Source organism: Malus sylvestris, chromosome 9 (assembly GCF_916048215.2).
Source record: "Malus sylvestris chromosome 9, drMalSylv7.2, whole genome shotgun sequence".
Classification (NCBI taxonomy): Eukaryota; Viridiplantae; Streptophyta; class Magnoliopsida; order Rosales; family Rosaceae; genus Malus; species Malus sylvestris.
Window position 1 is genome coordinate 14,355,882 of NC_062268.1, and position 70,656 is coordinate 14,426,537.

At 38.8% G+C, this 70,656-nt stretch overlaps 7 protein-coding genes and 1 long non-coding RNA gene across 15 annotated transcripts in view; 3 read left to right on the plus strand and 5 right to left on the minus strand.

Moving 5' to 3' along the window:
• Positions 1-3,064, minus strand: part of LOC126583277 (uncharacterized) — an 11,660-nt gene extending 8,596 nt beyond the window's left edge. Inside the window, exons 1-6 of one of the 2 annotated variants that reach the window (XM_050247612.1) lie at positions 2,814-3,064; positions 1,732-2,163; positions 1,588-1,640; positions 1,340-1,377; positions 868-1,186; positions 340-653 (exon numbers count right to left, since the gene is read on the minus strand). In XM_050247612.1, the coding sequence (XP_050103569.1) occupies positions 340-653; positions 868-1,186; positions 1,340-1,377; positions 1,588-1,640; positions 1,732-2,163; positions 2,814-2,826 (1,169 nt within the window). In that variant the 5' untranslated portion in view covers positions 2,827-3,064. Of the gene's footprint in view, positions 1-339; positions 654-867; positions 1,187-1,339; positions 1,378-1,587; positions 1,641-1,731; positions 2,167-2,813 lie in introns of both variants that reach the window. The other variant, XM_050247611.1, reaches the window with a different exon arrangement.
• A 7,521-nt stretch (positions 3,065-10,585) lies between these two features.
• Positions 10,586-12,065, plus strand: LOC126583281 (RING-H2 finger protein ATL3). Its single transcript, XM_050247616.1, has one exon. The coding sequence runs from the start codon at positions 10,796-10,798 to the stop codon at positions 11,738-11,740; it is 945 nt and encodes a 314-aa protein (XP_050103573.1). The 5' UTR covers positions 10,586-10,795; the 3' UTR covers positions 11,741-12,065.
• A 1,203-nt stretch (positions 12,066-13,268) lies between these two features.
• LOC126582911 (uncharacterized) lies at positions 13,269-14,766 on the minus strand. Of its 3 annotated transcripts, none has more exons than XM_050247136.1 (3): positions 14,584-14,766; positions 14,262-14,351; positions 13,269-14,066 (listed from the first exon to the last, which is right to left on the minus strand). In XM_050247136.1, the coding sequence occupies exons 1-3, from the start codon at positions 14,584-14,586 to the stop codon at positions 13,674-13,676; spliced, it is 486 nt and encodes a 161-aa protein (XP_050103093.1). In that variant the 5' UTR covers positions 14,587-14,766; the 3' UTR covers positions 13,269-13,673. The 3 variants fall into 3 exon arrangements, with proteins under 3 accessions (XP_050103093.1, XP_050103095.1, XP_050103094.1); XM_050247138.1 differs by having other exon boundaries at positions 14,510-14,766; XM_050247137.1 differs by having other exon boundaries at positions 14,262-14,356; positions 14,510-14,766.
• A 2,257-nt stretch (positions 14,767-17,023) lies between these two features.
• Positions 17,024-20,993, minus strand: LOC126583203 (ubiquitin-conjugating enzyme E2 34-like). Its single transcript, XM_050247524.1, has 10 exons — positions 20,830-20,993; positions 20,294-20,426; positions 19,858-19,912; positions 19,199-19,237; positions 18,974-19,037; positions 18,772-18,833; positions 18,652-18,691; positions 18,481-18,508; positions 18,046-18,137; positions 17,024-17,578 (listed from the first exon to the last, which is right to left on the minus strand). The coding sequence occupies exons 2-10, from the start codon at positions 20,348-20,350 to the stop codon at positions 17,302-17,304; spliced, it is 714 nt and encodes a 237-aa protein (XP_050103481.1). The 5' UTR covers positions 20,351-20,426; positions 20,830-20,993; the 3' UTR covers positions 17,024-17,301.
• Positions 20,994-29,594: 8,601 nt separating this feature from the next.
• Positions 29,595-30,447, plus strand: LOC126634025 (uncharacterized). Its single transcript, XM_050304507.1, has 2 exons — positions 29,595-30,048; positions 30,139-30,447. The coding sequence occupies exons 1-2, from the start codon at positions 29,792-29,794 to the stop codon at positions 30,152-30,154; spliced, it is 273 nt and encodes a 90-aa protein (XP_050160464.1). The 5' UTR covers positions 29,595-29,791; the 3' UTR covers positions 30,155-30,447.
• Positions 30,448-32,160: 1,713 nt separating this feature from the next.
• On the minus strand, positions 32,161-38,096 carry LOC126583283 (pumilio homolog 23). Of its 5 annotated transcripts, none has more exons than XM_050247621.1 (11): positions 37,947-38,096; positions 37,440-37,702; positions 36,978-37,341; positions 36,480-36,779; positions 35,519-35,686; positions 35,029-35,172; positions 34,667-34,786; positions 34,070-34,255; positions 33,535-33,683; positions 33,214-33,396; positions 32,161-32,930 (listed from the first exon to the last, which is right to left on the minus strand). In XM_050247621.1, exons 2-11 carry the CDS (start codon positions 37,601-37,603, stop codon positions 32,501-32,503), a joined length of 2,208 nt encoding a protein of 735 aa, XP_050103578.1. In that variant the 5' UTR covers positions 37,604-37,702; positions 37,947-38,096; the 3' UTR covers positions 32,161-32,500. The 5 variants fall into 5 exon arrangements, with proteins under 5 accessions (XP_050103578.1, XP_050103575.1, XP_050103576.1 ...); XM_050247618.1 differs by having other exon boundaries at positions 37,440-37,705; positions 37,947-38,095; XM_050247619.1 differs by having other exon boundaries at positions 35,519-35,682; positions 36,476-36,779; positions 37,440-37,705; positions 37,947-38,095.
• A 5,755-nt stretch (positions 38,097-43,851) lies between these two features.
• Positions 43,852-46,149, plus strand: LOC126582941 (uncharacterized). Its single transcript, XR_007609630.1, has 2 exons — positions 43,852-44,072; positions 45,805-46,149. It is a non-coding gene; the product is annotated as an uncharacterized LOC126582941 (long non-coding RNA).
• Positions 46,150-52,367: 6,218 nt separating this feature from the next.
• Positions 52,368-54,289, minus strand: LOC126583896 (probable ethylene response sensor 1). The gene is given in 4 exon segments (XM_050248439.1): positions 52,368-53,025; positions 53,027-53,514; positions 53,517-53,825; positions 53,828-54,289. Coding segments are annotated over 4 exon segments (1,794 nt in total). The 5' UTR covers positions 54,186-54,289; the 3' UTR covers positions 52,368-52,386.
• Between the last annotated feature and the right edge of the window lie 16,367 nt (positions 54,290-70,656).

Genomic DNA, 70,656 nt, shown 5'->3' on the forward strand with positions numbered 1-70,656 from the left:
CTCTAAAATCCTCCAAAGAATGTCTCTTGGGACCCTATCATACGCTTTTTCCAAATCTATAAAGACCATGTGTAAATCCTTTTTCCCATCTCTATATCTTTCCATCAATCTTCGCAAGAGATAGATTGCCTCCATGGTTGAGCGCCCTGGCATGAACCCGAATTGGTTGTCCGAAACCCGTGTCTCTTGCCTCAATCTATGCTCAATGACTCTCTCCCAGAGCTTCATTGTATGACTCATTAGCTTAATACCCCTATAGTTCATGCAATTTTGTACGTCGCCCTTATTCTTGTAGATAGGCACCAAAGTGCTCATTCGCAGTACACAAAATAAGCTTACCTAGCTCTTTCTACGGCTTCAGTTTTTTCGGTTTCAGCAGCTGCTCTTTGTGCTCTGATATTCTTTATCATCTCCATCTTAGAACTCGCGAGAGGATCCTTGTACATGGGTGCTTTACTTCTCAACCTCAGTCGTTGCTTTTGGATTTTAAGCTCGCCACTAGAGAAATTGTTTTTCTCACTGACCATTTTCTTTGCAGGTACCCTTCTCGTGGACTCTGTACTACCACTTGGCTTCTTCGTTGGCTTTCTTTCGGGTCCATACGATGCATCATAATATTTTGCCAATGCAGAGCAAACACGGTCGCGATAATTCTGATGCACGAATTACATGAGGAAAATACAGCTTAAAGAAAACAAGGCTCAGGTTCATACTACTCTTACTAAACATGTAAAACATAGGTCATTTAGGCACTTATGTACACCATTGAACACAATTTATATAGCGATGAAAACTCTATCGGAACCAAAGCCGATGATTTGATTAATAACGATAAGACCTCTCCAAGATTACCATATTTGCACTTACAGGATCGTTCCATTTTGCAGAGATTGCTTGTGAAATCTTCCTTCTTTGCTCAAGAGACTTGGGTGCTCTCTTGCTTCCTTTTGGCCTACGCATAATTTTCCTTTGCTCGACCCTCTCTATATACTCCTCTGTAAGCTTTTCATCTAAGATCTTGTAGATATCCCATTGCAGTTCCTCTTCACCGTCGTATCCTTGTCTAGAGGCTTCAGCAATTAAGTTCTGCCAGTCATAGCAGCAATGTTCCTGCAATGATAGCTTCTCACGCCGTTTTTGCCACCCTATTCGCACTCCAAGCCCGATTTTAACTCTTGTCTCTTCACTATATGATCAATAAAAAGAAAATACGTAACTAACTGAAACTTATAAATCTCAGGCTTCTGGTTTAATATGTAGAACACTGAAAACCAAGTAGAAAAAACGCTATCCGGAAACAGTACTTAAGTCCTTATAAACAGAACAATGCAATACCCACCTTTGAGCATGTCCAAGTTTCACCAACTTCATTTTGACCTGCATAGCCAAATATTATTACCTCCATCTCATAAAAACACCTAACCTGTGCATCCTCATAAACCGGACATTATTGTCATTTCACAATGAACTGACTGAAGACAACGCCGAAGTTTCGAATGTAGCTCTAGCTGCTCTAATGTAAATGTTATTCTAAAGGCATTAAGATCACTTTATGAGAACATGCAAATTCTTTTTACATGACATCACCTTAGGATTCTGCATTGCAAGCCTTGTTCTCTCTTTGATCAGCTGACGGGTTTCTGCAATATTTGTACTAATATTTAGTGTACGGTAAGCAAAGTGGATACAGATAGGTTAAGCAAAAGGCAGACTGGATAGGCATATCAGTACCAGGACTGTGCTTTCGGCCTTTGTTCCATGGCGTGCTTCCTTTAATAGCATTGGAAATCCTCAATCGCCTTAACTTCTCCCTATCATCCAATTCTTCGGAATCATCACTTGAAGGCTCGAGCTGACCTGCCAGTGGACTGGACTCCCTGCCCAACTGTGAACCGTTGTAACCCGCGTGTGCATTCTCATTCTGAACCAAACTTTTGGATTCAAGAGTAGCAACTGCCTTGATCCGGAGACTACCCTTTGGGACGTTAATGCGCCCCAAGTTGAAGCTCAATTTTATAGATATATGAGGGAGTTTCCAAGCAGATGACAGTTTCTTGTCATTTCCAAAGGCGAATGGACTTGAAATTACTTTACCATAAACAGGGGTTTGAGCCCTGAGTGTACCGAGATGATTTTGGAAGGCAGGCCGTGCAGCAGCAATCTCTGCTGAAAAGTACAGGCATATATGAGATATCGTCAAAGCTTCAACGACAATTATCAGCAAGAGGATCATTCCCTTAACAATTCGACATTTTTTATACACCCACATAAGTTCAAGTTCTTTAACGAAAGCCTTGTTTGGTGTCCAGGATTGGATAATAGACATATGTTGAAGGAAGAAAAGATGTCAAGTTCCAAACTTTTTCTAAGTTGAAGATAAAAGATGTGGAGGAAACTTGTCCCTCCTTATCCAACCATTCATGTGGGCATTGGAAGGGATTAGATTCCTTCATTACTAATCCATCTTCTACCCTTTCTGACAAAAAATAAAGTATCTTCTACCTTCTACTTGGACAAAATTTGAAAATTGTCATCCATTTCTTCATTCGACATACACTCAATCCAGTGAGCTATCCAATCAAATCCAATCACTGACACCAAACGAGGCCAAAGGGTTGTTGGGCAACTCATGAAACTAAAATCCACATATTACCAAGTCTATGCATGAAGTTCAGTCCTTTGACAATTTAACACCCAACACACACACACATATTGAAAAAGTTGTATGGAGGTCCTTAAATTTAAAACAATGGGTTTTCTAAAACTACTTAAAACATACTAAAAAAAAAAAAAGAGAGATTAAATTTGATTACCAAGTGAAGGCATGGAAGCTCATTCAGCCAATTCCAAACTCAGCAGCAACTGTTCAGCAGAGACAGACAGCAGAGCCAGCATTTCAGGAAGAACTTACAGAACCAGAAAAGTAGAAATCCCGAAAATCATAAAATCAGAAGCAGAAAAGTGAGGTGGGGTTTTGGGAAGGAGAAACACAGACTCTGCCACTGCGAGAGCCACACACAGACGCACGCAGAGATACCACACTCTGATAACGGTGGCAGCATAGATGGATAACGATTGGGTTTCAAACTTAAATGCAGCCCACTTTGATATTTTTTGATGTGGAGATTTCCCTGAGGCCTCTAGGCTTCTGGGTTCTGATATTTTTATATGGGCTTTGTAATTTTATACGAAAGTGGGCTTTTATGTTTATTGGCAATGTTAGAGGATTTATTGATTTCTCCCGATCTTGTAAGGAGTTGCAAATTTCCTTCTTAAATTTTAATTTTAGTTAATTATCTCTTTGAATTTTTACAATTAGCCAATTTTCTTGATGACATTAAATTTTAGAATTTTCCACCCAATTTTCTATTCATTTTGGTCACATGGCAAGTGTTTGAGAGCATTAAAGTATTATTACTAATGTGGATAGCAGGTTGCTCTTTCTTCTTCCTCTTCTGCTAGTTTACTCCGTACACTTTCTGTTTGAATTAGCAATGGGAGTCCAATTAGCAGCTGCAAAGTATTGGCTTTGCACCCAATTTACCTAAAATATAAATACATTTTTGCCCTCATACAGTTGCCATGGATGGATATCTTTAAAACCTAACAATATGGGAAAATTAGCCATTTATATAAGTTTAAGGAGTAATCAACTAAAACTAAAGTTTAGATGGAAAATTGACAGCTCTATACAAGTTCAGAAAGTAAATCGACAAATATGTCATAATGTTATCACCCCGTAGAGTTGCCAAATTTTCAATTTAGGTCTTCTAAAGTGATAAGTTTTGCTCAATTATTAGTTTGAACCAAAGAGGATTTGGATTGGCTGAATTGTTAGAATAGTATCCCAAATATGATTAGCATGGAATTACGTTGCTCCCCACTTTATTTGTAATAGTTGAACTATTGAAAAAATTAATGTATGTAATTGAAACACCACGTGACATGTCGATTTTGTGTTACCAACTCACCCAAGTTATACTTCATTGGGTGTAATTTAGAATTATTATTATAAGGAACTTTAACAAAAAACTCATAGTATTGTTCACTTTAATGAATGAACATACATAATTATTAACAACGCTGCATTAGGGCCAATGTATGCAGTTGCCCCTACCCTTTTATTGCTACACACAAAATTGCTCAGTTTTTTTTAGAGTGGTGTTATCCACACACATAACTTTACTACCATTCTTTTAGGCGCGTTTACTAATCCGTAATCAAATTGAGAGGAATTGAATTGAAGAGGAATTAGATTGAGGAGGAATTGGAATGAGGTGGAATCAGAATCATATTCCTGTTGAAGTTGTTTACTAATTCACTTCAATTGGAATGAAAACTCGGTTGATTACTATATTGCCCTTACATAAATAAATTATTTCCATACTAATTAATTAAATTTATATAATAAAATTCATCTATATAAAAATATATAAATAAGTTTTATTTATTTATTAAAAGATGGCAGGAATGATATCCATATAAGTTGTTTACTAATTCACTTCAATCGGAATGAAAACTAGGTTGATTACTAAATTGCCCTTACATAAATAAATTATTTTCATACTAATTAATTGAATTAAATTTTTATAATAAAATTCATCTATATAAAAATATGGGAAAATTTGAAAATTTGAAATATGTCCAATTTTATTGGCCTACTTTTGAAATAGGTCCAATTTTTAGTGACTTTTGACTTTTGAAATAGGTCCAATTTTTAGTTACTTTGGACTCATATCAAAATACCCCTAAAAATATATAAATAGGTTTTATTTATTTATTAAAAGATGGCATAATGAGTGTCAAATGAAGGGCAATGTTGGGATAATAAGAAACAAGTGAGGGCATAATTGGTAAATAAACTCCATTCCGGATTTCTTAAGTCACAAGGAACTGAAATACCTCCCTTATGTAGGGAGTCCAATTCCTCCAAAATTAGGAGTTTGATTTCTAATGCGTGTGGACCTCACATATATTTTGATTCCCCAAGATTACGTAAACAAATGTGTATCACGTAATCAGAATCTAAATCCATAAATTGATTCCGATTATGGGTACGTAAATGTGCCAATATTCTCCTTGAGTATGGGTACCCCTGTACCCTATATGTGATAAAACACTGTGAAGAGACAAAGGCAAGGTATGAAGCAAAAGACAACCAGTCAAAATGACGTGTGTGGTTCATCTTGCCCATGGGAAGAGAAAAATCACAAATTCGCAATAACATACTATCATTTGCATAAATTAGTAATATTTTTGTCCAAGCAACTAAAATAAGACGCGATGTCGAATTCATGAATACAATCTTAAACCAAAGAAAGCAACATCTTGCATTGTAGTTGTTAAGCTACTTTAGTCTTTAGAAATGAATTTTTGACTTTTGACTTGAGATTGTTGTAGGTGTAGTATTTGATATTGACCTCCCACCAATATTTTTTTCAACATAAATTTGTCTAGCTTTTCTATCACATGAATGTTTTAGGTAACAAGTCTCTCATTTTTAAAGGAAAACTAACGAAAAGTTCAATTTTTTTTTTAAATTTTAATGAAAAAGAATAAATAAAGGTATAGTGAATAATACCAGGACAAGGTAAAAATGTGGTTTTTCGTTAAAAATGAATAGTACCGGAAGTGTTTCGTTAAAACTCTTTTTTTTTTAATGGAATACATTAATACAAGCACAACACTTTTTTTTTTCTTTAATAAAATTTTTTTAAAAAAAAAAAACTAGCTGGTGGGTTAGTCATAATAGTTCATTCTTCTAGAGGCTATGAAAACTCATAGAGACATTTCAATATCTTCCTAATCATCATGATCGTGTGATTCACAAGTACATCACTCAATTAGAAATGTATTGTATTGTATCGTATCATATTATCATATTGTATTGTATTATAAACGTGACTCAAATATATGTTTGAATTGGTCGGTTTGCTTGGCCGCCTTCACGCGTTCTTCATTTTATTTTGATTACACGCATGCATTCTATATTCTTCCAACTAGTTGAAGCTTCACGCATTCATTATTTTGATTAATTAAGTTGTAACTTTGAATCATTGACCATCTGATTAGTTTCCAAAGCCGCAGCCTCTCCTTCTGGAATCTTCAAGCCTCCTCCTTCCAATTCCCAGAAGTCAAAACCCTAACAGGTCCTCCTTGTTGCTTAATCTGCTTACTAGTCAACTTCAACATTCCTGAGCACAAATGCCATTCCAAATTAAACTTCCTCTATCAAAACCATCAACGATAAAGAAAGCTTGACGATCATAGATAGTGCGTTCTTTATCCATATGCACTCCGAACTGATTATTTTCTAATTTGTTATGCACTCGCGTACGAATAACAGCAGGGAGCTTAAAAAGTGTTAATTAAATTCACTAGCCAAGTTTAACCATGGCGTGTATGGTTTCCTACAAACTATTTGTGAACTCTGAGATTATGCAGACATTTCAAAGCATATGCTTTACATAGGGGTAAATCTATTTCTTCACATTTCCTGCTGGTGAAAATGTTCCTAAGACATTACTCGTTACACCCCAGTTAAAATTTAAGACAGACACATAAGTCAACAAGGAGATCTGGTTGCTGCATGGGGAAAAAAAAATATGATATCTCTGTCTTTAAAGTGTAGGGAGCGGTAAAGTTGGAGCGTCCGTTTGATAGCTATTTTGCTTTTTGTTTCGGTTTTTATTTTTATTTTTAAGGGTAGAAAGAACGTATATGAAACAAAAACTTAAAAGTGAAAACAAGAACATATATGAAACAAAAATTTGAAAGTGAAAACAACTTAAACTTGTTTTAATCTCACATTTTATGAATCATTCCATATACATCTAAACTAGGGGTAAAGTTTGATCTCTACCAAACAACGTTAAATCAAACTTGTTTTAAAGTGCATTGATCTCAACCCTTGTTCACTTCATCACCTCTCCTTTTTCTTATATATTTATCAAATGATCCCCATTTTCCTTTTAGCTTTTTCAGTAATATGTAAAGCTTAAGCCCTCAAGCTATCAAATAAAGCCTTGCGGCCCGGTGTCAAACTGGCACGGCCTCTATCATACTGATAGTGATCTACCCCCAACTTTCTTAAGTAATCTTTAACTTTTTAACCAAAATAGTTTTTGATATTGAAATAACTCTTCATTTTGTTTTCTAACAATGAAGATCAGTAGAAATAGTACCTGAGTTTGTTCATTGTAAATTATTTTGGTCATGCCTTAAAAAATCTGTCAATATCCTCATTAAGTGGAGAAGTTGGTTTGAGGAAAATACCTTTAAAAAGGTGGTCACGTAGTCGTTTGTATGACGATTGATAAAAAGATATTGAGAGACTTTTCACAAAAGACCAAAATGATTTATGGTGAACAAATTCAAGAACCACTTTTATCGAATTTTATTATTAAGGACTAATAAAGTGATGAGTTATGTCAATTTTTAAGGATCACTTTAAGCTAAAAGGCCGGAAACCTTTTAGATAAGTTATAAATTTGTTAACAAAGCGATAAAATTTGGTACTCATTTCTGTGTGTGTTTCTGCTTTTACCAATGGATGACATGAATGGCTATAACTACTGAGCAACAAAAATCATTTCAATTCAATTATTATGTCCGTCCCATTTATTTCTTGCTCATGTGTTCACCATTATTGTATTCTAAATGTTAAATTAAAGCCCAAAATCATGGAAAATTGCAGGACCTAAATGGAATTGGATCCTCTCATGAGCAGGAGATCAGGATCCTCCTAACCGAGTAAGATGAGCCGTTGGATTTTAATCCAACGGCTACAATTATGATAAATTTTAAAGAGGCTCCCTGTTTGTAGCCATTGGATCAAAATCCAACGGCGTGTGTTATTGGATCAAGATGATCCTAATCTCCTGCTCAGGAGAGGATCCAATTTCGACCTAAATTGGAGGAGAGCTCATATAATATTGCTTCCAATGTTGAGTTTTTGATACTAAGATTATAGCTCAAGTAGTTAAAAATTACATCAAAGAAAGATATAGATCTCAATGAAATCGTAAAAACAACAACCTATAATAGTAAAAGGTAGCCGATTTTCATGCCTCCTATTTAGTCTTACACATTCAACAACCTATAATAGTAAAAGGTAGCCGATTTTCACGCCTCCTATTTAGTCTTACACATGTCTTTCGTATTTCTAGTCATTAGATTGAATAAATCAAATAAGAACAAACAGACATGATTAAATAAAGCGTGTAAGAGGAGAAAAAACAGAGTTTGTTTTATCATATCTGGTACTAAAGTCTAGCATAACTCGTATTCGAGCTCACATAGCCGAAAACAATCAAAACCTTAAATCATAACTACCACCAAGAATCAAAGCCGCTCGACCATATGATTCATACCGCATCTAGTAAAAAAAATCTGTTAGAACTAATGAGAGGAATTTTATATAGAAAAACTTAAGTGTACCCAAAAAAATTTGTTAACGGTTCAGATCAGTGCAGGGATTCCATCTGGGAGTTCACATCACTTTGTTACATGCATGAGTGCATAATGTATTGACAAACTTTTATAAACAAATTAAGCACATATTATACCAGTCATGACAAGCTCAACTGCATCCTGCAACTTACCCAAGAACAATGCGAGTTTGCTCTTTTATCTCGTACTTAAACACCATTTAGGACGACTAATTAGTTATTTAATTTAACGATATTTCTCTTTTTAATGTTAAAAGAGATCGCCGTTCGTTACTCAACTTAAACAAAAGCATAACCTACAACGAAAGAGAAAAAAGAGGGAACAAAGTTAAAAAATATTTTACTACGACATCAAAAGCAGCTGGGAATCAGCGAACTTTACGGATTAGAGATTAGGGTTTAGGTGTAATTAGTTGCTTTGAGATTTGCTTTAAGACTTAGAACAGTGCTTGAAAACAGAACATAACATAAATCATGTGACCCCACACCTGTATTTTTTACCGATAATCTAATAATTCAAAAAATAGACACGTGTTGACATTTGAATTGAAAATGTACTGGTGTAGTGTATACTCTAAGCGCTTTATAATAGGATCAAGATAGTCTTCCCTTCTATTTTCCATCTCCTTCCATCCCCTTCTACTTTATCAACCATTCATTCCATACCAAGTTAATTTAAGGTTTCAGATTTCGCCACGTCACCAACAACACTCAAGTTTCTTGGGCATTAAAGAAACTTGAGTGTTGTTGGTGAAGTGACGAAATCTGGAACCTTCAATTAACTTGGTATGAAATGAATGGTTGATAAAGTAGGAGGGGATGGAAGTGTATGGAAAGTAGGAGGGAAGACAATCTTGGTCCGTTATAATATCGTCTCGAGGCAATTTATACAATGTTATGTCAATTAACTTTTTTATTTGGCAATCTATAATTGTTTGGGACACTGACACCCTGAACTCGTTTTGTATTGTATAGGATTGTCTGCCCTCCTTGTTCCCGTGCCCTCTCATGCCCTCCTGTTTGTATGGTTACGGTTAAGCCACGTCAACATTTTCTATTACTATTCATTTTTGTCTTATTATCTTTATAAAAAAAATTAATATAAAATATTGACGTGGCTTAACTGTGACCCCACAAAACAGGAGAGCATGAAACAAGGAGGGCAAGACAATCCTTGTCTGTATTTTCTTCTCTCTTGCTATTCAATAATGTCAAATCAAGTTCTCCATTCCAATAGGTGGTGTTGAACTAACAGACGTAATCCACCAAAGTTGAACACTGGTTCAAACGCTGCTTTGGACGTTAAATTTACACAAGCCACCAACTTAGCCACTTTTGTAGCATTGGCCTATTTTACTTCTCAAATGTTCTTCATCAAATTCAAATCTACAAGCATAAGCTTAAGTGGTCAAGTTAATTATAACTGCTACTTACTCGTGAGTAAAAAACTTAAACTTCAATGTCATGGATGTCATCTTAGTGTATAATCTAAAATGTCAATACTCGTCGTGAATGTGAAGAAAGTGCTCAACTACAAATCTGACATCATGTTAATTCATTACCGCTAAAAGACACAACGAGTGTGATATTAGAACCAAGTTTTCTAATAATGATTAAAGATGAAACTTATGTAACATTGAAATGTCATTGTGACAATATTTCCGTTGTACGAAAGTTCTATCTTATTAACAAGGTCTGTAACAAGTAAAAATGACTTTGAAAATAAGTGCAAGGAAATCAGGAATTATATATTTTAACCTGAAAGTGAAAAAATGAAGTCTCAAAAGTGATAAAATGCCAGAATTGGCGTCAAAGAGTTGGAAAGCACCGAGAAATGGACATTGAGTTGAGAGGTGGGGTTAGAACTTTGAACTCGAAGTTCTTTGTTTCGTACCTTCTGCCCTCGTATTTGGACCCAATGAGCAGATTGCCGTCTTCTTCCACCGTATTTTGATTTTCTCCCCCTCCACCACAAAAAAAGTCGTGTCTTTTGACTCCTCCTATAACCTAAAAAGTAGAGGTGCAAATTACAAATACAACTCTCTCTCTCTCTCTCTTCACTTACGTCCCTTTCTCAAGCTTCAGGACAAAGATTTTTCTCCCTTCGTAGTCCTCCCAAAGAACAAGTCCAAGTTCCTTCCGACTTCACCTCTCTCTCTCTCTCTCTCTCCACATATATATATATATATTTAAGCCTCTAATTCATCCAGAAAAATTGATTTCCAAGCAAAACACAAGCATTTCTCATTTGGGTTCTCCTAATTTCCTCAAAATCTCAATACCCTTCTTCCATTTTTTGGATTTTTCAGGTAAAGCTATCACCTTTACTTCGAACAACAGCAACAATGGGAGACTCCTCCACTTTACGTCGAACACTCGACGACTCGAGCGCCGTACAACTCACCGGAAAAATCATGATGATCGCCGTGCTCGTCCTCTTCCTGGTAGTCGTCTTCGTCCTCTGCCTCCACCTCTACGCCAAATATTACTTGTGGCGGGCAAACGACGACCTCACCTCGTCGGTTCCCGGTCAGTCACGGCGGCGGCGGCGCCGATTCGTTTTCGCTCCCGGGCAGGACCCAGTTGCCACGATGCGACGTGGGCTTGACCCTTTAGTCCTCAGGTCCTTACCAGTAGTAGTGTTTCCTTCCGATGACTTCAAAGACGGTCTCGAATGCGCGGTTTGTCTCTCTGAGCTCGTCCATGGCGAGAAAGCAAGGCTGCTTCCGAAATGCAGCCATGGATTCCATGTTGATTGTATCGATATGTGGTTTCAGTCTCACTCCACATGTCCGCTCTGTAGAAACCCTGTTGCTCCTGGGAGCTCTGCTGGTTCCAGTAGTTCTGCATTGGAAGAGAATGCAAGTGATCAGATACTATCACCAGCTGAGAATTTGGTATCTGAGATTTCGGTTGAGACTCCGAATTTCCCAACAAATGTGTTGTTTTGGGGGAACCAAACCCGGGTGAGCTCCGGATCCGGTTCGGGTTTGGAGGAAGAAGGCCCTTCATCACAACCCGTTTGCCCATCTTCTTCGTCTTTGTCATCTGCAAGTAATAGGCCGGATGGGATGTTGGTCATTGATATACCAAGCGAGACTCCATTTGTTTCGGCTTCGCCTTCGCCTTCGCCTTCAAGTAACAGGTTCGCCGGAGAGGACTTGAAGTCTCCGGTGCCGACACGGTTGAGGTCACTGAAGAGGTTGTTGAGCAGGGATAGGAGGATTAGTATCTGCAGTCCTGGTTCTGTGGATGTTGAACAAGGAGAGAGAGGAGGAGGACAGAGTTAGAAAAAAAAGCTAGAATGTTTGTACATAATTTGGTAAGGGAAGATTAATTTTGGTGATGAAAAATTGTTGTCTGAGGAGGATCTGATAGATGTGCAATGTTTTGCATCCCTGAGAATTTTGGATTAGGGTTCTTATGGAGATGAAAATATAAGCATTGTCTATGGGGATTTTAATTTGGTAAATTGTTCTTTTATTCTTGAAGAGATGGAACTTGAGATGTCAAGAAAGTTGTAATATATTTATGTATCTCTTTACTTTGAAACAAAATTCAAACAAATCGTTTGAAATGAATGTATATAGCAAAGTGTCGGCTCAGTTTTCTTAATTATGGGTTTGATGCCTTAAACCCTTTGTTTTGGTTAACCTATGATTCTATGAAGAAGAAAGGAAACGAAATGGTAATTGAAGTTTTTAACTTTTACTTGTTTGGTTATTATTCCCAAGGGAAAGGACTTACCTACACTCGGCATCACCACCGATAATAATGTTATGTGTTTTAACTTTCTTATACGGTGTTTTGTAGTAGTATGAAAGTCTCTCAGTTGTGAGAGAAAATTTCTCTTTTGACTCCATAAATGTTGTTCCAGACTAGTGAGCATCCAATATGCGCAATCATCTGTCTTGTCTATGTTGGATGTTGGTGGTTATACCTACCGCCTTTGCTGGAAGTGATTTTCGCATAGTATTTTTAGATCATCACACCATTTTTCATTTAAGATCATCAGATTGAATCAATTACACAGAATCAATGAACCAAATTAAACAAGGATGTGTAAGCAGCTAAAAATAATGTGGGAAAATCACTACTGAGGCTTCTTTGATCTTTAAACAACATTTTTTGTTGTTATTATACTATCAGTTTCTGAGACCAAAAAAAACAAAAAAATGCTAGAATTGCAAGAGGAATACGTTTTTGGAGAGAGTAATTGGTTGTATATTCTTGTGTTTATCTCACTTATCACGTGATAAATCAAATTAAATGGTTGTCAGGAGAGAATCGGCTTTGTAACCGCTCATATCTCTCCCTGGTCATGTGATCTCTTTGTGCCCATCTCCCCATCACGTAGAGAAGATACACAACCGAGCCGCAATGGCCATACCATTTCTCCCCAATTTTTGGGATAATGAGGATCTCTTAGAAAGCTTCTAACAAATTATAAACAGCTGCACATGTATGAAGTAAGAATAATTTCAGATGTATTAAAAGCCCTCAATTGCCATACAATGTCTGTGTCACATAAAAGGCAAGTTGAATGATCTCAGCAATTCCATCTCTTTTAGCAGAAGTAGAGTATTACACATGAAGCTTTGCTGGGAAAGTGTAGTACAAACTTAATCTTTTTAACTATAATTTGGCTTTCCTGCATATAAATCATGAGGATGCAGTTGAAGATTGAGTGAAATAGAACATAAAAAATGTAGTCCAGAGTGAGAGAAACTTATTTGTTACCGGGTGCCTATCTCTCTCCTGACCTCAAATGACACATGACATGAGGCGAGAGATAAGCACAAGGTGCGAGAGCATAAATCATCAAATGTCACTTCTTAATTGCAATTCCTTCGATTACTTACAAACCCTAAGAGAAGGCTACATTGACTTGGTTGTCAAGCAATTTAAGTTCAATTTTACAGCATACTCACAAATGAAACACAATAACAGTACACCTAAAGAACAATCTCTCAGCATCCTTTTCCATCCTCCGATGATTCGAAGCAACCAAGATGGCTTGAATTCCCGGCTTTCTTCCATTCGATGATCCAACTGCATTCCCATCACAGCCAATGCACAATCCATGAGTTCATTGTACTTCATCAAAAAATTTGGATTAGACTAGGATCTTCTTGCCACCACAGTTCCATCAATCAGTTCAAATCCTTCATGGAGCAGAAGGGTTAATAATTTCGATTCTCTATTCCCCAACTTCATGAAAATTTATGTCACCAAATAGACTGGCCCATAAGTTTTTCCAACTTGAGGGCTTCCATTCTTGTTGACGCACATATAAGGCATTGCATTGTCTGCTCTCTTTGTGGGGTTGAAAAGACTGGCAATAGGCCCCGACATTTGACGCCGGTGCTTGCCATCGGTAGCCTTGCCGGTGCCATACACCGGACCGGAAACATTAGTCCTCTTCGTATTAGAAACATGAGATGTGGTTGCTGGTTTTGTAGTAGTTTTGTTCAGTTTCTCTCCTTTCAACCATGGAAATATTAACTTTTTCCATGATTTCTTCTTCTTCTCTTGTCCCAATCTTCTCTCTCCACCTTCTTCTGATGATGCCTGGACGTCTCCCTCTATTGAATAGTGTTTGGCTTCTTCCAAAAACTGATTGAATTCAAAAATTAAAACCAGATGAAATTACATCATAGAATATTTTTTTGCATTGACTACAAAATTGTTTCCAAGCACGAAAGTGACAAAATATTGTAGTAGTTTGTATGTCCTTTAATAAAAGAATGCCCAAAATATTATAATCTCTTCAACATTTTGAGACTCAACGCTACCAATTAATAACCTAACCTGATAAAAGTCGGTATGAGGATCGAATCCATTGCTATGACCATGATCCATCTCATATTTTGGATGCACAGGAGATTTCTTCATGCTCGTCTAAACTAAGGAAAAACAAGACGATGGTTAGAAAGCGTTTACTCTTGCAGCCGAGGGCTTGAGTTGGAATCTCCCTTCCCCAAATATCGCTTTGCATAATTATTATTATTTTTTTATAAATTAAGAAAATGAAATGAAATTCTTAGCTACTTCTCTACCTTTCAGTTGAAGAAGAGCAATCAATCAAGCGGAAAGCTCTGGAACTAAATTATAGTGGTCCATTTCTACTAACCATTGATCAAAAAAGGCAAAAGCCAACCACCCTTTTACAGAAAAACCCACATCAAAATATTTCTGGTTAAAAAAAAAACCCCACAAAAATCTGAAACGGTGGTTGGAATGGCAGTTCAAACGGCAGTGTTCATACTTGAGAAAGCAGCACAGAGTGCAATTAGCAAAAGATACTTAAAACGGCTCACTTGATAAGTCAAAACGTATGCAACGGATAATCACTTGAAGTGCAAAGTTAAGCTGGAAACATTAATTAGTGGTAACCACTGTTTAATGACTTTTACAGTGCTCCTAATCGATGGTCCCCTGTCATCACAAAATTAAGAGTAATTACAGAGAGACTAATGACTCGTTTAGATGTGCTTTTAAAATAACTAAAAGCGTTTTTAAATAAAATGTTTTTTGGGTTACATTAAATAAAATGTAGACAAAATTTTGTAATCTAAATGATATGAAAGTTGATCATTGAATTTTGACTTAAGCGTTGATAAATGTGCTCATTCCTCTTGCTGACACATAATTTAGTTTGCAAATTTTGTATATAAATAGTCTCCGTAGCATTACTCACTTTAATCAATCCTAAACCCCTTCAAGTGGTGTATTGCTTTGTAGTTAGCGCATTCCTCTTCAACCAACTGCATTCCGAATTCAAACATTTCTCCTCCCTTAGTTTAGATTAGGGTAGTAATATCAGTTGTAACAAAAAAAAAACTGTCAAAAAATTAAGGGTTAAAGACGCATGACTACCAAACTTTATGAGTGATTCCAAATTGATCATAACCTTTTAAAACATTCCAAAAAACTACCTAATGTTTTAAAAGTTGGACATATGTTAGGTTACAAACGTCAAGTGACTGCGGTATCAGTGTTAAATGATAATGTCATTAACGTTAAATGATAAACATGGACAAAAATGAAGTTGATTTTCGCCGATCCTTATCTTTGGAGCTCGAAATCCTTAAATCGTGACATTTAGTGAAAAAAAAAAACACTAAACTTGCTTGGCTAAAAATGGTCGATTTGGGAATTCAAATCTTCACATATGACATGAGAGTTCAAATCTATTTCAATATTTATGCACGTCATCATTTAACGCTAGTGACCTAATAAATGTTTATTTTTTAAAATGTTGAGTAGTTATATGGAATGTTAAAAAAATTAAGACTAATTATTTTTTAGTACAACGATATATTTTACATTAAGGAGAGAGAGGAGTTTGGCTTAGTCACACAATGAACAACCTAATTTGGTATCAAATTTACTACGAGATCACTTACAAGTTAAAAAAAAATACTACCAAATCAAATCAAACCCAAAAATTAAGGGCAGTGAAAGAAACATTTTGTCATGTGGACTGGGTCATGCACGAGTGCCGACGAATGCGGAGCATGTTTTGGCGGGTTTGAGGATTTCTTTTGGGCAAAAGTTTTAGAAGGGAAAAGGTAAAGTCTGTATCTCCTTCTTCCTCCATTTCTGGCGTCAATCAGAACATAACCAATTAAAAGCAAGATAGGGAGAAAAATAAACTTGCTTCACTATACAACGACGTTTTTCTTTTCAAAGAATAGGTTTAAGATATTTTCACAACTTAGTATCGAGCTTATTACAAATTTATTATTCTTACATCGATGTGAGTTGAACTTGAAATTTTTTCGAGTCAAGTAAAGACAGGATGTCACTAGATTAATAGGTCAAGATGACAATTTATTGTATTATTTATAATATTTCGACTTATTATGACTGACTTATTGTGTTATTCTTGTTCACTTGTAATAAGAGGTCTTAAATTTCACTTTCGTGTATAATGAGTTCGGTATCAAATTATTATGACTGACCTGTTGTGCGGCTTTACCAAAATTCCACACCCCGTAATGTAATTTATATTGTTCTATTAAACTTTTGTGCCAAAAATCCTTCCGTTTTCCCTCTCGCAGAGAAACTACCAAAACCTCCTGCTCTTCACCGCCAACTCCTTTCTTTGGTTGGGGTCGGCGGCAACCTCCTTACTCTTCATTTTTCCTTCTCCTCTCAAGTAATTATATGCATGGTCCTGCCCTTTCGCTGCTTATGGTTGCCGGATTGTGAGGTCACGACGCTTATTCTCTGCATCTTTCGCCATTTTCCAGTGTTTTTCACCGTATTTTGCACTTACAACCTTATCCATCCTACAACCACCTTTCTTTTGTGAAGACCCATATTTTGAAAAGTGTATATACTGTATGTGTATTTTGATTTCATAAATGATCATATATTAACTTCTCACATAGGTCTGTAAATATATTTGCATGCCTGGGAGCCTCCATACGTGCATTACTTAGAACTTCAGTTCATTATCCTATCATTTTCTAAGCTGTGCATGTCCAATGTAAACCGAAATCCGAACCGGAAACTTGTGCGTGCAAGGGAGGGTTATATTGTGCGTGTTCGCAGGCGAGAGAGAGTAGCAACCAAAAGACCAAACAGAAACTCCACTGAAGTCAAAATAACACAACGAGCAGTGTCATGTTTGAACACTGGCAGGGAAACGAGGACCAAACATTGCCATACAAGGCAAAACATCGGCCACGAGAGTCGACTGACCTTAGCATCAACCTCCTATTCAAAATTATATTAGATACAGAGACAAAACCTATATCGAGTATTTGGAACAAGTACCTCGACTCGCAACAGCTTTTATGTCCACGGACCCAAATAAATTTTCTACTTGGGATGTACGATATTAAAGTTGAAGTAGAGGCAGCGCCATTACAACACCAAAGACGGAAATCAGCAAAACCATCATCCAGGTTGGGACTGACTGCCTTTTCTTTTTCCCCGCCTCGGCATCTACTCTTTTCATACCTCCTGTTGAATCATCAACCTTTTCCAACAAGGGCCTCAAATTTCCTTGAGATGGATCGGATGACACATGCTCTGGAATAAGCTGCTCGGAAAGCTGCTGCTGCTGGTGGTTATACTTCTCCACATACTCGGGGAACATTTTCCGGAATGTTGCACTGTTTCAATATAAAATTGTCAGACAGCATGATAAAGATTGAAACTTGTCACATAGAAAACCAGAAACGAGCCAAAAGGGGAGTAATCCACACAGGGGACCCCCATTCAGAAACACCCTTGACGAAAATGAAAGGGCAGGGTGTCTGAACAATTTTCTTCCTTGAAAAAAATCCAATGGGGTCTATTGGAATGATATATAAATTCTATACAAAAATCAGCTGTCTGAGCAAACTGATTTGACGCCTAGTACTCTCAACTCACCTAATTCAAGCAAATTTTGAACAGATATAAGCAACACAATTGGCAATTGGAATTAACCAATGCAAATGCAGATGAATAGAAGAAGAGGATGGGCCACTCAACCACAACCATATTCAAACATTATGTTACTTTAGCCCTTGGTGTGGCTTAAATAATCTAAAAATAGAGGATATAAAACAAGCTGTGGATGACCCAGTGAACTTACTTCTTAGAGTTAAATGCAAGAGAAGCTTTTGCCAGACGTTTCTTCTCAGCAACAGTAGTGTTCACACTGCCGGTAGTAGGACTGGTGTCCATCTACGCGAGAAAAGATGTATTGAAGCATTAGAGATGCTTCAAAAGTGACAAAAGGATGTGACCAAAGGAATAGATTTTGAAAAAAATTAAATAAACCATGTTCAACATAAAATGATTTGCTTGAACTACTGAACACAGCAGGAGGGATATAAATCAGCACATCTCATTATACAAAAGATACGGCTGCCTGTACTTCCAAACAAGTTAAGATTCATAAAGCAACTTATTCGTTAGGAGAATCTGATATAACATTATAAAAACAGTTCACAGTAGAAAATAAAATTGCAAAAAGAAACCAAAGCGAAAGAAAAATAACTATGTCAAAGGGCCAAAATGGACTCACCATGAATGAAAGTAGCCCCGTGAGTATGCTGCATATTTGAAGAACGGATGTTAGTAAAATTACAAATTACCACAAGTATTATAAGTAATAGGGAATTGCTAACAAAGAGAAAGCGTAGAAAAACATGTAACATAACAAAACACGTTCTTAATTAACCCAGATGTGTCTAACCTTGACACGGACCACATTGGATTCCAACTTTCAGGATGAACTGCAAATGTACCACATGAAGTTAGTTACTGAAAAACACACAAGAAATATTCTCTTTAAAAAGAAATTCACAAAACTTACAATCACTCATAGATAAACAAATTTTCTTCTGAGTCATGAATCTTCCATTTGGAGTAGTCATGCTACATACAGCATGGAAAGCGTAAGTAGCAATTAGAATCAACAAACTAAATTTATGAAGTAAACAATTGCATGACGAAATATGTCATTAATATTTGCAAATAACTTTTCTGGAGAAGTTTGGCATCCAAAAAGTAGATACCTGATTCCTGGCGGTTTAAATGGGTACTCTGGAGGAAACTTGATCTTTCCGTAGTAATATCCACCTACAATGAGTAGAGAAAATTCAAAAAATACGCAAGCATTGAAATCAAACTCAGATAATCATAAGAACAGTGCAACAAATGACTAATTTATCATAGATTATTTAAGCTAAGAACCCAATACACGTATCAAAATACAATGGCAGTGGGGGGAAAAGACAAACCTGCAAAAGGTGTTCCTTCACTTCCCTCCAGCACGTAGTCTGAAGCATCAGATATAAACAATAAGCAAAAATATCCTCAACTAAAGAGAAATAACTTACAATATCATATAGATAACCCTCCCGACGCAGTTAGAAATAATATAGAAGCAAAGGACGCAAAGGAGTATTCTGCACTTCCAGAAATGACAACACAACTATGAGTAAGGTGGCACATTAACATCCCATGGTGGTAGTCACTCATGGACTCAGCATAATCAATAAAAAGATAAAATACCCAACAGTATGAAAACTGTGTTTGGCAAGTTATTTATATGTTTCTAAAAGAAACTGTTTGAGAACCATTATGGAGTGTCTAACCTACAAAGTTCCTTACGACAATTCACTTACTTCACAATGTTGAAACAACTAAAATTGAAAAATCCCCATAACAACAAAACCGTTGTTTCATGTCTCGTCCCAATTTCACTAAAATTTGCAAATTGATGTAAAATTAACCTATACCACTGCTCTAGCATATATAATGCTCGTTCAACTATCAAAAAGACCAAAAACTCTCAGACAATATAAAAATTATAGGGTGGACAAACCACATTGAATAAGTACCTAGATAGCCAAACAAACCCATTCCAATTTAAAGGATCATTTGCAAATAAACTTACGCCATTCAAGAATATCGTTTGGGTGAGGACGAGCCACAATATGAGAAACTGGTTCCTACACACAGAAAATAAAACTATTAACACCATCCAGAGTAAAATAATAAAGTTCCAAGATAGCAAAAAGTAGACATCATTTATTTAACTAGCGCACATATACTTGCTACAGTTATCAAATTTAGCAAGAATAACCACATTAATCAATCTTTTCATGAATACAACAGGACAGCGAGAGAAGCCAAAGCCCTTAACACAATACAATCCAAAAACTACCCACATACTGACATTGCAATGAAACATCAAAATTGTAAACCAGTCAAACAAGCCAGATATAACCACAAAGAACACATGAAAGAGAACGAAAGATAACATTCAGGGTGTAACGAACCGGCTACAAACGAATGCCAAAAACAAGTTCAGATGAACAAAGAAGTCATACTTTGCAGAGTGCTCTATATTCTTTCTGGAGGCGCTTGATACATGATTTCTCCGCCATCTCACGAAAAACGTAATAAATAAAGCACTATTCAGTACTTAGCTCCTTTTGGTTCCAAATAATTACTACCAGTCCTCTGATAAAATAGAAGAAAGTAACACAGATAGTTAGATTCTTGTAAAACAATCAAAATATTACATATTAAATTAACAATGTATTAAATTACAACAATTGCCAGAAAGAAAAAAACATTAAAAATAACTAAATTAGTTAAATCAACAAGTTTGTTAATTCACCCAATTTAGGGTTTTAAACAAAAATTCACCAACTTCAATTGCAATCTCATCCTCTGTTAGTAATTACACGAACAACAAACCTAACCCTAATTTCAACTGCCAAACTTTAAACCTTCAAATTGAACCCAAAAAAATTATGCATTTAAAATTCGAAAAAGTGAAATTAAAAATTAAAAACAGATAAACACGATATGATTGAAGAACACAGATCGGAATCAGAAATGATCAAATTTTGGGGCAAACCTGAGGAGATCGGCGATTGGGGGATAAGCAGGAGACCTCGATCGCACATCCAATGACAATTGCTGCTTGTGTTTACGAATTGCAGCTGAGAGCCCACCTACGACGTCGTATCCAGCGAGTATCTATTTAAACGGTGTTTAAGAAGTCGTTATTTGTTGAGTCAGTCCCCGCAGTCACATCTCCCCAGTTCAATTGACTATTATACCCTGGTACTCTCCTATTGCTACTCGGTTGGTTGCTTTCTAAGGGTAGTTTTGTAAAACCAGATGTGATGCGCTTGGTATTTTTTTTTTATCGAATGTTAAAAAATAACAATAAATTCCAGGTACTTTGAGGATATTCGAAAATTACTTTAATTCTAAATTTTTTAAATATGATCCAATTCGACTTCGAAATTATAGAACGAAAATTAAAAACGTTATTTTTAATACTATCGGTCCGAAAATCACCCCTAATTTTATACATTTGTCATATCTTATTAACATACTTGATTTTGTTAATTCTCATTTATTTTTGTGAGCACTTATTTTGTTTTATTGTTTTGACTTATTTTTAGTTACATCCCTGCTTGATTGGAGGCTTGTATGAACATTTGGGTCTCGAGACTTAGTTGGTTTTGCATGTGATTTTTGGGCCTTGGATACAAAAATACAAACGTACCAAATTCATTTGAACCTAATCTCCACCACAAGTAAAAATAGAGCAATGCTAACGAGATCAAGTTTTTTTTTTTTAAAATCAAATTGCAAACCAAATTAGGTGTCACAAATAAGAAATAAGCACGTTAATCGACATTTAATTAATAATCCAATTATCTACAATCGCATCATTTAGATCCTCTCCGGATCTCCTCACTGAGGATCCGGGGGATCAATTAATACCAACTATTTATCAAAGATCGTGCGGCTACAATTGAATGCTTTTTATATTTTCAAAAGTAAAGTAACCTCATTTTACGTGAAAAATATATATAAAAAAAAATTGTGGCCACACGATCTTTGAAGAACTGTTATTATTAATTGATCCCTAGTGAGGGGACCAGAGATTAGCACTTTACCAAAGTCTCGAACATCAAACTCTACCTTATGACAAATGTAGAATGAACAAGCATTGCCTCAAAAGACAACCAAAAGGATTTTGTATACAAACTCCAAACTCCCAAAATCATTCCTCCAGTTGAGATCTTCAAATATCAAATTTCGCCGACGACAAGAAAAACTCCATTTGTTTTTAGTTTACCATATGAAGATCAATCAAATTAGAAATTATTTAAACGCTTGATTAATGTCAAAATTTATGTGTTTAATTAAATAACATGATTCGTTTATTTATTAATAATTACTAAATAATTTTGAATTAAGTTGATTTTAAGCATAATTGATTTATAAATTGTGACTTAGAAAACAATTCAAATCATCAGGTAACATTGCTATCATTCGTATAAGAAAAAATCAAAATAAAAAGACAAAAGCCAGTAGTTTGTTGACAAGATCCAAGAGCTTATCAAAGAGTACAAAAAAGGTGCCAGCTTTGCATGGTTTTGAACTCTGCTTTTAGAGCAACTCCAGCGGATGCTGGTTGCTCGGGCGACATGGGAGGAGAAAGGGCCTGAGGGCCGGTGGGAGCAGCTCCAGCGGGGAAGGGCCCGAGTGAGGGTGGGAGCCCGAGCGAAGGGGGGGTGGGGAGTCGACGGGCCTGTGGCCCGAGTGTTTTGCAATTTTTTATTTTTTTTGTGTCAGAGAGAGAGAGAGAGAGAGAGGTTTTTTATTATTTAAACAAACAAAAAAAAAACTATTATTTTGATTGCTTATTGACAGGGGGGAGGGTTCCAAGGGTGGAGATGTAAATGGCAATTACTGTTCATTAATTGTAGTTACTATTCATTTAAAGCAGTTACTGTTTAATAGGGTGGATTGAATAGTGGATTGCCAGGGGAAGGGCTCCATGGGTGGAATTGCTCTTATAAGCGTCAGCCATGCATAGCCCAAGAAGGTCCAGACTGAGACACTTCAATCCCACGGCTTTGTGTGTATGGAACCAACAACTTACTCTTCAGTCAGCTTATATATCATATTGTTTCCACACTTTCGAGAGATATTTCAGTGCGATTGAAATACAAAATAATACATTAATGATCATGCATTTTATGTTCCGATTACATTGAAAAATCTCTACACATTAGATCCAACACTGTCCCAGTTCCAGTACCACTGCCTTATCACTAATAACATATAATAACCACCCTTTTAGCTTCCCAAAACACCATTAATATTATTATTAATATTAAAATCACGTGCCCCATCACCTCACCAACATTGCCAATTACAAATACATCACCAATTCATCATCCTTTCACACCAAAATCTGCAGCGTGCATCAGTCAAAGTTTGAGCACATGATCCCACTGATTAGGGCGACGTACAAAATTGCATGAACTATAGGGGTATTAAGCTAATGAGTCATACAATGAAGCTCTGGGAGAGAGTCATTGAGCATAGATTGAGGCAAGAGACACGGGTTTCAGACAACCAATTCGGGTTCATGCCAGGACGCTCAACCATGGAGGCAATCTATCTCTTACGAAGATTGATGGAAAGATATAGAGATGGGAAAAAGGATTTACACATGGTCTTTATAGATTTGGAAAAAGCGTATGATAGGGTCCCAAGAGACATTCTTTGGAGGATTTTTGAGAAGAAAGGAGTACGAGTAGCATATATCCAAGCTATAAAGGATATGTATGAAGAAGCAAAGACTGCCGTAAGAACTCATGAAGGACAAACCGAAAGCTTTCCCATAACTGTAGGATTACATCAAGGCTCATCCTTAAGTCCTTACCTTTTTGCGTTGGTAATGGATGAGTTAACAAGACATATTCAAGATGATATTCCTTGGTGTATGCTTTTCGCAGACGATATAGTGTTGATAGATGAAACTCAGGAAGGGGTAAATGCAAAGCTTAACCTTTGGAGAGAAGTGTTGGAATCTAAAGGTCTTCGCCTAAGCCGATCAAAGACAGAATATATGGAGTGCAAGTTCAGTGCAAATGGAGGCCAAAACGAGTTAGGGGTGAGGATCGGAGATCAAGAAATACCAAAGAGCGACCGTTTTCGTTACCTAGGATCTATCTTGCAAAAGAACGGAGAATTAGATGGAGATCTCAACCATAGAATACAAGCTGGATGGATGAAGTGGAAGAGTGCATCCGGCGTGTTATGTGACCGCCGTATGCCACTAAAGCTCAAGGGAAAATTTTATAGGACGGCAATAAGGCCGGCGATGCTGTATGGCACAGAATGTTGGGCGGTGAAACATCAACACGTACACAAAATGGGTGTAGCGGAGATGAGGATGCTTCGTTGGATGTGTGGGCACACGAGAAAGGATAAGATTAGGAATGAGGATATCCGGGGTAAAGTAGGAGTAGCCGAAATTGAAGGAAAGATGAGAGAAAATCGGTTACGGTGGTTTGGACATGTGCAAAGAAGGCCTACTGACGCTCCGATTAGAAGATGCGACTATGGGACAGAGGTTCAGGGCCGAAGGGGTAGAGGAAGACCTAGGAAAACTTTGGAAGAGACTCTAAGAAAAGACTTAGAGTACTTGGATCTAACGAAGGACATGACACAGGATCGAGCACAATGGCGTTCTAAGATTCATATAGCCGATCCCACTCAGTGACTTGGATTTTCCAAGTCTCCAACCGAGAAGTTTTCCTCACTCGGAAAATTAAGGGAACACTACCCCAACCTACATGCTCCACTCAGAAAGCTTCAACATACAAGCTTCAACAAAAGAAAATTCAAAGAACTTAGCGAAGAAGGCTTTGGTGTATTTAACACAATACGTTGAAATGAAGGAAAGCTTATTTATTGATATCCCCGATAAGCTACAAATATGTACATATACATGAGTCAAAATAAACACACAAGAGGGAGCCTTCACAAAGGTTGCTTAGGAGAAGTCTCAGCAGTCGGTAGAGCCCCAGAAAGAGAAGGCACCGGAGGGGGATCATTTGGAGCCTCAGTACTGGACAGAACCCTAGAAGGAGGAGGCATCAGAGGTTGATCATTTGGAGCTTCATTACGCGGTATAGCCCCAGAAGACGAAGGCAATAAATGCCTTTGGAACAAACCCACAAATCTCTGATGATCAAGTAAAACCTGACCATCAGTTTCCTTCATCTGGTCAAGCTTCCTCTTCATGTTTGTAGCATAGTCATGTGCGAGCCGGTGCAACTGTTTATTCTCATGCTTGAGCCCTCTAATCTCCTGTTTGAGACTCATCACTTCAGCCGCCAATGATTCAACTTGGCGGGTTCGAGCAAATAGGCGTTGGGCCATATTAGACACAGAACCTGCACACTGAACACTGAGAGCCAGCGAATCCTTAACAGCTAACTCATCAGACCGTTTGGAAAGTAGTCTGTTATCTTTGGGAGTGAGAAGGTTCCTGGCCACCACCGCAGCGGTCATATCATTCTTCATCACGGAATCCCCAACGGTAAGAGGACCAGTAGGGGAGACGAAGGATGGGCGCCATATGTTGTCTGGAGAAGGCGGGGCTGCCTCTTCAACAAGGTTCAAGTCAAAACGACGGTCGGAGGGGCCAGACATTTTCAAAGGTGTTGAAGAGAGAAGAGGTCGGACAAATCAAGATCTTAGAAGTGCAAGAATGAAGCTTCTACTGGTGGAGATTCAAGTGTGCTTTGGAACTTAATGCCAGCCCTTATAAAAATCTGCACTCGACGGAGCTTCAGAAATCGAAGAGGTGCCTGCTCAGAAATCGAAGAGGCGTTTGCTTTCTCAAAAGCTGGGCTGCTTAGAGATCACGAGGGTTGATCTCAGAAATCGAAGAGGCGTTTGCTTTCTCAAAAGTTGGGCTGCTCAAAGACCACGAAGGCTGATCTCAGAAATCGAAGAGGCGCTCGCTTTCTCAAAAGCTGGGCTCCCCAGAGACCACGAGGGCCGATCTCAGAAATCGAAGAGGCACCTACTTTTCCAGCCTTGTCAGCACCTGTCACACGCACACTCAGCTTTGCGGAAATTATGGGCATTCTGTCGAAGACTTCTGGGGAAGTAGAAAACACATGAATCTTACTGTTCAATCACCCACTTCCCACACGCAACAATAGCTCATGGGTACCACAGAAAACTTTGCCAAAGTTCTCTGCCAAAGTTGAGCACGTGAAGCTTGCAGCTCCCACTACATCGCTCTGACCAAGAAGGGTAAAAGAATAGCAAAGAAACAACACTAACAAAGTTTAGACCCATAAATTTTGAAGGTCTAGCTACCATATTATTACCCACAAGGGTAAAGGAACAGTACCACTGCTGGATAATTGGAAAGTCCCTGTGTGTCAATCTCTGTGCTTCGTGGCAAGGTAGACTAGCAAACATGCCCAACCTTTACTCATATTCGAGAAAACACTCCCAATAAGATTGCTTGCTCCAAAATCGAAGAGGCACCGTCCTCTGAATCTCGAGAGCCAGACTCCCAACATGACTACTTTCTTAAAAATCGAAGAGAGGGTAAAGGAACAGTACCATTGCTGGATAATTGGAAAGTCCCTGTGTGTCAACCTCTGTGCTTCATGGCAAGGTAGACTAGCAAACATGCCCAACCTTTACTCACATTCGAGAAAACACTCCCAACAAGATTGCTTGCTCCAAAATCGAAGAGGCGCCGCCCTCCGAATCTCGAGAGCCAGACTCCCAACATGATTACTTTCTCAAAAATCGAAGAGACACTGCTCCCCGAATCTTCGAGAGCCAGACCCCCAGCATGATTGCTTTCTCAAAAATCGATGAGGCATCGTTCTCCGAATCAATCGAAGAGGCGCTCGCTTTCTCAAAAGCTGGGCTGCTCAGAGACCACGAGGGCCGATCTCAGAAATCGAAGAGGCACCTACTTTTCTAGCCTTGTCAGCACCTGTCACACGCACACTCAGCTTTGCAGAAATTATGGGCATTCTGTCGAAGACTTCTGGTGAAGTAGAAAGCACATGAATCTTACTGTTCAATCACCCACTTCCCACACGCAACAATAGCTCATGGGTACCACAGATAACTTTGCCAAAGTTCTCTGCCAAAGTTGAGCACGTGAAGCTTGCAGCTCCCACTACATCGCTCTGACCAAGAAAGGTGAAAGAATAGCAAAGAAACAGCACTAACAAAGTTTAGACACATAAATTTTGAAGGTCTAGCTACCATATTATTACCCACAAGGGTAAAGGAACAGTACCACTGCTGGATAATTGGAAAGTCCCTGTGTGTCAACCTCTGTGCTTCGTGGCAAGGTAGACTAGCAAACATGCCCAACCTTTACTCACATTCGAGAAAACACTCCCAACAAGATTGCTTGCTCCAAAATCGAAGAGGCACCGTCCTCCGAATCTCGAGAGCCAGACTCCCAACATGACTACTTTCTCAAAATCGAAGAGAGGGTAAAGGAACAGTACCATTGCTGGATAATTGGAAAGTCCCTGTGTGTCAACCTTTGTGCTTCGTGGCAAGGTAGACTAGCAAACATGCCCAACCTTTACTCACATTCGAGACAACACTCCCAACAAGATTGCTTGCTCCAAAATCGAAGAGGCACCGCCCTCCGAATCTCGAGAGCCAGACTCCCAACATGATTACTTCCTCAAAAATCGAAGAGACACTGCTCTCCGAATCTCGAGAGCCAGACCCCCAGCATGATTGCTTTCTCAAAAATCGAAGAGGCATCGTTCTCCGAATCTCGAGAGCCAGATACCACAGACCACTTTTTCAAAGTGCTCTGACAGAGTTAAAACATGTGAAACTGGCAGCTCCCACTACCGTGCTATGACCAAGCAGGGTAAAGGAATAGCATTACTACTTGTTAGGGAGACTCCTATATATGTCGACCCCCATCCCCAACGGACAGGCAGACCTGCAAAAATGCTCAACCCTTCATCATATCTGAGAGGGCACTCCCAACGAAGCCTTTCGAAATATTCAGCTTTCTTTCCCCCCGATAATACCTCTGCAAACAAGCTATACTAGAGCAAGAATATCTCATATCATCAGGGTTAAAAGCAAGAGTATCCCATATCATGCTTTTTCCCTGTCTTTTCCTTTGGCCTTGTTTTTACCTGCAAGACAAGGAGAAAGAGAGCAATCAGTCAGCACTTGGAATCAAGCTTCCAGCCAGGATCTGACTGCCTGGAACCCCTTACCTGATTACTTACCTGGCATTGCTCTCGAGTACTCATCTTCAACATCTTATGTTTCCAGGGAAGATTCTGCATTTGCTTGAGGAACAGATAGGGCAAGTGCGAAGGATACAAGGAAGCATGTGGAGACAAGCGTAACAGCACACGTGCCGATACATCCATTACTCTGTCAAAAGCAAAAGTATCCCATATCAGCAGGGTGGAACGTACTCTAGATTTGATGGACTTGTTTTGACCCTCAAATTCTTCAGTCGGCCTTATACTCTGGAGGAAACCAGAAAACCCTCCAGCTCAGTTCAAGAATAAGCCTGTGGAAAGTTACTTCTTCAAAAGCAAAAGTATCTCATATCATCTCTTCTCATTTTTCTTCTCTTTATCCTTCATGCTGCTGCAAGATGGGGAGAAGGTGAACAATCAGTCGGAGCTCTGATTGCTTACCTTGTCTGTCACCTCTTTCAGCAGACCCCCTAGCTCGGCGACTTGGGGGACTCCTACTACATGGTTTGTATCGCGCTTGACCAAGCCTGAAACTACAAGTAAGCTTCAAGTGAAATTGATACATTACCTTGTGCATCTCCACCAGTTAAAGATACCACCCCTGGATGGAGGAAGAGTACTTCCAGAGAAGATGCCACATCTACCTATGAGACAGATAAGGCAAGTCAAGACGACTCCACACTCCGATACTTAGAAGTTTCGTGATTACGAGATCATTCTCCCACAATATTTCCTAATGTCATTTGTACTAAATCATTCACTTGTACTCACTAAAGGAGAGCTTGAACCTATGTACTTGTGTAAACCCTTCACAATTAATGAGAACTCTTCTATTCCGTGGACGTAGCCAATATGGGTGAACCACGCACATCTTGTGTTTGCTTTCCTATCTCTATCCATTTATATATTTATCCACACTAATGACCGGAGCAATCTAGCGAAAATCACAAAAAGCGACCGTTTTCGCTACCTAGGATCTATCTTGCAAGAGAACGGAGAATTAGATGGAGATCTCAACCATAGAATACGAGCTGGATGGATGAAGTGTAAGAATGCATCCGGCGTGTTGTGTGACCGTCGTAGGCCACTGAAGCTCAAGGGAAAATTTTATAGGACGGCAATAAGGCCAGCGATGTTGTATGGCACAGAATGTTGGGCGGTGAAGCATCAACACATACACAAAATGGGTGTAGCGGAGATGAGGATGCTTCGTGGGATGTGTGGGCACACGAGAAAGGATAAGATTGGGAATGAGGATATCCGAGGTAAAGTAGGAGTAGCCGAAATTGTAGGAAAGATGAGAGAAAATCGGCTCCGGTGATTTGGACATGTGCAAAGAAGGTCGAATGACGCTCCGGTTCGAAGATGTGACTACGGGACAGAGGTTCAGGGCCGAAGGGGTAGAGGAAGACCTAGGAAAACTTTGGAAGAGACTCTAAGAAAAGACTTAGAGTACTTGGATCTAACGGAGGACATGACACAAAACCGAGCGCAATGGCGTTCTAGGATTCATATAGCCGACCCCACTTAGTGGGAAAAGGCTTTGTTGTTGTTGTTGTTGTTGTTCTTACACTCATTTTTAATCATATTCAGTATTTCCATATTGTTTATTCAATCTAATAGTCAAAAATAAAGAAAGATGCGTGAGAGTTCTTTTGTTTTTCAAAACAAAATTTGGTATAAATCAAACATTTGTCATCCCATCTAACGATAAGCTTCTTCAACGTACCCATCTTCACTTCACTCACTCTAAAAGCTATCAAAAATATGAAGAGGTGGTCTAGAATTCAGGCTGCTTTGGCTCTTGCAATTTCCATGATATTTTCAACATGGCCTAATATTGCAATAGCAGAAGCACGTCCGTTGGCTTCTGCTTCTGCTTCTGCAGCAGCATCTAAAGCAGCATTTTCAACTTTATCACAGGTTCTTAAAGATTTTGAGGCAGACAAGAAGAACCCAAATAAGCAAATAGGCTCAAGCTTTAGAAGGATTCCTCCAAGCACTTCAAATCCCACCCAGAACAGGTAAAGTAAAACTACTTTCTACTGCTTTCAGCTTTTTTATCTCTCTCTCTCTCTCTCTCTGACCTCAATTGCCATGTTTTTGTTTGCCAGGTATAATCCACCATGAGATTGTTGAAAGAGGTTCATTTATTTTTAGACGACTTGTAATGCGCAAGTACAATTTTGCTACCTGAGGTTTTGTTACCTCTAATTTTGGCTGTAGATTTCTAGTCTTCTTTTAATGTATATATAGGATGAGATCTTTACATCTATTGATGCAAAAAGGGAGTATGTTTTATCCTCAAACTTAGTTAAGTTTGTATTAGGAGAGTAGACAGTCTGGTTTAGGTCGGTACTAGCCTATGTGGTTAATCAAATCGATTATCTTGACAATAATTTTAACGAACGCTATTACGCATACTCACCCGTCTTATTTTCTCATCACATTATATTGACTTGAGTTTTGTTACCTATCCTTTAGTTATGAAGCCGGCGAAAAATATAACAGTTGGATCGGCATAGCAACATTCGTTTTTATTAATAATCCAAGCAAATTGGGGGAAAAACACAGTATTGCTCATCTTCATCCAAATGAGTATCAGACTACCAGTACAGTAAGCTTCCCATCAGCTGTTCCATCTCCACGTTATCACGTTGTGGATAGAAAGAAACCACTACCTAGTGACTCACTAACAACACTGTTATCACGTGCCTCATCACATGTGCCCTGTTGAAAGCATATCAAAGTTCTAGCCAAAAGTGCACAGCTCACGATTTCTGTGACACAGAGTTTAGCACATGATCCGTTTCTTACATCAGATCCAAATACTTTTCCTATTTTTCCAACAGGAATTAGGTCTAAATCAACGGCTAGATAGTCATCATAATCATCAAGAGTTAACTTTTCTTGTTTCTTTTGGGTGAGAACAAAGGAATTAGAGATCTTGACTTTGTAACCAAGTTACGTGATGAGTGAGAGAGAGATAAAGAGTGCATGGAGGATACCACGGATTCTCTCCGGGTCTAAACTTCTAACTGCTCTTGCACTGTCATGACACTATCAGCCAGCCCTAAAAGATTTACATGCAACTACAAAGACAACAAATCTACTATGCTCAGTGTATAAGATGTACTGGAGTTCGTAGCCGTTAGATTTTGGCAGCAAACAGCTGCTATCACTATTCTTCAACACCTCTCGACGAAAATGTGAAGTTTAGTCGATCAGTATTATATTTTTGTAGTGCCATTAACAGTTTTTTATAATTTATTCATTCATATGTCCATCAACGAGTGACCGGCCCAAAAGCCGCCGACTCCCTTCCGGTTTTGAGCAAGTGGAATTGGGCAGGAAACACGAAATCTCAAGTGCATAATAGAAATACCACAAGATCCATGAGCTTTTAGAAAGACAAAGATTGAAGGCTTTTGAGTGGTTTTTTCAATGAGCTTAACACATTGCCAGCTATGCGTAGGTAAGATCCAACACTTCCTAGTCACTAATACGTAATTAACACTATGATTAACAAACAGATTAAGCACATGTGCAGGTCACTGTTGCTACTTGCATCACGTAAAATATATAGTTTAGCACATGATCCCCCTGTTATCATATCCATATTGTTTGAAGCTGGTAATTAGGTATAAATCAAAGGACTACGCATCATTGACTTCATACTAATCTTCATTCCTCGATCCACGAAAGGCGACAGAGGAAATGAAGTCCTGGTGTAAAGCTCTGACTGCTCCGGCTCTAGCTTTCGCCGTGATACTATAAGTCCGGTCTAATGGAGCAGCTGCGGATACTCATTCCCTGAGTTCCGTTGCATCAGTCACGGCTTCATCTTCACAAGCTCTCAGAGATTTGTAGGCAACCATAAAGACACTATATAGCAGGCTGGCTCGTCCTTACTATGGGATCAGTACCGGAAACCGCCAATTCACGGCGATCCATACGATAGCCAAGAGAGGAAGTGCAGAACCTAAATAAACAGAACCTAACACAGTCTAGTTTCCATTGGGAAGCGGGATACGTAGCTTTCGTTAGAGCTATATCCCGCTTCCCATGCTGCAACTGCAGGTGGTACAATTTGTAATGCAATTACAACTTTGATATCTAATGTTCTCAACTCTGGCTATTGGAAATAAAATTACTCATAGTTTTCTCGGATGTATATACAGAACAATCCCATTCTGTTACAACTTTGACAACCTCAACTTGAACAACAGGAAATAGAACAAAACAAAACTCAAAATTTAGCTCTCATACATGCAACTCTCCGATTCAGTTATAACCTATGCTCCGGTTCAAACATCACAAGACTAAGCGCAAAATAAAAATCTACTTACCGTAGAAAATTTCCTCTCCTTCGAAGATTTTTCCAGGGTAGTATTTCTCTGCATCTCCAATTGGGTTACATCCTCTGCAGCGCTGAACAAAAGTTACAAAACACAGAGAAGCAGATGATCCACTATATCATGCTTTAGACTTCTTGGAGGATTTTGACTCAACATCCTCTCTGTGCCGTTTCTTCTCTTTCTTGGCAGTGGATTGGGATGCTCCCTCATCTGTGACTATTTTCTTCGACTTGTTTTTCTTTCCTTTAGAAACATTCTCGGCTGCTGAAAACTTTCCAAACTTCTTGCTGTTCCGTTCTGTTTTCTTTGGTTTGTGTTTGATGCCTGATGTACTCAGAAATGGTGCAGGAGATTCCTGGAGATGTGCAATCTCTTCACTCATTTGCTTTACTTTATTCGGTCGCAATGTGTTCTTAAAATCGTCTGAAAGAAAGCTGCCGCTCTTTGACGGCTTGGTCTCACTAGAGCCAAATGTAGAAATAAATTCATTGACAGTTGATTGTTTCGATTCTTGCCTGGACCTCCACTGATCAGGTCTAGCAGCAAATCTGTCAATTACAAAAGGGTTAACTACATATACAGCAAAAATTCAACCCCAAACAAATAATGCTACAACATTGTATGCCAAACGACAAACAATTAGCGTTTCCAATTATGTGTGTGGGGAATTGTGGGGCAGAAGGTACCCAGCACGTGGTAATTACTTGAATTATTTCAGATACAAGTGCAAGCTTTCCTTAACAGAGAGAAGGGATTTGACACACATCTTGACTAACATCGAAGCGCATTCAAAACTTGATATTCTGAAATAGAACATGACAAATAGCTTACCCATCAACATCTAGTTTCCGCATGAGATGAGGGCCATGCTTCTTGTTCCAAAGCTCATTTTGCACAGCTACCAACTCAGTTACTATGGCCTCTCTCAGTGAGATGTTACCCACAGTAAAACACTTTTCAACAGTAAAAGAGCCTGATGATTGCAATGAAAGCTCTCCAAAATGTCCACGAAGCCTTCAAAGTATGCAACAGAAGATCAAATTGAATCAAGCTTAATTGCTTGGAACCATAAGACAAATATAGGGGCATCATGATACATACATACACAAATTATGTAAGCAAGCAATCTATAAATTAAGTTATATGGCATACTTCATGATTAACCGGCGCTTCAGTTTTGCAGAAGCATCAGAACTTAGAAAAGCTTCAATAACATGAGCACCTTTGGAATCTTTAGCAATTTCAAGTATGTTATCAGCATTGAGGCACGTAATGCTTGTAATAAAAGGATGTATGAATTCCTGCATGGTGAAATGCATTAGACAATAGATCAGTGTAAACAAATACGAGATTTCAATGCAAGAACAGTGGCATCTATCATAATTGCACAAAAGCAGCGATGATTTTCTATCATATATGTATACGAGGACCAAGGTCCGTAGATATTCATTCATGGAGACTGAATTTTACAGACAAAGCAGCGATAATTTTCTTTGAAACAATAATGGAGAGAGTGAAAGCGCAACAATGGAAATGCTGTAACTCTTTATTTCAAAAATCTTAAAATGGGCATCACAATATGCTAAAAGTATACCCGTCAACTTATGACTACTAACTATATATGGAAGCAGCCAATACTATAGTTGGGAGCTCTGATTTGAGTAAAACTATGAGAAAGGTTACATACATTTTGAAATTGAAAAACTCTTTGGAGAATCAAAGAACCCATGACATGCATTCTACCACCGGCTGGCCAATTCCAGTTGGACTTATCTTCACAGTAGAAGTAGCTGTCAATAAACAGTAATCGGGGAACAATGCATGTAGAGTCTTCATTGCTTGAATGTACCGCAGTAGCAAGGGCCTCACAACACTGTCAAACGAGTAATGGAAACATAGCTATATGATTAGAATGAATATCTGGACTCACAACCAGAACAAAAGTCTTGTACACAAATAAATACCATACACTATCCATCTACTTTATTCATCAGTAACATTGTAATTGAACTGATTGGCCGGAGAAAACACTATATAATTTGGCAAAGGGGTGTGCTATCCACACACCCCTGTTTACTTCTCACACACACCTAGTTAATTTTTGTACTTTGATCTTCAATTCATCCGATCCTATGACCGAAAATTAAAAGGGTATGAAAAGTAAAAAAGGGTGTGTGGATAGCACATCCCTTTGGCAAAATATTTCGAATTCCAAATACATAAAACACTAAGGTGGAAATAAAGAAATCATGTAAAATAAGAATAACACAAATTCGTTATCAACCTTATGCTCATAAGTATGCAGCCTTTGACTTGCAGCAATCAGCGAAGCAATAACTCCTGATTTTCCCGTTTTGAGCAGATCCTTAAATTTCGAACCAAGTTCCTCCCAAATCAACTCCATCTAATGGGCAAATTGACAATAAGGTGTTATGACAGAATGAAGAGTTTTACAAGAAGATATTAGACATGTATTTTTGTGAAACAAATATGCCAAAGTAGCTAAAATAGTAAACAAATTGTGGGAAAAGCAAATGGAAGAGACTAATTTAAAGTAACAGAAATGCTAATACTAGAATAACAGGAGAGGGGAGAAGCGTGATAAGGAGTAAACAAGTCAAAATGCAGCATTGCCACAAAACATACTTGATCTTTATGCCGTGCTTGAGAAATTAAGGCTTGAATAACAAAGTTCCCACAATGATGAGATGAAAGCTCAAATAATGAGTTTCTAAAAACTTTTGTGAACATTTCATTGTACAAGACTTCGGGAGCCACTCCCAAAACAACCTGCAGTATTCACAAAATATAATTAAATTAAATAAACCAAAGCTACAAGGAGAAAAACATAGCAGAAGATAAATAGATTCGAATGTGAAAGCTACTGTGAAAATTTTATTTTAATCCTAGAGTGCCTACAGGGAGTAGAAATGTAACTGTTGGACTGCCATCCGACTAAACATATGTGCTTAAAGAAGTTATCATTATAGAAAAGGGTACAAAATTCAAGATAGTACAACCATAAAAACTTGGTCGCAGTAGACGATTAATAGATGAACATCACAACTTATCCTTCTGTAAAGTTTTGTGCAGGCATAAGTGTTATTGGTGCAAACATTATGAATAGACCGTTTACCTCAATTAAATGGCTAAATGCTGTTTCTTTCATGAGATGTAAAATGCCTCTCACTTTAGTCGTTTGGATGGATTTTCCTTCTAAAATATCATCCCTAGTACATCCAATAAGAATGGGAATCAATTGCAACAGCTTTTCTTCATCTCCTGCTAACAACTGCAAAGCTGTCTGCCAAGCAAAAAATAAAAGTTCTAGCACAATTCAAGATTGATTCAAATCTTGAACATTATAAAGCGGTAAAAGGACAGAGTGTCAAGGATTGGATTAGAAAAAAAAAATTCATGCGTAAAATCCTAGGCACACAAAGGGTCAAACTTTAGATCATACAGAAGTAATATAAGACACAAATTTCATCCACGAAATAATTACCTCTCATCTGAAAAGAAAATCATGGCCACAAATGCTTACGTAAAATAAAAAGTGCCCCTTCTCTTTTTATCATGAAATAGACTTCCATGTCTTAGAAGCTAACAAGTACCACAAATAGAGATTTGGACGCCAATTAAGAAAGATTTTGTAGGGAAACCCGAGTTCAACTAGAGTAGCGAACCTGGAAAGCTCAACTTCAACTAACGTCGAACCTCAAGGAGTCAGATGGGTCTTTATTGGGAGAGAGAGAGCGTAATCATGGTGCTCTCCAGAAGCCACAAAAAAGGCGTGAGGAGAAAGCGCCTTAGAGGGAGTGACAGAATGACCCAATGTGTATTAATTCTCTAGCCTCAAACAAAATGATAAGAAAGGGGAGGCCTTCGCATTCCTAATCCGGTTGACTTATGTAATTGTCAACAGTATACAATTAAAATGCTGTTAATATCTTGTTATTAACACTATAATACCTCTAAGTTTAATTTGTTTTACTTTCACTTTTAAATATTCGGTAATTAAATAACTTAACAGTTATCAATTGACATCTAAAAAGAAAACTGACTCAAAAATAGTATGACAGTATATTAGAACATGCCTGCAGAACCAAACTGCTGTACTGATCAACTTGCAGGGTCTGAATGTTGTTTTGGATACACTTGAACATCCCTGAAACAAGAAAGTCAAATAAACGTGGGAATCCCTGTACAGAATGTGGTGTAATATCTGTGTCTGCTCGAGATGCCTTGAAGTTCAATTGCTCTGCAACTGAAGAAGACTTTGTCCCGTGAAACTCAGAAGAATCTAATGGTACTCCTTTAAGAAGAGAAAGAAAACTTCGGAGAACATGAGATCCATAGCGATCGTACATCAGATCACCAGGATTCTTTGCAATCACCTGAAAATATACAAGATATATAAAGGGTATTAGGAAGAAAATTAAGAAATAAATAAATAAACATCACAATTTACATATGCCCGGAATATGTAAATTCATTTCAACTGTTTTAAAGTTTTTATGGTTTTAAAATGGTACAGATATAATAGGCAACAAACTACAACATGCTGAACGTTTTGACCTAAAACAAATTGATACCTTGCATATTGCATTTACAGTGTCTTCAATAGCAGAATACGCCTCATTGTCCTCAAGATGCCTAGATAAAGACTTGATGGCAGACTCAGCTACATGAGAACCAGATTGATCCATTGCAATAGAAGGGAAGTCCTTCGCACAGTTTCGAAGGAAACCACAAAGGCTGTCAACATCACAGCCCTCAAGGAGTTTCTGCATAGTATGGCTTATGATATAATGGGTTGCCAGTTCCATTTCTCTCCCCTTAGCTTCCTCAAGGGCATTACCACATACAACTGGTCGCTCCTCCATATCATCCCCATTACTCGCGAAAAGGTTATCAATTTCCTTGAAGTAATTCATGGTTTCGGGATCAACCTGTTTCCTACACAACAAGTACTCAAAATCATTAAAATGCCAAACAACTCACAGATTAACCATCATTCTCAAAACCCTCAATAAGAGAAACTCGTCATGTATTACCTAACCAATGGTTTTTGTGTCTCCGAATCGCCTTGATGTTTCGAACCCCGCCAGGATCCCTTTCTCCCAACATTGGCATCAAGGGAGGAACTTTGTTTATCATGCTTTCTGCCCATATCCATTTTCTTTCTACTCCGTTTGTGTGACTTATCCTCTCCACCCATTCTGCCTCCAATTCGTCTCAATGGCAATGCCTTCGAGTTTCGATCCCCAAAAGAAACCACAATTAAACCCCCACCAGACACACAAATTTCAACAGCTTCCTACTACAAAACAATTCGAATTAACAAATTAAAAACCCCCACCATGCTCAATATCCAAATTAAAAATGTCAAAACAATAACAAAATTGGCTAACTTTCTTCTACTAAGATGGTAGATAAAATTAAAATCTAGAAATTACGAAAATCTAAAATTACGAAAAGAACACAAAGCTATTGAGTTCAAAAACCCAGAACACAAATTTTAAAATTAAATTTCTATGGAAAAAGGGATTAATGAAATTTACTTGCTTTTGTGGAGTTGCTGCTAGACTGCTATGCTACTGCTTGCTCTGTACACAGAACCTAACTGGAATTCGCACCAAAACAACCATAACGTGTTTGCTCTAACGGCGGGGTTTCGGCCGTTTTAGCCTTTAGGGTTTAATAAGGGTTTAAACCAAGTTTCTTGACCCGGACCCGACGATTTTTCAAAGACCGCTTACGAAATTGCGACACGTCGTTCATAGAAGGGTTTGGTCATAAACATTCAATTATTCTCACGGGCTGGACATCACAAAGATTATTGGGCCTAATGGCCCACTACAAAAGTAAGTTTTGAGCTTTTGATTGCAGTTGTTTGTTTTTTTTTTTTTAAACCATCCTAACTAGACTAAGGAAATGAAAGAGGGTCTGAATTCAAATGCAGTAACTTGTAGATAAATTCATATTCATCAGGACAATCCATCAATTGTACGTAATTTTGATTGTCATTTATTATCGCATACGATATCATAAATAAGAGAGTCTCTTTTTTGGTTGAAAATAACCGCATCTCTAAGGTTATCTTTAACCCTTAGGTTAAAATCTAAAATTTTTACTCAAAAACAGTTTTTCTCCTCTAACTCTTCTGGTTTAAATTTTTAGCCTAAGATTATTAAAAAATGAAATTAGAATAATTTTTTTCTTAAAGTAACTTTTAAAAAAGAAATTATGTAGACTATCATAATTTAATTTTATGAACATTATTGCTACCCTACCTAACCAAAGGACGGTTTTCTTTTATACAAAAAAAAAAAAAAAAGAAGATGATTTTCTTAATTTATTGAAGAGAAATGTTAATGAGACTGTCTCAAAAGTGAAACTTTCCATGGACTTTTCGTCAATCCATGTTTTTGGCACAACTCTCGTGCCAACATTATAAAACATTATGCCAAAACCATGGGTTGGCGGAGAGTCCATAGATTGTCCCATTTTGGGAGTCTCCTTAGTATTTCTCTTTATTAATTGGGTAATGTTAGAGAGACCAAATTACTAAGCCAAACTTTGTAAACCAAATGATGTGGATGTTTAACTATGATTGGATTATTACTTAGGTATTGATTAACGTACTTATTTTCTATTGGTGACATATAATTTTAGTTTAAAATTTTGGTCTGCCTAGCATTATTGTAATTAAATTGACTAACTGAGATACTATTGAAATTATTTATAAACACAACAGCACATATATAATATATATATGTAGAGAATAAAAACATGTGAACTTTTTTGTATTCCAACTTAGTATTCAAGAACATGTGTCTTAATGCCACTTAGTACTACGGTCTAGTAGTATTTTTCTTCGCTTGTAAGTAAAATGTCTTAAGTTGTATTTTCGCTAAAGGTAAATTTGAACTACATTATTCCTAGCCCACTGTGAGGCTTAGCTAGGCTTGGCAAACGGGTCATATTTGTCGTTTTCGTATAACACTTGTTAACTTAACAGGTCGAGAAGTGTCACACCCATTATCTTAATGGGTTCTTAAATGACCTGACCCGTTAAGAAAAATAATTTTTTTTTCTTTCTAAATTTGCACATACCACATTGCCACATAAATATTACTTCGTAAACTAATTTGAAACAAAATCAATCTTAAATCGAAAACTAATTTGAAGCAAAACCCTATATTTTAAAAGTAATTCGACATAATCAACTATTACCTCGATTAAGACTCGAGATTCGTTCGAACCAGAGACATAATCAGAGATCAAAGTAGTAGATCGATTGGTAGTAGGTTACTAGGTCGTATGTGGTAACAGTAGTGTGGTGGAGGGAGATTTGAGAGGGTGGTCATGGATTCATGGATGGCTAGAGTTGAGGTTCGAGATTGAGATTTGAGAGTTTAGATCGACAAAGAGAGCGGCTGATAGAGAGAGTCTAATTTAAGGTTGAGAAAAACATTGGACGACTAAGATTAAATATCAACCAATCTAACTATCATCAATTTTCTAATTTTAATTTAAAAAAAATTATGTATATTTATTTATTTATTTTAACTTTAAGCTCAATTCTGGATTAAATCATACTGATGTTAATTATAGTTTTTTTCAGTCATATAAAATCATTAAATTAATATTTTTCTTATCGTGTAACGGGTTACCCACATGTATAGCTGGACTGACCTGTTATCTTAACAAATGTTTATCAAGTTACCTGATAACGACCCAATTCATTATCGTGTCGACCCGAAAATTTGTTAATTTTGTGTTGTTTCGTGTTGGATTAACGGGTTGTGTCATAAATTGTCAGGTCTAAACTTAGCCCACTCCCTAATCCCTTAATGTAGATAATACCGTTTGTTAAAAAAAAAAAAAAAAACATGTGTCCTAATAAGTAATACTATTTTATTGTTACTTTATATTCTAATCCATTGTTTTTTTTAGCAAATCAGAATTTATATTCTAATCAGATTATTTTTATTTTCAGATCCTCCTGTTGTAATTTGAAATTTGAATACTCCTCATTTTGGACCGGTGTTGACCGTTGAGTATTCTTGGATTGTGATTGCCTTCTAAACGCAGTTTTCTCGTCGCACTAATTCATACAGGGTGCGTTTGTTGTACGGAACTGTCTCGGACTGGACTAACTTCAAGGACTAAGTTGGACTGTCTTAGACTAGACTAAGTTGAACTAGCTTAGTGAAGCGTTTGGTGCAGTGTCGGACTAAGAAGCTGGACTAACAACAAATTATTATTATTATTATTATATTTTAATTTATTTTCTATTAAAGATATCAAAATGAATATATGGAAGAATAAAAGGGCATAGCCCTCTTCTTCTTCAAGAATTGCAGGTGCTTTGCAACTTGGAGAATTATCAAACTTTCAACGACTCAAATTGATAGGCAAATAGAACCAATTTTGCAGTTTAGAAGATGAACGAGCCTTGTATAAGATTTATTGAACGTTGGTTTCACCCTCACCAAACCACATGGTGAGCAGTTTAGGGCCTTTGACACTGATGAACTAAGCTTGACGTTCATTTGCAATTGCCTTGGCCAAAAGAGTTTCCCAACATCATGCAGCTGTAGAAAAGGACTTCTCTTGAATGGTCTTTTAAGAAAACAAAGCAGAAATTAGAAAGAGTTAGAAGCTTGTTGAATTAGGAAGCCCAGTACGATGTAAAAAAGGTTATCTGGGTTATGGATCAGAAAAGGGTGCTTTCTGTATGCTCAAAAGCTTCTTGATGATAGGATCACAAATCTGAGGACCCTATTCAACCTGCAAGCAGCAATAGAAATGACAAATGGAGAAGATGAAGTAGAAGGGAGCAGAGCTCCAATATATTTTTGTGTTTGTAAATTCTGATCTGATTACAACAGTGAGAGCTAGTGTTCTTATTCAAGTCACAACTCATCATGTCAGCTGGCTAATTATAACAAACTTCACTAAAACAGGAATAAGCCTAATAATCCTAAGATTAAAACTTTTAATAATGATTAAGCTAATCACTAATTACAAATCATATCATTACAACTCATCATTGTGAGCATCTAACTCCATCAGGTGTAATTCAGTTTGTGTGTCGGTTATGGACTCCAAATCCTCATCAGCAGTATACAGTACCGCCCACATGAGCAGTTGATACCGATTGCACACAGAATTCAGAGATCCTTGAACAAACTCGGTAAAACCAAGACCTCACGACAAGAATTTCAGGTAGAATGGAACTCAAAGTTATACTATCAAAAATAGAAAACCGGAATCAACAGAAAACAAAACAAGGTTACCATGTTACCTAGACCTAGTACATTTGTGAACATGCCAACTAGGAGGAAAATCATGCCTCCAATCCATTTTCCACTCATCATTTGTACCAACCACACTTCAACCTCCAATGCCCTGCAATTAGCTCGTAACTCCTAAACTGAAAGACTGCATACAAAATGTGATGAGATCGTGATGAACAAAAACCAAAGTTCAGCTACAACTTTGAGTATTATCAATGGCATTCATAATATAATGTGCACTGCCAAATAATACACAACATGAAAAGGGGATGAAAAAGTGAATAACAAAAAGAGCACGAGAGATCGCATACGTAAACACAACTCGCAACAACATAGGCTCATCGCAAGTGAATCTAATTATCAAGAACAAAAATGCTAGATGCTAAATCGCAGTCCTAAAACAAACTCCGCAAACCAAAACCAAACATTCCAATTTAGACATGATATACTCTTATTCTCAACAACTGACAGACAATAGGGAACAAAAGCAACAATTCTTCGTTTCCTCCAACAATTTCTTCACTTACCCCACTTAGCATTTTTGAAACGAAATCCGAACTAAACCTTATGATCTCAAGCTCCTAGCTTGAGCAAACAAAGTTCTACATAAAATTGCTCAAGCTTCGATTTTTCACACGAACCAGGCACAAGAAAATGCCTAGCCAGAGAACCCAGATGCAGAAAACCAGAAAAAAAAGCCAGTGCAGAAGCAAATCAACCACAAACAACACAACCAAGAACAACCCAAAAAGCTGAATTAGAGAAAAATTACCAGAAAAGCAATACTCGACAAAGAACACAACCAAGAACAACCCAAAAGCTGAAAATTAGAGAAAAATGACCAGAAAAGCAGTACTCAATTCAACTTGCCCAACTGAAAACATACACAAATTTTCAGCTGAAAACAGTTCTAATGCATCCCACAAGATACCAATTAACCCATCCATTAATTTCAATCAATAAAACATCATAAATGACCACAATAACACCAAGATAATACGCCAGAATAAACTGCAAAAGCCAATGCCATTTGGCCTTCCCGATTGACAAATTGAAAATCAAGGATTCCAATACCTCATGGCGACTTTTTGTGGTCCTTGTATTTGTTTCCTTGTCTGCCAGTTGAGAGAAACCTGCAGATTTAGTGGCTCTTGCAGTTCTGAGATGAACACCTAGACCCTGCACACTTGCTGCAATGGGCATGGCTTTCTCAAGATCTCGTAGTGGAACTGTAAGAAAATCGGGGAGTTTTGGATAAAGATTAAACCAAAATATGATAACATCAAATTTCTAGCAAAATGAAAGCAGGGAATGAGGAAAAAAATCACTTCAACTTACAAAAACTTAACAATCAATTCATAAAAGGAAAAATAGCAGATAAAATGAAAACAAATGGGTAGCAATCAAAACCCAGAAACTAATCAAATATGAGAAATCAATCAAACCCACAAATCAATCAAAAACAAAAATCTATCAAAACCCAGTAATAATTTAACGAATCTTCAAAACAAAATTGAAGAAAACTAAGAAGAGAAAGTGGCAGAGGAAGCCGTGATTTATGAGGACGCGGCGGTGGTCCTGAGATGGTCCGGCAAGGTTGTCAAGCAGGATGAGGAGTCGAGCAGAGCGAGGAGTCGAGTGGAACAACGTGAGAGAAAAGAATGGTCTTAGCAATCCGGTGGTATTTGGGGGGTCTCGCTAAAGACTATCTAGCGAGCCCGTAGTCGAGATGAGTGAGGTTTAATCCCGCTAAAAGCTAGTCCCTTCCTCTAACAAACATGGACTACACTAACACCTAATCCAATCTAGTCTAGTCCCATTTAGTGAGGGCAAACAAATGCTCCCACATTGTTCACGAAGGATTTGGATCCCAGGATCCAAATTATGAGGATCTTAGGGTGCGTTTGGTACGTGGAATGAGACAGAACATAGTGGGACGGACGCGTTCCGTCTCATGTTTAGTGCGCTAAAATTATGTGGAACGCCTGTTCCACGGAACGAAAATGTGTTAGATTTTGGTTCCACCTCCCCCTGGAACGGGTTTTTCCATCCCGTGGAACACAAATTCATAACATTTTAAGACAAAAATACCCCTTCTCTTTTTCAATATTTACATCATCCAAAAAATATTTACATCATCCAAAAAACAAACCCTAAAATTCTATCTTCTTCGTTCCATCTTTTCTGCCTGCCACTGCCTTTTCCCATAGCCATCCTTATCACCCTCTCCCGTTGCAGTTGCATCTACAGGTTCGATCTTGATCTTCTCCCGTAGCCGCTGCATCTCCATGTTCAATCTTGATCTTCTCCTGTAGCTCCAGGTTCGATCTTGATCTTCTCCTGTAGCCGCTTGATCTTCTCCTGTAGCCGCTGCATCTCCAGGTTCAATCTCGGTCTTCTCCCTTAGCCGCTGCATCTCTATGTTCGTTTTCTTGATTTTTCCATGGAAAATTTCAATTTTTTGGGAAAATATGATGATTATGAGAAAATAAGTTAGTTTTCTTGGTTTCTCTGGTTTAACTTATGCTTGGGAAAAAGAACAAAGTCTGATTTTTAAGGTTTATTACGATTCTGGTTTGTAAAGAATTGGATCTGGTTCCGAGCTGTGCGATTTAGTGGGTTCGGTTGTGAGCTTGGCTTTGTATGATGGAAAAAGCTGGTTCTTTCTGCATTTGGTCAGCTGAAATGTTAATCAGTTTGATGCATTTTAATGGTTATTTTACTGATTATTGGTCAGTGTGTATAATTGAGTTTTGATACATTTGGGTTTTGACCCAAATTGTGTTTTAGGAAAGAAGAGATGCTTTGGGGTCGTAAAATTAGTGCAGAATCATCGTTTGTGAAGTGTTTGAGCTAAATTCTTTTGGCATTTTTAAGGGTTTTGGCAAATTCCATAATCTGTTTCACAAAAATTGGGTTCGGCATAAATAACCCTTTGTACTGGGAGTTAAACACACACTGAGAAGCCTTTCTTGCATGGTGAAATCGTAAGAAAATGCGTAGGCTAGATTGGAAAATGGGTTTGAAATGGCCCTCGGTCACTCATCCATATTGGAGAGCTGCATCACTATGGGTTTTAGAGCATTTCTTGAGTTTTAGAGCATTTCCCTGAGACTGTAACAATTAACATAGATAGTCTAAGAGGTGTCTCTATGGGTGGAAATATTTTGGTAGGAAAAGGGGTTGAAGAGACAATGTAACGTTGCCTGCCAGGGATCTTCTTATTCCTTATTAGTATTTTCTTTTAGGGGGAAGGGAGAGATGAAATAATAGGTTTTGGCTAACGTTTTTCTTAGTTTTCTATTTGATTCTTGTTTTGCATCATGCTTCTTTTTCTTGTTAGCTGCTGTTGTATATTGGAAGGTATGGTCATAGTATGGAAAGCAAGTTGTCCTTGTGCATCAGTGGTGTCATTATTTTTTGTTGTTAGAACTTGTTTGTTGGCAATCAATTGCCAAATTATCGGATATCTTTTTTGTTGTAAAATCATGTCCTTTGTCCAACTTCTTTTCCTCCCCCAGCCTAGTGATTTATTTTCTTGTTGCATACTTTATCCCACTTTATATTCATTGTTGGACGCTTTTGATTTTCCATGTTTAGCATCTTTAGCAGCTGCGATTCTTCATAAGGCCAAAGCTGCTAAAGATGGAATTGAATGATAATGCTTTTTCATTATTTAGGATGTACAAAACATGTGAGACGTGATAGACACGATAATGCTCTGTGGCTGATTACTTGGTGCTTTTCTTTTGTAAAAGTTGCCCTTGCCTTTAACCATGTCAGACATCATGTAAGTTTGTAACTGCTTTGCTAGGAGAGAAGCATGCATGGGGTTTAGGAAAAACCATGTGAAAGATTGTGACTTGCAAGCAGTTTTACTAGTGTGTGTGATTGTAAAAGATGGTCTGTTGAAGTTTATTTGGTGTTCTCATATGCTTATCTCTCCTCCTTGTATACAGGAGTTCTATCGTGTTGAATGAATTACCATTTGAAAAAAAAAAAAAACATGATTTGGAATTATCACAAGATTGGTCATTCATGGCTTGCTGATAAATTTGTGTACTTTTTCTGTTTTATTATTACTTACCAATGCTCTTTGCTTTTTGTTTTCTAGGTCTCCATGTATGTTGTTGCAGCACATTAGATTATCTTAAAGATCCAGTCTTGTCCCAAATAGCCTTTTATTAGATGAATACTCAAGAAACATAAAGTTCAGTATGGCTCTACAGACACATCAGCATGAAGGTTACACATCAGCAAGGCACACATCAGCGAGGCAGTTAGTTTGTTGAGATTGTAGGAAGGCTGTTAGTCTGTTGGGATTTGTAGGGATAAGAAAGTTGGTTAGTAGCTTATGAGTGAATCAAAGAATTCTTGTATAAATAACGAACACCTTTCTCTGGAATTCCTTTATTGTTCAAGGAATACAATCTTTAGTCATTCACTTTCTCTCTCCAAATTCTCTGCCATTGTTTTTCGTTTTGCTTCTTCTACCATGTCTTCAGTCAAGAAATGGCATAACATATATTATCACGTAACATATCTTTAGCCATGTGCTACTGTAAAAAATATATCATAGATAAGCATATATGTGTTCAAATATGAACAAGTTCCAAAAAAAAAAAAAAATTGTCTTGTCCTGTCCCACGCATAAGCATTTTACCAAACAACAGACGGAACAGGGGTAAGTTAGTCATTTAACCTTTTGGTTCCATTCCGTCTAGCGCGTACCAAACGCAGAACGGAACAACCATCCCGTTTCGTCCTGCGTGTACCAAACATAACACGGAACCTCCGTTCTGTCCCGTCCTGTCCTGTCTCATACCGTCTCATTCCGTTCCGTCCCGTCTTGTCTACATACTAAACGGTACCTTATGGATCCTTATATCTTAACTATTCATCGTGCATTGTGCGGTTATAAAACATTTGATTTTTTTTATATTTAAAATTGAATACAAATAATACCTGACGAAAACTGGGTGTATGATGTACGATGAACAGTTAGAATGTGGAAATCCCTAAGATCTCCACAAAGTGAATCCGGCAAAGATCCCTTTCCGTTCACAAAAACATGCTTGAATATAGTGAAAATCCGTGAATTTTTTTTTGTCAACTGATAGAATTTTTTATTGAATTCGTAATAAAATTGTGAACACGGAAAATTCCTGAAACGAAAGAGACAAGAACAACGTGCACAAACAAATATTTGTATTTTGATGATTTTGGGTTACAATCTCTTTCTATTTTGATCCTCTGATTCGATCTCCGTAAGGTGTGTATTTGTGGATGTGTGATTGATCCAAATGGCCGTTGGGCTTGATCTAAGGATGAACGTTCTTCAAGGGCCGTGGACTTGATCTTGAAAGTGGATTTGAGCGGATCTTCAAAGGGGCTTTTGGGCTTGATCTTTGAAGAACAGTGACGAACGGATCTCCAAGGGCTTTTGGGCTTGATCTTGAAGAACAGTGATGAACGGATATTCAAGGGCTTTTGGGCTTGATCTTGAAGAACAGTGACGAACGAATCTTCAAGGGCTTTTGGGCTTGATCTTGAAGAACAGTGATGAACGGATCTTCAAGGGCTTTTGGGTTTGATCTTGAAGAACAGTGACGAACGGATCTTCAAGGGCTTTTGGGCTTGATCTTGAAGAAACAGTTGGATGTATGGATTTGTCGACGTTGTTGATCCAAAGGGCCGTTGGGGCTTGATCTTGGATGAACGGATGATGAACGATGGTGCTTTCTTTAAGGGCCGTCGGGGCTTGATCTTGAATTGGTGGATGGTTGATCCAAGGGCCGTCGGGGCTTGATCTTGGAAGAACGATGAACGAAGAACGAAGAACACTTTCTTCAAGGGCCGTCGAGGCTTGATCTTGAATTGGTGGATGATTGTTGATCCAAAGGGCCGTCGGGGCTTGATCTTGGAAGAACGATGAACGAAGAACGAAGAAGGCTTTCTTGATTATTCGGGAACCTGGATGCTTGAGAGCTTCGGAGTTTCAGAGCTTCAGAGTTTCAAGGTGTAATATGAATTGGTCCCCCCAAATGAATGAAATGGGCTTGTATTTATAGAATTTTCCAAGGCCTAATTTTGAATATAATATCCCAGATGAAATAAGTCGTTTCTGCCAAGTGTTGACACGTGTCCTGTTTGATGACTTTTCCAACTTATTTCGATTTTTTGTTTAGACACACGCTACGTGTAAAATTTATGTAATACATGAGCGTTGAAACTTTGATTTATCGGTCAACATTTATTTACCGAAATTTCGATGTCTACAAATGCCCCCACTTCAAGGCGCGTCGTATACATGTGCTTGTCATGTGTAAGAGATGTGTTTTGAAGTCCCTTATTGTAGATGTCGATCCAAGGGCCGTTGGGGCTTGATCTTGAATTGGGCTGGAAATTTTTTTTTTCAAGGGCCGTTGAGGCTTGATCTTGAATTGGGTTGGAGATTTCTTCAAGGGCCGTCGAGGCTTGATCTTGAAGGTTGAAATTGGACCACAAGGAGCTTCATGTGGTAGATGATCTTTGGCTTTGGTAGTGGATGAATCGGCACGTATTTTGTTGCGCTTGTTGACTTTCCACAGCTTTGATCTTGAACTGGGTTGGAGGATTTTCTGGATTCCTCCAATTGGTGATTTTCCACAGCTTATTCTTGAACTAGGTTTTGATTCAAGGGTGGTAGACACTTGATCTTGAATCGGACTTGTGATTTCTTCAAAGGCCGTCGAGGCTTGATCTTGAATTTGGCCGGAAACTTCTTCAAGGGCCGTTGAGGCTTGATTCTTGAAGGTTGACTCGAACACATGGCAAGCAGGCACGAGGTGAAGGTGACGACTTGTTGCTTTGTTCAATCTTTCTAATTCACACCTGAGCAGTTTGGTCAACGGTATGATCTTCAAGATTGATGGGCTCTTCTTCCAGTTGGTGACTTGATCTTTAAGGATTTGATTCAAGGGTGGTGAATCGGCACGTACAGCCCACAACGCCTAGTAAGTCGACCCAAGAATTTGAGGGTCAAAACGAGTTCACCGTCCAAAGTGATTGCAACCCTGATGATATAAGATACTTTTGATTTTGAAGAAGTAGCGGATGACTCAGCACGTGCTTTGTTGCACTTGTCTCCACATGCTTCAAGGTATCATTTTCATTTCCTTTAACTGTTCCTCGGGCAGATGCGGCATCTTCTCGAGTTCTTCATCTCAGACTCCTTCTGCTGAGTTGACTGTGCATGCTGCATTCTTCTCTGCTTGTTTCTTCAGGCAGATGTGGCAGCTTCTCGAGTTCCTCAGTTCGGACTCCTTCTGCTGAGTTGACTGTGCAGACCGCATTCTTCTCTGCTTGTTTCTTCTGCACGTTGTCTCCACATACTGCAAGGTATCATTTTCACTTGCCTTTATCTGTTCTTCAGGCAGATGTGGCAGCTTCTTTGGAAGTACAGCAGCAGTGGGAGACGAGTACTCGAGAGCAATGCTAGGTAGGCAATCAGGGAAGGGTTCCCAGTAGTCGGTTCCTTACCTGAGTTTGAGTGGAAGTCCCGGCATATTGTTTTCTTTATCCTTGTCTTTGTAGGTAAGAACAAGGACAAAGGAAATGACAGGGAGAACGCATGATATGAGATACTCTTGCTTTCTACCCTGGTGATATGAGATATTTTTGCTTTGGTGTCATTTGTTTGCTGAGGTACCCCAAGGAATAAGGAACACTGAGTGACTCGAGAGGCTTCATTGGGCAGGCATTCTCGGAGATGAAGAAAGGTTCTGTATGTCTGCCTTGCTATGGAGGGTGAAGGTGGACAGTTATAGGAAGTCCCTTAATGCTTGTAGAGGTACTGTTCTTTCACTCGTGTCAGCAACCAATGTGTGATTTATTAGTATGGCTTCACGTGCTTTCTTCTTTATTAGAAATCTTCAACAAATTGTCAGTAATTTCCGCCAAGCTGAGTGTGCGTGTGACAGGTGTTGACGCGGCTGAAAAAGACCGGCGCCTCTTCGATAACTGGGATCGGCGCTTCGACAAATTACCCGTGATTTCCGCAAAGCTGAGTTTGCGTGTGATGGGTGCTGACGTGTCTGGAAAAGACTGGCGTCTCTTCGATATCTGGGATCGGCGCTTCGATAAATTACCCGTGATTTCCGCAAAGCTGAGTTTGCGTGTGATGGGTGATGACGGGTCTGGAAAAGACTGGCGTCTCTTCGATATCTGGGATCGGCGCTTCGACAAATTACCCGTGATTTCCGCAAAGCTGAGTTTGCGTGTGATGGGTGTTGGCGCGTCTGGAAAAGCGGGATGCCTCTTCAATTTTTGAATTGGCCTCTTCAAATTCTGAGCTCGCCTCTTCGATCTCTGAAATCCTGTTGAGTGCTGATTTTTATAGAGGCACGCAGTCCGTTTCAAAGCACACTTGAATTTTCGCTTGTAGAAACTCCCTTCTTGCACTTCTAAGATCTTGATTTGTCTGACCTATTCTTTCTTCAACACCTTTGAAAATGTCTGGACCCTCCGACCGTCGTTTTGATTTGAACCTTGGTGAAGAGGCAGTCCCGCCTTCTCCCAACAACATATGGCGCCCATCCTTCATATCCACTACCGGTCCTCTTACCGTTGGGGATTCGGTGATGAAGAATGATATGACCGCTGCAGTGGTGGCCCGGAACCTTGTCACTCCCAAAGATAACAGACTACTTTCCAGGCGGTCTGATGAGTTGGCTATTAAGGAGTCTCTGGCTCTTAGTGTGCAGTGTGCGGGTTCTGTGTCCAACATGGCCCAACGCCTATTTGCTCGAACCCGTCAAGTTGAATCGTTGGCGACTGAAGTGATGAGTCTCAAACAGGAGATTAGAGGGCTCAAGCATGAGAATAAACAGTTGCACAAGCTTGCACACAACTATGCCACAAACATGAAGAGGAAAATTGACCAGATGCAGGAATCTGATGGTCAGATTTTACTTGATCATCGGAGGTTTGTGGGTTTGTTCCAACAACATTTGCCTTCGTCTTCCGGGGCTGTACCGCGTAGTGACGCTCCGAATGATCAACCTCCGACTCCTCTTCTTCCTGGAGTTCCACCGAGTGGTGCGACTTCAAACAGTCAACCTCCGATGTCTCTTTTTCCTAGAGCTCCACCGAGTACTGAGACACCACCTGAGCAATAAAGACTCCCTCCCGTTTGTTTGAACATTTGTAAATATTTTTTTTTTTTTTTGGTATGTAGAATGCAATTTTATGTAAAATTTCTAGAAAAAATAAATAAAATGAACTTTTATTTCTCTTAATGCTTTTTTTTTTTTTGCTGTATATATTATACACACACACATTTATATATATACATACATACATACATACATACATACATACATACATACATATATATATATTTTTTTTCTTTCACGTGGAGTGATCCACCATCCCAAACCCATTTTCCCTTTGTTTTTTTTTTGCATGGTGCTAGCCACCAAGAATCCACCTTCTCTTTTTTTTTTCTTTTTTTTTTTTTTTTAATTATTTTATTTATTTATTATTATTATTATTATTATTATTTTTTTCGTCTGTTTTCACATGTGCTTGATCCACCATTCCCCTTTTTTCACGTGGTGCCAGATGCACCACCACCTTTTTTTTTCTTTTTATTTTTTATTTATTTTTGTATAAATTTGGGTGATGGGTAGAGGAACTTCTGCAGGGAGCGGAGCTCGAGTTTGAGGAAGAGCTTCTCGCCCGGCTAGTCGTTTGACAGCGGTCTTTGAAGTTGTTGGCAGCTGCGAGGCAAGAGACGGAGGAGGTGGAGATGACCAGGGCAGCTGTGACGGACAGAGACGCCATGGCAGGACCTCGAGGAGTTTTAAGATACTGGTGCAGGTACTGGCGAGGTGATTTTGACGAGAAATGCATGAAGAGGGCGTCGAGCACCATGGGCCTGCAATCCTTGAGGTTGATCTCGTAGTCCTTGAGCTCTTGTTCAGGTATGACGGGGCAACCTTGCTTTGCAGTGTCACTTTCATTATCCTTCACATCAGAGAAACCTCACGATAATGACAGGACAGACGCAGTGGAGCACACAGTAGTGACTGACACTGCCGAGCCTAGCTTTGGAAGTCCGCTTCGAAGCAATGAGTTCGCCCACCGAGTTACGGCCTAGTTGAGGGCTGTTTGGCGATCGTGATGGTGACTCAGATGGCGGGGTTTTGAGCTTTGACTGTGGCGGCTATCCCGGAAACATGGGGACATGACATGGAAGTCCCCGAGAGGACGTTGTACAGCGGGGGATCCTTTCCTTCAAGAGCAACAGACGAATCATTGCCGATCCATGGTGCAAGAATGTTCACACCAGGTGCTGCAATATTAGGCTTGAGAATGTTCCTTGTACCGGATGCAGGGCCTCTGGCTGAAAAATATACGACGGTGGGCGCTGGTTTATACTTCGTCACCGTCACTGTTGGTTGGACGGTTGCAACTGGGTTTCTGGTTGAGTTGATATAGGATAGGATTTCTTGACCGTCCTTAAAATTGAGGACGGTTGCCGGAAATTCTCCATATGTACTCACGACTACCCCCGGATTTTCTACTTGAAAAATGACACCTACTCCGCCAAGACTCGTCACCGCGTCAATCTGGCTGCCCCTCCAATAATCACCGGAGTCACACAGCATAATCTTCCCATTGATCTTTTCTGTTTCCATAATTTGCTTGTCCTTTAAGTGGCTATCTGGACCTGGTGTGCTGTTGTATCACTATGATTGTCGCATATCCCTAGTTGGACGATGAATGCAACGATACTCCCTTTGTCGATACCCTCGCTTTCAATCCAAATATGACCTCCCATGGTGTTTACAAACCGTTTGCAAATGGCAAGTCCAAGTCCTGCACCGTTGTTTATTTGATTGGATCCATTTCGGGGCTGAGAAAACTTGGTGAAAAGATGAGGAATATCTTCTGGGAGAACCCCACAGCCAGAATCCTTAACCTGAACTCGTAGGTAGAAGTAACCATCAGTTGACGCTGGATAAAACTCCGGTGGTTGCCAGTCTCTTGAAGATTCTGATTTCGTAACAGATGCTGTAATTGAAATATAGCCCTGCTTTGTGAACTTCACAGCATTACCGGCAACGTTGAGAATAGTTTGCAACAGCCGATTCTCATCTCCAACGGCATACACAGGTAAGTCTGGGGATTGAATCAAAGTCATAGACAACTTCTTCACAGATGCGACGGGCTGTACCAAATTCATTACCTCTCTGAAAACTCCATGGAGGTTAAATCTTTCAGTGTCTAATTCTAGGCTATCATCTTCAAGTCTAGAAAGATCTAACACATCATTAACAAGTGTTTCCAAAAAGGTTGCTACTCTTTAGTGCTGTCTCTATCATAAGCCTTTCTTCCGGAGTCAGTTCCGTCTCTAACAGAAGAGAAGACAATGCAATGATTGCATGCATTGGTGTCCTCATTTCATGGTTCATGACAGCAAGGAAATCATCGCGGGCATGGATTGCCATCTCTGCTTCTCTCCAAGCTAAATCTAAAGCATTGTTCTGCTCCGTGAGCTGTTTACGGGCTCGCATAGACTCTTCCAGAATAGCAGCATGTGAAAGAGCAACAGCTACCTGATCTGCCACAACATCAACCAGCTCCAGTTCATGTTCTCGCCACTTTCTGGTGCCATCCGTGGGAAGAATCAAAACCATGATTGCGTAGCTTTTGGCAGAGACATCCGGCCAGTCATTGATTTGAAAATTTGAAAGATTTAAAAGGGGCACCCGCAGAGCAACAACCTCAGGTGGTACATATCTTCCCACAAGCGGTCTGATTCTTGCCAGTGGGCAGTATATGGTATACGAATTGCCCGAGAACTATTGAAGACTTCGTTGACAACAGGAAGGTCCATTGACACAGATGAACCAGCCTGTATATGGTAGTTCAGAGTGTGAGAAAGCTGTAGGTTCATACCAGTTCTGGACGGCATCCATAACGCGCATTCCTGGAGGCCTAGAGTTCTACCCAACTCAACAAGGGTAGTTTTCAATATAGTGTGCCTATCCAACGTGCTTCGAATTTCATGAGTCAGCATCCTAACATGCCTTCCTGTTTCTTCCTGAGTGAGCATAAGCCCCATCTCCTTGTCAAGCTCTTCAGCGACAGCTCCCGTTTCTTGACGCTTAGCAAATCCGAGATAATGTGAACGAGCATTAGAGCGGTAGCACACGATACAACGGCACACGAAACCTTGGCAACAATCATGAATATGGCAACAGTTTTGGTGTGCATAGAGAAAGTCCAAACATTTATGAAATGGGTTGCTCCACAAAGAACAATGAAGGCACCGAACTGCACAAGCACCCATATGTACGGAAAGAAAGCGGATTTCTGCACAAAATATATAAGCTCCAAGGGAATGGAGAAATAGGCAAGGGCAATGAACACATCAGAGATGTACTGATATTTCACCAGCAGCTCATCTGGGGGCCATTGCGCGTCTATGCAATCACAGGACTCCATTTTTTCAACGAATCAGGCTTGAGGCTTGAGGGGAGAGACGAAGTGAGGGTGATGGATCAATTAGGGAGCTCTGAAGGACTGTTCTGAGTCGTCCAATTTCGCAGGAGCTGAGCTTTTGAAAGTGAGAAGCGTTTTTTCATGGTAGAGGAAGAATGAGTGCAAAAGGGAGTAGGATGCCGTCGACGAAGAGCTCATCGGCGGAGAGGAGATTGGGCTGAGGGCAAGACGGGTTTCTCCAAAACTCGAACTCGGGGGAGTTTGGAATCGGTGCTGGTTCGCCTTCTTCGGCTGCTGCTCTGTGAAATGTGGGGTTTGAATTTGGGGTTGTGCTCCATTGAGATGGATATTTTTTGGAGAGAGAGAGAGTGGAGTGGATGGTGTGGGGTGGGCCTGCGTTTGGGCTGTATGCCTCAATTGCTAAGACCTGTGCCTGGAATAAGACACGGATTGGGCTTTGGGAGCCAGGCCTGGACGTTGGACTTTGACGCAGGCTTGGGCCTCGTGTTGCTTTGGAATCCATGGCGCTTTCTGCCTTCTTTTGTTGTTGTTCGACCTAGACACATATATATATATATATATTTCTTTTTTTTTCTTTTTTTTTTAATAAAATTGACTTTCTTTAATAAAACATTTATTTATATTTTGATGTGACTGAACTCGAAATTGAATGCTCGAGTTGCCTACGTACCCTTCCAAAGAAAGAGATCAAGTCAAAACGTAGTTCAAATATATACATATTTTTGGTATTTTCTTTTTGTGTCGTTTGCAGTTTTAACTCGTGCAGGCAAGGAGCATGTTGTGTCGCCTTTTAAACTCATGCAAACCAGGAGTGTTGATGTTGCCTTTTATGCTCGTGCAGACCAGGAGCGTTGTGCCATGCAGTTTAGGCTCGTGCAGGCGAGGAGCCTTGTGTCTTGCAATTTAGGCTCTTGCAGACCAGGAGCTTTGTTGGTTCGTCAAGCGATCCGGGAGAGCCGTTCCTCGCAATCTTCATAGCAAGGAGCCTTGACTGAGTGATTGAAGAAGTCTTCAGGAAAGAAATCACGCATCGTGATGGGGATAGACGATCTATGTGTCGAAATTTCATCATCTTCAACACGTTCACGTTGCTTTGAAGGTTGACAAGAGCTGCTTTGCCCCCTTTCCGATTGGCGGACTTGTGGAGGAGACGTATGCTTCTTGTGCAATTTCTTAGGAGTGACTTGAGTCCATCCTTCAATTTTGCTTGTCTTGGAGGATGCCCCCAGCGGTTGAGGTGAAAACTTCGAGTCGGAAGAGCCAGAAGCGAAGGTGGTATAGTTTGTGTTCACCACATCGTCAAGATCTAGCTCGATGATTCCTTTCTGAGCCAGCTTCATGATAAGATCTTTCAGCACGAAACATTTTTCTGTCGGATGACTGATGAAGCGGTGGAATTTACAGTACCTTGGACTGTCAGTGTGATTCATCTCTTCTGGCCGTTTGCACTCAGGCAAACTAATCACCTTCTTTTCCAGCAAGTTTTCTAACATGGCAACCACATCAGAGTCGGGGAATGGATAAGTTTTCTCCTCAAGCTCCTTCAAAGTGCTTCTACGCATCTCTTGATCACGAAAGCCTTCGGCTTGAATCGCCTTGCCTCGTGTAGGGATTTTGACGGGAGCTGTGTTGACTGTCATTGCTTCTTTGGTGGATTTCCACGCAGTCTTCTCCAACTTTGGCCCAAGAACTTCGTCGTTCTTGTAGTCGGCGATCGGTTCTTTCTTCCCATGATGGGCGATGCTCAACTCCATGTCATGGGCGAGGGTGGCTAGCTCTTCGAAGGTCCGTGGTTTGATGCCTTGAAGGATGTATTGCAAACCCCATTGCATGCCTTGGATGCACATCTCGATTGAAGAGGTTTCCGAGAGCCTGTCTTTACAGTCGAGGCTTAGAGTGCACCACTTGTTGATGTAGTCAATGACTGGCTCGTCCTTCCACTGCTTTGTGCTCGTTAGTTCTAGTATGCTCACAGTGCAGCGGGTGCTGTAGAAGCGGTTGAGGAATTCCCGCTCCAATTGCTCCCAGCTGTTGATGGACTCAGGCTCTAGGTCTGTGTACCACTCAAAGGCGTTTCCTTTCAGCGAGCGCACAAACTGCTTGGCGAGGTAGTCTCCTTCGGTCCCTGCGTTGTTGCAAGTTTCAACAAAATGGGCAACGTGCTGTTTCGGGTTTCCCTTTCCATCGAATTGCATGAACTTTGGCGGTTGATAACCCCTCGGCATCCTTAAGGCGTCGATCTTCTTTGAATACGGCTTCGAGTACAACCCGGAGGTATTTGAGCTCCCTTCGTACTGTGCCTTGATGGTGTTGGTGATCATCTCCTGTAGCTGCTGGATAGAAAGAGATCCTATGAGTGCCGCTGCTTGGTCTGGCTCCGGCTTCCCATCGATTTTCTTCACCGGGGGTTCTTCGTCTCCGCTAGCTCCTCCCTTTAGTGGATCATCCTCTGGGTCGGGTTTATCGCCGTCCTACGCCTCCAGTCAGTTGACTAGTGCTGCAATTTGCAAGTCTTTTTCTACCACAGTTCGGGTTAGCCTTGCGCTTGCTTCATTCATTTGAGCCAGCTGCTCATCGATTGAAGTTGCTCCAATGGTCATGACTTGCATGGCTGAACTGTCGCTTGAATCGGCATCGGAGAGCATGGATTCGGAGTATTTCCTTGGGCTTTCCCCCCTTGGTGCCCTTAGTGAGGCTAAGGTGATCAAAGGCTCGTGCCTTAGGTGCTTTTATTCCCTTGGCAGAGTTGATGCAGAGGTGAAAGAGGCGGCAGAAGTAGCTCTTGCCATGCTTCGAGTCGTGATGCCCAAAGTGACACTAGTTGCGACGAGGACGCTTTTGTTCTTTGCGCCGGTTGCGGGAACAGTTTGAGCCTTCCTTGATGCCATTAATTTTGGAAGTGCGTTTGAATTTCTTGAACGGAGAAAGATATGAGAGGTAGAGATGGTCCCACTGGGCGTGCCAATTTGTGAACACGGAAAATTCCTGAAACGAAAGAGACAAGAACAACGTGCACAAACAAATATTTGTATTTTGATGATTTTGGGTTACAATCTCTCTCTATTTTGATCCTCTGATTCGATCTCCGTAAGGTGTGTATTTGTGGATGTGTGATTGATCCAAATGGCCGTTGGGCTTGATCTAAGGATGAACGTTCTTCAAGGGCCGTGGACTTGATCTTGAAAGTGGATTTGAGCGGATCTTCAAAGGGGCTTTCGGGCTTGATCTTTGAAGAACAGTGATGAACGGATCTCCAAGGGCTTTTGGGCTTGATCTTGAAGAACAGTGATGAACGGATCTTCAAGGGCTTTTGGGCTTGATCTTGAAGAACAGTGACGAACGGATATTCAAGGGCTTTTGGGCTTGATCTTGAAGAACAGTGATGAACGGATCTTCAAGGGCTTTTGGGTTTGATCTTGAAGAACAGTGACGAACGGATCTTCAAGGGCTTTTGGGCTTGATCTTGAAGAAACAGTTGGATGTATGGATTTGTCGACGTTGTTGATCCAAAGGGCCGTTGGGGCTTGATCTTGGATGAACGGATGATGAACGATGGTGCTTTCTTTAAGGGCCGTCGGGGCTTGATCTTGAATTGGTGGATGGTTGATCCAAGGGCCGTCGGGGCTTGATCTTGGAAGAACGATGAACGAAGAACGAAGAACACTTTCTTCAAGGGCCGTCGAGGCTTGATCTTGAATTGGTGGATGATTGTTGATCCAAAGGGCCGTCGGGGCTTGATCTTGGAAGAACGATGAACGAAGAACGAAGAAGGCTTTCTTGATTCTTCGAGAACCTGGATGCTTGAGAGCTTCGGAGTTTCAGAGCTTCAGAGCTTCAAGGTGTAATATGAATTGGTCCCCCCAAATGAATGAAATGGGCTTGTATTTATAGAATTTTCCAAGGCCTAATTTTGAATATAATATCCCAGATGAAATAAGTCGTTTCTGCCAAGTGTTGACACGTGTCCTGTTTGATGACTTTTCCAACTTATTTCGATTTTTTGTTTAGACACACGCTACGTGTAAAATTTATGTAATACATGAGCGTTGAAACTTTGATTTATCGGTCAACATTTATTTACCGAAATTTCGATGTCTACAAAAATGTTTCTCTCTTCCACAAGAACAATGAATAAAAACTCGAGAAATAACAAACCCTATATATGACTATGAGTTGGTTTGGTATTGCTGTACTTTGAAAAAAAATTGGTTCTACTGTGCTGTGAGAATAAGCTCGTTTTTTGTGCTTTACGTTTTCAGTTTTTTTTTTTTTACCCAAAACTATGAAAATAAGTTGTTTTTAAGTTTTACCAAACATCTTTTTGAGCTTAGCTTTTTTTTATACCCACTTTTTATAAAAGCACTTCAATACCAAACCAGTACTACTTTCATTCCAACTTACTGTTGAACTATAAGTATTTGAGCTGAAAAGTTTTAGAATAAGTTTGTTTTAAATTGGTGTATCCACTTGTGCAGAATGAGGCAAAGTGTAAATGTCTAGTTTTGTAAAAAGGCCATGAGTGCCATGTATTGAGTGATCCATGAGATTAGAAAGATGTGTGTCTAGGATGAAATGTAGTGTATGTGTGGTCCCAAGTGCTAGGCCATCAGTTATGTAAAAGCATGTGCTTCGTGCTCTTTCATTAACACAGAAAATATTCCTCTGCAATTTGACAGAGAGAGAAGAAGAGAACTATTCATCTTCCATTGTGTTCTTCGGTTTGTTTTTGCTCTTTGTTCAGCTTTCCTTCTTCAGTTCAAATCTCTAGAATTCAGACACATTAACATGGCCTCAGAGCCAGGTTGCGTCGTTTAAAAATCCGGGCGTAAATCTGTGAGGTTACTGAGCTCAATCGAAGCTCACGAAAGATTTGAAAAATGGCTGGATCTGGAGGTGCTGAAGTGAGGACCCCGATCTTCTCCGGTGAGAACTACGAGTTCTGGAGAATCAAAATGGTTACCATTTTCAAGTCACATGGACTATGGAATCTGGTGGAAAAAGGGATTTCGGTTCCCGATTCGAAGAAGAAGAAAGCTAAGACTGATGAAGATACAGATGTTGATGCTGACGATGATGAGAAAATGGCTGCAATCTTCATGAAAGATGCAAAAGCTCTCGGAATCATTCAAAGCGCAGTCTCCGACCAGATCTTCCCTCGAATCGCAAACGCAGACTCAGCAAAAATGGCATGAGATCTGTTATATGGTGAATATCACGGTGGGGATCAGGTAAGATCTGTGAAACTCCAAAATCTCATACGAGAATTTGAATACACTAGAATGCGTGATGATGAATCCTTGACTGGGTATCTTACTCGTTTGAATGATCTGATTAATCAAATGAAAACGTTTGGTGAAACTTTGTCAAATGAGAGATTAGTTCAGAAGGTGTTAATCAGTCTCACTAAGATATATGATCCTATATGCTTAGTGATAGAAAACACCAAATGTCTAGAATCTGTTGAACTGCAAGAGGTCCTAGCTATATTGAAGAGTCAAGAGCAGAGGTTTGATTTGCATTCCTCAGATGCAACTGAGAGAGCATTTTCTTCTCTTACTGTTAATTCAAAAGGGCAGAATCGAAGTTATGCTCAGTCTAGTAATTTTAAACCACAGAGAAATTGGAATCAAAAGGGTAAGAAGTGGGATTCAAAACCAAAGTTTCAGCAAAAATCATTCACAAATGTTGCACAGAATAATGCTACCTCACAGGTTATGAGTCAAGAGGGTACCAAACCACAGTGTAGAGTGTGTTCTAAGTTTCATTTTGGTGAATGTAGATATAAAGGGAAGCCCAAATGTTATAACTGTGATAAGTTTGGTCATTGGGCTAGAGAATGCACTATAGGGAAGATTATGCAAAAGGCAAATTCTGCAAATCAGGTGGAAGTGACAGGGAATCTGTTCTATGCTAATAGTGCAATTTCAGAGAAAAATGTCAATGGAAATTGGTACATTGACAGTGGTTGTAGTAACCACATGACAGGGAATGCTGATCTCCTTGTTGATATAAGAACAAATGTTGCTGGAAAGGTGCAGATGCCTACTGGAGTGTTAGTAAATGTTGCTGGAATGGGCTCATTGGAAATTGATACTAATAAGGGGAAGAAGTACATTAGAGAGGTCATGCACTTGCCAGGATTGAAGGAAAATTTGTTGAGTGTAGGTCAAATGGATGAGCATGGATATTATCTAGTGTTTGGAGGAGGTTTGTGTAGTGTGTTTGATGGATCTTCACTTGACAATCTTGTCATCAAGGTCAAGAAGAAGGAAAATCGTTGCTATCATCTTTCTCTGTTGCAAGACAACCGGTTGGTTCTGAAAGCAAGCATAGATCACTCTACTCGGACTTGGCACAGAAGACTAGGTCATTTGAACTTCAGGGGGTTGAAGCAACTCAGTGAGAAAAATATGGTGCATGGTCTTCCATACCTAGAAGAAATCAAAGATGTATGTCAAGGATGTCAATTTGGAAAGCAACATAGAGACTGGTTTCCAAAGAATCAATCCTGGAGAGCAAACTGTCCCCTGGAACTTATTCATGTTGATTTGTGTGGTCCTATGCAGAATGCATCTTTGGCTGGAAACAGATACTTCATGTTACTCATCGATGATTGTACAAGAATGATTTGGGTGTATTTTCTCAGATACAAATCTGATGCATTCAATTATTTTAAAAGGTTCAAGTCAATGGTGGAGCTGCATAGTGGTTTCAAAGTTAAAAGTCTAAGGAGTGACAGAGGTGGAGAATTCTTATCTTCTGAGTTCACTAAGTTCTGTGAAACTGAAGGCATTCAAAGGCAACTCACCATGGCTTATACTCCTCAACAGAATGGAGTAGTGGAAAGGAAAAATCGAACTGTGGTTGAAATGGCAAAAACTATGCTCCATGATAGAGGTATGCCATATGTCCTTTGGGCTGAAGCAGTACACACAGCTGTATATATTCTAAATAGGTGTCCTACAATGGCACTTGGAAATATGACTCATTTTGAAGCTTATAGTGGCAGAAAACCAGGTATAACACATCTCAAGATCTTTGGTTCCCTGTGCTATGTACATGTACCTACTGAGACAAGACAGAAGCTAGATGCTAAGAGTATTAAAGGTGTATTTGTTGGTTATGCTACATGTGAGAAGGGATACAGAATATTTGATCCATGTACTAACAAATTAATCCTGTCAAGAGATGTAGTCTTTGATGAATCTATGACCTGGAATTGGAAAGAAAATCCACAAAGTTCAGCTGCTGCAACCTACATTCAGGATCAACCTGAAAATGTAGTTGGTATGAATCCATATGAGATGAGTGTGATTGAAGGAAGTTCTCTCAGTCCTAGTTCTCCTTTTCATATACAAGAACAAGAAAGTTGTACTCCTGAATCTGCAAAGCTTTCAGAGGATTATGATCACACACCTCTGAAATGGAGAAATCTTGATGATATTTTTGCTCAATGCAATCTGTGTGTTATGGAACCTGAAAGATATGAAGAAGCAGCTCAAGATGAATCATGGTTAAGAGCAATGCAGGATAAGTTGACCATGATTGAAAAGAATGGTACATGGGAATTAGTAGATAGACCAACAATGCAGCCTGTCATTGGGGTTAAACGGGTCTATAAAACCAAATTGAATCTGGATGGCACAGTATTGAAGAACAAGGCAAGGTTGGTTGCCAAAGGTTATGCCCAGAAACCTGGTTTCGACTATAATGAAACTTATGCTCCAGTGGCTAGACTGGACACTATCAGAACTCTCATTGCATTAGCTGCTCAAAAGAGCTGGAGGTTGTATCAACTTGATGTTAAATCTGCCTTCCTAAATGGAGTACTGCAGGAAGAAGTATATGTAGACCAACCAGAGGGATTCACAGTGCAAGGCAAAGAAGATAAAGTGTATAGGCTTCATAAAGCTCTTTATGGACTGAAACAGGCACCTAGAGCCTGGTATGGAGAAATTGATGCTTACTTCTCCCAGTGTGGTTTCCAAAAGAGTCTCAGTGAACCAACATTGTACATCAAGTCAAGGGGAGAAAAGGATATTATAATTGTGTCTATCTATGTAGATGATATTGTCTACACAGGTAGTAGCATAGAAATGTTGGAAGAATTCAAAGAGGACATGATGATGAAATATGAGATGATTGATTTGGGTTTACTTCACCAGTTTCTTGGAATGGGAGTCATTCAAACCAATTTCAGCATATTTATTCACCAAAAGAAGTATGCCTCTTCCTTGTTGAATAAATTTGGGTTGAATGAATGCAAGTCTGTGTCTACACCATTGATTCCAGCTGAAAAACTTAGTAAGGATGATGGAAGTGGTCCAGCAAATGAAGAACAGTATAGAAAAATTGTGGGCAGTTTACTGTATCTTACAGCTACAAGACCATACATAATGTATGCAGCAAGTCTACTTTCCAGGTTCATGCATTCTCCCACAAACAAACACTATGGGACTGCCAAAAGAGTGCTTAGATACATCAAGGGAACATTAGACTATGGTCTGGAGTATGTCAAAGGAAAGAATGCAATGTTAATCGGTTTTTGTGATAGTGATTGGGGAGGATCTGTTGATGACAGCAAAAGTACTTCCGGTTATGCATTTTCCTTTGGTAGTGGAGTGTTCTCGTGGGCCTCAGTGAAGCGGAATTGTGTAGCACTCTCTACAGCAGAAACAGAGTACATCAGTGCCTCTGAAGCAACTGCTCAAGCCATTTGGCTTAGATTTGTTCTTGAAGATTTTGGTGAGATGCAAACTGAAGCGACTCCAGTACACTATGATAATACAGCAGCAATTGCAATTACTAAAAATCCTGTTTTCCATCAGAAAACCAAGCACATTGACAGAAGGTATCATTTTATCAAGAATGCACTCCAGGAAGGGATAATCGATTTGGTGTACTGTCCAACAAATGAGCAGGTGGCAGACATATTTACTAAGGCTTTGTCTAAGGATCGATTCAACTATCTTCGAGATATGCTTGGTGTGAAATCAGCTCAAAACTTAAAGGGGAGTGTTGAACTATAAGTATTTGAGCTGAAAAGTTTTAGAATAAGTTTGTTTTAAATTGGTGTATCCACTTGTGCAGAATGAGGCAAAGTGTAAATGTCTAGTTTTGTAAAAAGGCCATGAGTGCCATGTGTTGAGTGATCCATGAGATTAGAAAGATGTGTGTCTAGGATGAAATGTAGTGTATGTGTGGTCCCAAGTGCTAGGCCATCAGTTATGTAAAAGCATGTGCTTCGTGCTCTTTCATTAACACAGAAAATATTCCTCTGCAATTTGACAGAGAGAGAAGAAGAGAACTATTCATCTTCCATTGTGTTCTTCAGTTTGTTTTTGCTCTTTGTTCAGCTTTCCTTCTTCAGTTCAAATCTCTAGAATTCAGACACATTAACACTTACAACAGAAATCATTGAGTGCTTATCACACATTAAATCGTACAGCGCACGACAAGTGTTCTCAATGCATATAAATTCTTTTATTTCATGCTTCGTATAATCTCGATAACTTTCATGCATTTACAGCTTGATTCAGGATGTAAAGGTAACGTTCAGACAAAGTGCTCCAAATTGACTCCTTGATTTAAGAAAGTTACTATTTACTCCTTTTGCTGCCTTACAGAGGTGTAAACTTTTCAAGCAGCACCCACAAGAATTTAATTTGAATTGATTGGCATCAGTTATTTCATAAATCTAAATTAAAATATCACAGCTGGAAATTGTCTTGTCACTCCTTATCATTTTACTTGTAAAGATGATGCATATCTAAACTGGAGTTGAATTCTCTCATCTTCCATTATCATTCCCTTCCATAATCTTCTCTTACATTCTTATTTTTGTCTTATTATGTATATAAAAAATTCAAAATAAGATGTAAACATAGTGTAGTCGCAACCGTTTAAATATGAGAAAATGAAAGAGAAGAGAGATTAAAAATAGAGAAATCCTACTCCAGTTAAACTCTTTCATACTCTGGTAGGGTTTGGGGCCCCCTTCCTTTATTATCTTCTTTTCACAAGTATGGCTAGTTGTCTTTTGAGTACTTCCATCCCACCCCTTTTTGTCGGGCAATTGGGCAATTTTTGCATAACATCCAGAATAAACAGCTCCATCCCATTTAAAAAACCCGGGCAAAACGTTGGACTCAACATCGCCAGAATAAGCAGTCAAGCAAGGGACCAGGATCCTCTCCTGAGCTAAGGATGAGGATCTTCCTGATCAAGGAGTGTGGACATTTGGATGAAAATTCAACGGTTATAATTATTATAACTTTAAAGGGATTCCCTATTTGTAGCCGTTGGATTTTCATCCAACGGCCCACACTCCTTGGTCAGGAGGATCCTCATCCTTAGCTCAGGAGAGGATCATGGTCCGTCAAGCAATTGATATCCGACCTTGCGCCTGAGTCTATATGATGTCATGCTGACGTTATATGGACGGTTAAATAATTTTTTGGCAACAAGATATGGGAGACGGAAAGAAAAGAGGAGGGGCATATGTCAAAAGACGGGAGGAGAGAAGGAGGCGATGGGCTCGAGCAAGGTGAAGAATGTTGGAATTTATATATTATGACTAGTATATGGGTACACACTAAGTGTGTGAGAAATTTTTTTATTTTTGTTTTTGAAATAGAAGGAGAGAGGAAGAGAGTGATAGAGAATGTGAGAGTAAGAATTTATTTACTTTTAATTAGAGATATATTATGATTACATGTAGGTGAGGTTTTGAAAAAAATTATTAAAATTTGGTTCCGTGAAATTACATTTCTGCCCCATATTTCTTATCCATGTTCTGTTTTAATTAGAGAGTTAAACTGGTAATTTCATAACATTTTGGTTGACAATGAATATTTTATTAATTAGTAAAGATATTAATAATTATAATATTTAATTCAGTATTTGAATGAAAAATGCTTTAACCGTTTGTATCAAACTGTATATGTCATTAAGGGGGTGCCATCTTATACAAAGTGGTGCCACATTGAGCATGGACCTTTTAAATGGTGCCATCTAAACGATGTATGTATGCATCTCTTTGTCAATCAATGTCTTCGGTTTTATTTAACCTCATGAAACCAAGGCATTAAGTAATAGAAAATTAGAGTTAATTTTTACTCTTGAGAAATATGATTTCCCCACTCTATTTCTCTCATTCTTTATTTGTCAAATTCCGAGTCGTGTCTTGAGAGTACGGAATATATAAAGTTCGTCAGAGTCTGAATATTGAAGTGCTTTGACTTCGGATTATAGATTGTTGAATATTGGGAGATAGACGCCTACCGAACTACAAGCACAAGAGTAGGGACAAAATTCTATCTTTAGGACATTGCATTTATGCAAGCCTCAATCTCCAAGTTTGTCAGTTTTTCTAATTTTCTCTCTAGTTGTTTATATTAATCTTATATATAATTGATGTTGTGAATTTCTTTATGATTATTATTATTGGAATTCTTGTGTTATTTTCATATTTTTTATTATTGCTCTAACAATATAAAGACAGAACAAAAATCTCTTTGCAATAATGAGAAAATATGATGAAGTGTTGTAAGATGTATATGCAGTTTACGCGAAAAACAAAAGGAAAGTTATTAAGACAATAAGTCAGTGCCATCTGGTCAAGACAACCGAGAGACACAAATGAATGGCGTGTCTGGTTAATACTTGTGTTTCATATACACAATTATGTTCGCATCTCTGTGAGTTCTCTGATTTTACTCTGCCTTATAACGAGATAAATACTTGTGGACGGAAATACTTATATGTTTTGATAGAAGTGGTGATATATAATGCATGGGGACTGAGGTGAGTGTCCATGGAAACCGTTTAGCGGTTCTTGACTTTACTTTGGCTGACTTATTAACCCTGTTGATGTCTACGTTTGACAATGAAGGGGTATTACCGATTCGATCCGGCACCACCACCATCTTAAAATTAAGTATCTAATTAGAAGCAGATATATCATATGTATATATGTGGCTAAAACCAGACGTGAGTACCGCTGATTGGATTTCTCCATTTATAGTGGCAAATCCAAATCTTGTTTGACTGATCTGATTATGAACTTGGATTATATCTTGCATTAATCTAGAATATTGAAGTGTGATTTTGATATATATGTATTTCTTTGAAATACATGGCTGCTTCCATCTTCATGTTTACTTGAATTATAAATATACAGAAAGGATAAGGCAAGTTTTTGGTCTTCGATATGCGAAGAAATTACAGAAAGGAAAGGATAAGCCCTAGTTTGGGAGTGAGGTGCTTAAAAAAAAAAGCTCCCATGAAAAAAAGCTGTGAGGGTTTTAGGTGTTTGGTAAACTGAAAAAAAAAAAGGGCTTATTTTGGAGGTTGTTGTGAGAATAAGCTGAAATCAAAGAAAAAAGTTGAAGCTGCTATTTGCAGCTTTGGAAAACTGGTTTTTTTTCAAAGCACACGGAGCTACAGTGCTCCTTTAATGAAAAGACCCACTATTAGACTGTTTTTTTTTCTTTCCAAAAGCACTTTTACAAAAAAGTTTACCAAACACTCTGCTGATTTATTTCACAGCCGCTTATTCTCACAGCACAGCCGCTTATTCTCACAGTAGCTTTTTTTCAAAGCACAGCAATACCAAACCAGCCCTAAGTATGCTTGTGGGCACTGCATATGTAAGTATGCATGTTCCCTTTTTGGGTTTGCCTCTAAGACGCTCATTTGATGGGATTTGCCTACTGATGCGAGTTTGGTGTTTAATTTTATACTAAACACAATTTCATGGAAAAGCATTTGATGCTTTTGACCAACATAATCATTTTCAAGTTGTGTAGTTGGTGGTTCTGGCAAGTTCATAAATATTGTTCGGTTTGATCAAATGACTTGATTTGCATATATCTGCACGTCTCTTAGGCCATTTCAGATGAGCATGAACATGGGATAGAAGCCTCGCATCAATACTGGCAAAAAGACAAGGAATTCAGCAAGATTTTTGTCCTTAATTACCACATGATGTTGTATGAAGTTTTCATACATGCGGCATCATAAGTGATGTTCCATTAGTCAAGGCATAAAACTTCATTATTTGGGATGAAGTTGCTCTCCTCTTGGTAAGATGACTATTAAATTGTGGGGGGTCAAGACCTATGTTGAAGGAAATAAAGAGACTTCGAAAGGATTAGAATACTTTTGCGTAGTCACTGTGATAGGCCAAAGCCTAAACTCAAAAGGGGATGACATTTCCTTTGTGAGGATTCCAGATCTGTCATCCATGGCAATTTGAAAGTAGGGTAAGGATGAAAGCCAAGAAGAGCGCCTTGCCTAGAACTGAGTAGTGAGGCATATTAAGGCCTAAGAAGATAGATAGAGTCTATATCTTAATCATTTCCTGCTTAAACTACAAAATTTGATCAATTCAACAATAAGGTTATAAATTAACCACAATTATGAAAGAATTGTGGGGGTCGCTTATCTATCTTTGAGATGATATTTGCTTAAGAAGAATGGAAATGTAATTTGCTAATTGAGTGAGACAATCAAAATGTCATCTCTTGTAATGAGTAATTGTTTAAGGTATGACAAGGTTAGAGACCATCTTACAAATACCTTAAATGTTGGGGAAGTCTACTTCCTATAGTGTTAGCAAATTACTTACAAAAGTCCCAACATATATATATATATATATATATATATATATACTTTTGAGGACTTGAAATTGAGAAACAACTACTCTCATATGAAATATAATTTCATAAGAAAGATTGTGCACACCATTAAAGATAGTCAACCTTAATGGTACCAATTATTAAAGGTTTGACTAGAGAGTAAGTTGATCATCTAGGAGAATGAGGCTAAAGCCAACATAACTAATGAATCAGCCGGGCGAAAACCTAACTTAGTAGATTGGAGATCCCATGGCCTAAGTTCAATAGGCAAACTGGTTGGGCATGATTCAAAGAAGTTAACACACTATATACCTCATTCCTATGGTGGAAGAAGTGTGTTGTCTGCAGAAGTTTTAGGATGTATATTTATACTTAATGCAGCTATATCTTATAAATAAGAGGAATAGATCAGACTATTCTTAATTAGTGGTCATCTATGTGAGAGTAGAAATTGGTCGCTTCTATGAGAATGAGATGGCTAAATTCTCTAAAGCTTTCATGAATCCTGGAATTGTTGAGGACCAAAATGAACACAACCGTATGAACCGTAATATATTAGGATTAGCGATGTGTGTTGCTTATTGTCTTGGTTTACTGCTGCGGTGAACAATTCAAGATTTCATATCCACTGCGTCATAACCCGATAAGTATTCATTAGGGTAAGTTCAAGCCCAAAAGACACATCTCCCGATGCATCTCTTGTCTGCCTGTACTCTCAAATTCTTCATAAATTTTCATTCATGTGGGGGATTGTTGGATATTTAATATTAGTTTGAATGAAAATAATTAGTTTGTGAAGTGTTTCTTGCAGAGAATGAACACTTGCCGTGTAGTGTTCAAAACATAATAGTTGTAACATTTCCCTAATTTACTTATGGTTATGTCATAGCTAATTGGCTGTCATGGTTATAGAAGTGGTGCGAACCGCAAAGCATCTGTATAGAGTTAGTCATGCTGTTTAGAAAAAGGCACTTGGGTTCTATATAAACCCAGTAACACTAAGCCATGAGAGAAGGAGAAAATTAGAGTTAATTTTTACTCTTGAGAAATAGGATTTCCCCACTCTATTTCTCTCATTCTTCATTTGTCAAATTTCGAGTCGTGTCTTGAGAGTACATAATATATAAAGTTTGTCATAGTACGAATATTGAAGTGCTTCGACTTCGGATTATAGATTGTTGAATCCTGAGAGACGGACGCCTACCGAACTACAAGCACAAGAGTAGGGCCAAAATTCTGTCTTTAGGACATGCATTTATGCAAGCCTCAATCTTCAAGTTTGTCAATTTTTTTGAACTTTCTCTCCAGTTGTTTATATTAATCTTATATATAATTGATCTTGTAAATTTCTTTATGATTATTATTATTGGAAATCTTGTGTTATTTTCATATTTTTTTATTATTACTCCAACAAAGAACACGACGGAGGCGCCGTCGACGTCTTCTTCCATCAACAAAGCCATTGGGGGTGCTTCAATTTCTGGGAAAAAGCCCAAGGTTGGCATTTCAGCTTCACTGAGCATGAGTAGTTGTGGCGGTTCGGGAATTCGGAGGATTGTGAAAAAGCTTATAAAAATTTAAAGGATTGCTATTGGGGAGGGATCGGGAGGGGGATGGAGAAAAAAGGGAGAAAGAGAAAGAAGTTTCTAGGAAAAAAGAAAAAAAAAAAGAAAAAGCAAAAGATGAAATTATTGGGAAAGGGATCCTCCCTTCCTCCTAATCCACCAAGTCTCGGAATCCGGACCGTTGAAATTTGATTAAACGGCTACAAACATAGGCCTACTTTAAAAGTTATAATAACTTTAGTTGTTGGATCAAATTTCAACGGCCGAGATCCCCAAACTTAATGGATTAGGATAAAGGGATCCGAAGAGGATCCCTTTCCAAATTATTGTACGGGATGGAAATGCACTTAAACAATTATTATTCCTTAACTTTCTTCCTAAGTAGAGGAGTTGCTGTAAATGGAAAACTTATTATATTTTTTTTTATTAACTCATATAAATGTGTTATACTATTGCATTCTTTATTTGTTGCATTCATGGTAAGTGTAGTTTTGTTTCAATACACAGTTGAAATCAATTGTTCAACAACATAGCATATCAAGTTGTTTGACAAGAAATTTACGTACTGTAAATACAAATTTTCGCCGTCTATTCCTTTGACGAAAATGCTCCTGCAAAATAATAACACTTAAGATTAAAGCCAAAAGTCTCACGTGCCCACGATGAATGGGGGGCTTTGGCAAAAAAATCTCCAATGCCAAAGTTAGAATTCTGAAAATAATGTGTTTTGAGTGTTTGTGGGAAGCAAAAAACCTCTTTTAGGGTAGCTAAACCTTCCTGAATTTTGGAGATAAAATGTGTATTTATAGGAGAAAATGAGGAACTGGGTCGGCTCTCTAGGGTTTAGGGGTGGCCTGCCCTTGACACACCCAGACCCGGAATGTCCACCTGGACTCCAAATCGAGATGTGTTGGCCAACACCAAGAGGGTGACGAAGCCATAAGTGTAGTGATGTGAAAAATGTGACTAAATTTAAACCGAAAAGTGCCTAAATATAAGAGTGCACTTGTGTACAGGAATGAACTCATTTCACACATGATGTCAGAACATAAGTAAAGTACAATAAAGTAGGATGAGAATCATACCATTGAAGGTAACCATCTATACCAAGATTTGCCAAGAATCCTCGTCGATAAAAAAGCTCAACCACTAAAACTTGGAAGGGCGAAAAAAAGGGTGAGTGGGCTTGAAAATAAAGTTTTAATAAAACCCTTTTGAAAACATTATAACCCCTCGCCATAAAACAAG

Excerpts from the sequence above, each read along its gene's own strand:
- LOC126583281 (XM_050247616.1), top strand. The coding sequence starts at position 10,796 with ATGGGAGACTCCTCCACTTTACGTCGAACACTCGACGACTCGAGCGCC.
- LOC126634025 (XM_050304507.1), top strand. The coding sequence starts at position 29,792 with ATGAAGAGGTGGTCTAGAATTCAGGCTGCTTTGGCTCTTGCAATTTCC.
- LOC126583283 (XM_050247621.1), bottom strand. The coding sequence starts at position 37,603 with ATGGGTGGAGAGGATAAGTCACACAAACGGAGTAGAAAGAAAATGGAT. Across the intron at positions 37,342-37,439 it reads ACACAAAAACCATTGGTTAG|GAAACAGGTTGATCCCGAAA; the intron begins GTAATACATGAC and ends CTTGTTGTGTAG. Across the intron at positions 35,687-36,479 it reads ACAGCAGTTTGGTTCTGCAG|ACAGCTTTGCAGTTGTTAGC; the intron begins GCATGTTCTAAT and ends TTTGCTTGGCAG.
- LOC126582911 (XM_050247136.1), bottom strand. Across the intron at positions 14,067-14,261 it reads CTCATACCGACTTTTATCAG|TTTTTGGAAGAAGCCAAACA; the intron begins GTTAGGTTATTA and ends GAATTCAATCAG.
- LOC126583203 (XM_050247524.1), bottom strand. The coding sequence starts at position 20,350 with ATGGCGGAGAAATCATGTATCAAGCGCCTCCAGAAAGAATATAGAGCA. Across the intron at positions 18,138-18,480 it reads CGGGGCTACTTTCATTCATG|ATGGACACCAGTCCTACTAC; the intron begins GTGAGTCCATTT and ends TTTCTCGCGTAG. Across the intron at positions 17,579-18,045 it reads CTTGCATTTAACTCTAAGAA|TGCAACATTCCGGAAAATGT; the intron begins GTAAGTTCACTG and ends ATATTGAAACAG.